A 72,089-nucleotide genomic window follows, 5' to 3' on the forward strand; every position below is an offset into this window, starting at 1 on the left:
TTGTGTCATTTATCAAAACAAAATGCAGTTATTTAGGTTGAAATACTCACTTCCACAACTCTATTGTAAGTTCAGGGCGAACTGGTGGTGTATCAGCTATGAATGATCTCTTCAAATTTGATGAATTCACTATTAAAACAATAGTAACGTTAAAAACAATATCAATAAGACGAAATTTGAAAGAAGTCTCCAGACGGCGGAAAAATATGAAAGTGGGCGTGATTGTTTTAGAGCTAGACAGCGTGAATGTGGGAGCGAGATGCAAGGCGTGAGCGCGGTTTGATTGGCTAAAGTCATATTCGGGAAATAAACACTCAGCCAGAGATATATTTCGACCGAAATTAACTTGGATATTCAGGTACGAATAGTTGGACATTCGGGAGAAAACCACGGAGTAATTGTAACTTAACATGGCGTATTCGGGTTTTTTAAAAAAATATCTCTGTTCCTAGATAAAAATATATTGTTTTTATAAATGATTTCGGTAGAGTTCGATAAAAGAAATTGAACTGCATTAAAATGTCGATTTCGACAAAAATGGATATTCGGGAAACAAATCCTATAGCGACGACGTGTAAACAAAAAATGGTACTGTTCGGTTATACGGAATACAGCGGAAAACGCATTTTGAAAATAGCCGATAAACTGGATTATTTGTTAGTTTGGGTTAAGTTGGGTTGGGTTGGGTTGGGTTGTGTTAGGTTAGGTTAGGTTTGGTTAGGTTAACCTAACAAATAATCCAGTTTATCGGCTATTTTCAAAATGCGTTTTCCGCTGTATTCCGTATAACCGAACAGTACCCAAAAAATGAACGCCTGCATTCAATTCACTGCGGATGATCATCCCGTGACTCGTCTAAATGAGTCTTTAGATTGTCAAAACATCCCATCTGAAACGGATATGGTTTAAATAAACTAAAGTGAAATAACAATAACACAAAATCATATAAATAGAATGACAACTTATTCACGATCTTCGTATTATAATGTTTTTGCTAGCTATAAAAGAAAATAAATACGCAAGTCGTACCTAGTGTGTTGTTAGTGGGTAAACTTTTTTTGCAAGATGGCCCACACCGAATGCTAATTAAAAACTCATCAATAACATCTGAGTGTACGCAGGAACGCCCACAGAGTTTGAGAACTCACACGAGGCAGGGGGGAAACAGTTGAGGAAACTCTGGGAAGAAAATACACTGAGTGACTAATACAAATCTCACACATCTCTAATAGTTATATTCAATTTAATATTCATGTATTTATTTTCGTGGTGTTTTAGTCAAGCCAATGAGTTTTCTTACTATAGAAAGACTTTCATACGGGTTCTACGTAAATTGTATGTAAAACATTTCACCAATGCACAATTTGCCGTGAGCTTTCTATCAGAATCTATGGTCTCCAATTTTATTAGATTCAATATGAAGATTAATTCAATTTTCATGGCTGATTTTGGCAAAATTCATAAATTCAAGAATGAAAACATAACATAACCTAACCTAACAAATAATCCAGTAGGTATATCAGCTATTTTCAAAATTTGTGTGCCGCTGGCTTCTTGTAAAGTGTAAACCGACAAGAACCAACGGTGTTTTATTTAGACATGAATTTTATGTCGGTACTATATACGACCCAAAGAGGTTGGACGGTATTTAATATTCGGCCATATATCTCCGATACAACATTTCACGGTGAAGTGTGATATGGCGAACTGCATACGTACAAGATTCCGGACACGATTCATACGAACTTTTTTTATTATATTTGATTTAGCATAGACCAGGGGTGTCAATAAGGTCGATCGCGAAATGATTTTTGGTTGATCGCCAAAATGATTTTACAACGTTTTTCTTAACTCGTATTCTTATTTGTCCGGTGGTTTTGTCCGGTACAAATCTTGCAATCGATTTTTAACTAACTTCCCGACTAGCTAGACATTGAAACTTTTAGAATATATCAGAACACGATGCCTATGCATTCTTTTAATACTTTTAGCCATCTTTAAGTAGAATTGAATTCATTTTCAGTTAAATCCTAGCAACTAAATTATTAATATATACGTGCGTTACTATGGAAATCAATATGACATGTCAAGTACAAAATTTTTTGATCGTTTAAGCTAGTCAAGTCAAGTTTATATGGTTCAACAGAATTTAAAAACGATGTATAGGTATAAAAAGTTATTTTTATCTTGTAAATATTATTTATTTATTCATAATTTGGAAGTATAATGGGATTTTATTTATTATACATTATGTCCAGAAACTTGTACGTGTGCATTTCACCGTATCACACTTCACCGTGAAATGTTGTATCGGAAGTAATATATGGCCGTATATTAAAGAACGTTCAACCTTTTTCATTATTCATTAAAGATCAAAGTACTTACTCGTATCTATTTATATTGGAATAATTAAAAGTCCAATAACTTCCCACATATTGTTCATATTAAGATGTAAATTTTTTTCAATATTATTTTCGTCGCTACAGCATTCCTTCAGCGTAGTGGTGCACAACCCGCAGCTTGCCATTTATTGCAGCCCACCGACTAAATTAAATATGCGAAAACAAATTTCAGTACCTACCACAGAACAGATTAATAAATAGAATTCAGATAGGCTATACCCCAATACACTTCATTTTGAAGCAAGGCTTTGAATGTGTCCTACGAAAATAAAACACACATTATAAACGTGCAACAGTGTGTGTTGCAACCTTCAATGCATAAATCGAGAGCAGCTAAAGTTCCCACCACCACCCGTCATATATGCACAGCCGTGGATATGCACGGCCGCTTTCCATGACGCTTTAAACGTGTCTGAAAGAAGTGATTTTAAGTGCTCATTCCGTCCCGAGACGGAGCCGCACGGGACTGATGCTGCAACCATGCACCGTAGTGCTTAAAGAAGAAAGTTAAGAAAGATTTTTTTCTGTTTTTGGACTGGCTCTGCTGTCCGCTGACGTTAAGCGCCCTGTGTACCCGCATACTGAGTGTCACGAATTGAAATGGATGAGTCTACAGAGGTGTCGGGACTATCCCGCTCCCCGTACGACGCTGCAAATTTCTCGAATGCCGCACTTAGAATGATGTATTCTTGACATGTGTTTAAGTTTATCCCGTATTATTCTACACTCGAGATCAATGGCATGTTACTTCTATTAATTCTGTGTTCTCTGCTTAGTACGTATAATTTACCTTTATTCTAATAATTACCTAGGCGAGGTTTATAGTGAAGCAATGTCAAATTATTTAATACGTGATGGTTTTAACGTCAGTTTTTTTGTTCTGTTATAGTGTATTTTTAAATGTGTTTAGTTTTATTAATTGTATTAACCAATAAACCGTGTAATGGGACACATTTCAATATAAATAGAATGAAATTGGGTATGTCGACATTTATTTGTATCATGTTATCAATTCTTTAAAGAATGTAGCTTTACGGCCTGTTTTTCATTCGCTTTTGAAAGTATTATACTTTTAAAAGTTATAGATATATAGATGTAATGATTTTTGCGTTGTCATCATTATTCTTTCTTCTTTTCTCAACGTTTAAGAACTATTGCAAACGCCATTACCAAGAATTATTAAAATTGCATTTGCAATTATTTGTTTGCGGACAGGTGTATGTCGGTCTGGATAAGGCTTAAAAGTCTTTAGAAACAACAGTGTACAATACATAGCTGTCACTTCAAATCATTTAATTGAAAATAATAATATGTTTAGACTGTTTAGAGTCAGAAGAAATTATACCGTTGGCGAATGACCCGCCTGTGCGTACCAAGATCAATTAGAAAATCGATAAATTGCGGTTCCGTTAAAAATGTTGCACATGACTGCTTTAGCGGAATGAGATATCTGTTCATGCGACATTAAAAAGTCCCGCGCTTTTTGTCTTGACATTTCTGTGTTTTTTCTCTTCCTCCTCTAAGCGCGGTTTTGTTTTTCGAGCTGGCAACAAACACGCTCGCGCCAAATAATTAGTCCAACAAATTCAGCCCATAAATTCATTTTGAAGGGTAAAAAACTTCAGCTACTTCGACGCGATGTTTCCGTTGTCTCTGGATGCGACATCTCATACAAAATGAGTTTACCTAAAATAGGCGCAATATTTTAAATTTTGCAATAAAATATGTATTTAAATTTAAATGTCTGTTGGCGCTTTTAGCAGTGGACTGTAATTTGAAGGTGATGGTGGATTCCGGATCTAGGGAGGGGGTTTAACAGGATGCCGGACACTGACCTTTTATGACCGGGTTGTACCTGCGGACATGACCAACAAGACGCTGAACACGTCCTCTGGGATTGCCCGTTTATTCAATCCGAACGAGCCGAGCTGTTTGCCAGGATCCGTCCTCACACGGGCCCAATGACCACGCGGACCTGATTGCAACAGAGGCCAATTTTGCTGTATTTGAAAAATTTGCAGCGTTGTATGGGGAGCGGGACAATCCCAATGACATTATTAATGGACAACGCACTCAATACAGTAGCTATCAAGTAAATTCGTGCATAGCGCATTCGCACATGTATAGGTAGACGTCACGCAATTTCCATTATGCGATATCACGCAGCGGGAATTTATAGCAATATCACCTTTATTGTAATGGCGTTAGAACAGTGTGTCTAGTGTCAATGTTCATTTGAGCGAACCTGTTCGAACCGAACCATTCGGCAGACCCGACAAAAAGCATCGGGAATTTATAGCAATATCACCTTTATTGTAATGGCGCTAGAACAGATTATGCTATGCGGCAGACCCGACAAAAAAGTAAGTGTGATTTTTTCCCAGATTAATTTCCATATTAATGTCATTGGATAATCCCGACTCCTCCGTAGAGTCAGACTAAAATCATCAATAAGAGCATCAGTACGCGGGTACACAGGGCGCATCACGCCGGCGGCTAGCAGAGCTGGACCTCACTTTCTCACTTTCCTAGAGTCAGTCTTAAGCACCGAGGTGCATGGTTGCAAATAATCGGTTCCATGCAGCTCCGTTCGGGACGAAATGTGAACAATTAAATATTCATTAAATGTCTCAATACAGCGCTGTGGAAGGCGGCCGTGCATAATCCACGGCTGTACAGACACGGCGGGTGGTGGAGGGTGTATTGTATTGACAGTTTATGATGTTGATGCAGCCAACACCACACTTCGAACGAGTCAATTCTCTCTCTCTTTTTTAGTAACGAAGTATCAACATCGTATTATAGGAAGATTGAAAATATCACAATTTTAACCGGAACATTGAAGCGAAGCTCGAAGCAGAAGCACGGAGCATTGGAGCAATGGGTGGAGCTGGAGCACCGAAAATGTGTAGTCCTCCACTGCGCCGGATGTTTTTTTTTATTTTATTAAATTTTCGTCGTGAAATCTAATGAAAATATTATATTTGACACATTGCAACACTGTAATAATTATTTGAAATGCGACAACACTGCCGAGTGATAAATAACCTCGGTTTTTTAAATAATGAAAATGACGAATAATAAACCTTGTTTTAAAACTATTTTTTTTTAATATTGGTAAGTATGCCCACATAATACCGATTAAAACTTTTTACCCGGAGCGGAGCAGACCCTGGGGCCCGGAGCAGAGCAGCTAAAAAAAAGGGGTCCAATCCAACCCTCTGATTTGAACGAGTCTTTTCTAGTGGTTTTTGTGATGCTGTGATTTTTCCATATCTTGGTAAAATGACTCAAAGTGTTCTTGGACATAATAATATTTCTCCTCTTACAAATTCTTGTTAACATTATATATAAACAAACTTTGCAATTTACAATTTTAACATTATTTATTAACACGTATTGTGCCCTACCTCTCCCTTCCAATAAACTGTTAAAGTTGTGAATTCGAATTTCACTCGATCTAACATTTTTTGTCAGGATTTTTTTAAGTAGGTTTCTGGATCTTTCAAAATTATATATTTTCTTAAACCAACAACGTATTGTCACCATTTGTCTACACTCTACATAATAATATAATTATAATAATACATGTATGTCTCATCCAGACATTCCCAGAATCAGTATCAATTTAGCTGTATCAGTATGTTACAGTATCACTTGCCTACCCAGTTGCATTCTGTGCAGAGATTTATTGCCAGGTCCTGACTTCCGCGGGAAAAATCACAATCCAACTGTGCTGTAAACACTCGAAACTAAACGAGGCAAGTAGCTATAACAATAAATAAATAATTAGACATGGCAACATTTCCAGAAATTAGAGATAGAATTTTTTAAATGTATCCGCTTGTGTATCCAGTATGAAAAGTGTGTTCAAATGTTCAAATTTCGAGCGATGGTGTGGGTAATTTGACTAGAAGGTGATGTAAATACTTATCTACAGTCACCTTCATGATAAAATGCGTCGGTGGTACTTATAAATAAGTATGTCTCTGAGGTGTCTTCAAATTATGTATGATCAATCGTTTTGAAGAAATCGACAATACGGTTGGTGGCCGAACGCTCATCTGTGCATTCCATAAACCTACAGTATTTATAGTCAGTCTAGTGGCGAAGGGTGGAGGTAGGCTGTTAAGATTCTACTATAATACTATAATTTTCAACTATAGCGACGAAATTTTTAATTTTGGACTCGCTGGCATTCGGATAGCGAACGTCGAGGTGTGAATACGTCAATTTGTTTCGTGATGGTGACGGGGGTATTAATTCTTAAATCGTGTAAAGATGACTAAAAACGTTACCGATTTACTTGAAAAAGAAAACATTACAATGAATATATTATTATTGATACTAATAGAACATTAAATGGACGCATGTTGGATTTATATGACAAATTATATTTCGTTCGGCATGCGTCATTTGCACCCGCGACCTGCAATCCGCGCATCGCCTAGCCAAGATCTTTTTAGACCATGCCTCAACTGAGGTATAGCCTTAAGACCTGACAACCCAAACCATAATCGATAAAAATAATTTTCTATCTATGAAATATCTAAAATTATGTATGGTTTAATGTTTAATGGAATCGTTTCAGATATTTTATAGATAAATGAATATTTTTTGACTATTATCAGCTACAATGGCTTGGATTGGGCAGGGTTTAATTGAATTTTGAAAACTAACAAACACTATCTACACATTGTAGTCTTGACTCTAAGTTCAACGAAAGCAAATACGTTTCACTCCACCCTTCGCTACTGATGAGAAAAATGATTAGGGTGGGGGGGGGGGGGCATTTAAAAAAAACATCTATAAGTAATATTTTTTATCGTTTTTTAAGACGGCGGGAGGAGGTGGGGTTAAGAAAACCTAGCAAGTTCCACTGACTTCCACATTTACTCCACCGCTTCAACGGTGGAATAACGCACTTTTCCAGATACATTCCACATACCCATACACTCCACACTTTGACTCTAGAGATAAGGGTTATTGAGTTATTGTGTTCTGTCGCATCCACAGGTTTTTTTATCGAATACGCCTGGCATAACGGTCATAATTATTAGGATCAATAATGTCCGTTTGTGTCGTCCGAGCCGTCTTGTCTTTTAAACATGCTACATCAGAATATTACAACAAACATTGAATGCCCCAGGTAAAAGCACCAATTTATGAATGACACGGGTCTCCCGGTGGCTACAGGTTTTGCGTGTCATAAAACCCGATCATAAGCTGTTTCGACAGCCAAATATTTCAGGTCATGATCCGTAGTCATAAGGTTCTGATGACCCTGACGTCGAATAAGAAGAATTACCATTCCAGCGCATTTATTCTATACACAAGACTGCTAAATAGCCCGCTATCGGCAGCCATCGAGTGTAGTTTTTCATTTTTTGTATCGAAGTTTTGGCACTCATGTATTGTAACAATTACAATAAGTTAGCCGTCTAAACAGTCAAAAACTGTCTATCTCGCTCTAAAATTTAACACAGCCAAGAGAGGTGCTGTTAAAACATAGCACTTATTGTAACAATTAACTTATTGTAATTGTGACAATAAGTGCTAAGAATTCGACACAAAAAATGAAAAACAGCAGTCTTATGTATAGAATAGATGCGCAGGTATCTAAATAATTTATATTTTTCCATTTCTGGGTGGGGAGTTCATATATGAAAACCCCTCCTCGTATGTGCGTCTGATACCCACTCTTGAATTTACGACCTCTGCATTGGAAATGTCACTCCCTATCTTATTCAGTCATTATTCCCGTTTTCTTAAAAGCGAAAGGCTTGGCGTTTAATGGGCACTAAACTAAAATCTGTTCGGAACATGACATTTTAACTTTTAACAGATAGTAAAGAGAGCTGTGGTTTTGCTAAACATTTCTGACACGTGGTTGCACTTATATCACGGCAGACACCCACGTGGCTTGCCAAGTCTGCCGATGTACAGTGTCGTCAGTAAGTACCTATCTACTTTAACACTATCTTTTCAAATCTGTATTTTTTAACACAAATTTGTGCAAACATTGTAATGCTTACATCTGTGACGTCCCTAACCACCCCTTTCATTTTACAAAGTTTTTATTAGGTTGTATTCTTGTTTGTCCGGTGGTTTTTTTATCCAGTACAAATCTTGCAATCGATTTTTAACGAACTTCCCTACTAGCTAGGCATTTGAAACTTTTAGAATTTATCAGAACACGATGCCAATGCGTTCTTTTAATACCTTTAGCCAGGGCTTTTTTTTTCCATTTAACGCGGTGGAACGGCGTTCCGGCACCTTTTTTCACGGTTTTATTTCAAAATCAATTAAACGAAAAAATATTTGCGCTTAAGTAATTACAATAATAATTCGTTAAAATGATAAAATAAGGTACAGGTGGAAGCCATTTTGAATGTTGGCGTGTTAGTGTTAGTGAAGTAACCGTATAGTTTAAATAGCAAACATGCGTATGTAACTAGCTTCATACGTATGCTGCGTATTATGATTTTGACAGTTTGACGTTTATCGCATGGCAGCATCTGCGTATATTGTTATTTACGTTTGTTTAGTCAGTTTGTGTTACGATTACGTGTTGTGCAACTATTTTATATATTATTTAGTGCAACCCCAAGCTTAAATATGAAAAAAATTTCCTGTTACTTCTCAACCACCGGCAGCGGCGCCGATTCCGCAAATAAAAAGCTCAAAACAGAAACGATGACTGAAGATATGGAAATATCGGTACATGTAGATGTTCCTGAATCATCTCTAGCTGATCTCGGGGATCAAGGTCGAACTCAAAACGATTGGCCAGACTGCTGGTCATTAGATAAAAAAAACGATTTTTGCTCAAAAAACGAATGGTTGAACGTACACAAAATGAAACTTGGCTGCACAATTTGCAGAAACGTTGGAACTCTTGGAACTGAAACGACAATGGGAATGAAAATATCCAAAGAATGGGCCAATAATGAAATCACGTATTCTGGGAAAGAGAGGAAGCTACAATTGGGGTCACTTCGAAAAAAATTTTTCGATCACAGAGGATCTATTGCACACAAAGCAGCGTTAAAAATCATTTCTGAAGCCAAAAAAAAGCAGATTGAAAATACTTTTTTAAAATCGTTATCTCGCGAAAAAGTAATAACAGCAAACATTTTTCGAACTGCATATAAAGTAGCTAAGGAAAATCAATCATTCAATATGTTTGAAAGTGAAATTAATCTCCAAGAACTAAATGGGATCGGAATGGGTCATATTCTCCATTCCACTAACGCATGTGTTAACATTGTAAATCATATATGTGATGAAATGAGAAAAAATGTTTTCAAAGAAATTGTTCAATCGAAAAATATAATTTCTTTGATAATTGATGAGTCTACCACCATAAGCCAAAAAACCACCCTCATTGTGTATGTTCGATGCTGTGTCGAAAGTGTTGGAATGAATTCACCAATTAATTTGTTTTTGGATTTGATTGAACTTAAAGACGTAACGGCAAAAGGAATATTTGAATCATTACTCCAATCTCTTGATTTATATGGGATGACAGAAGAATATTTAAAAAAATATTTAGTTTCGGTTGCATGCGACGGCGCTGCTGTGATGTTAGGTTCTAAAAATGGAGTGAAAAAATTGCTGACAGAAAAATTTCCTTCAATTATAGTTTGGCATTGTACTAATCACAGATTAGAATTATCAGTAAGTGATGTTGTAAAAAAAATTTCAGGGATCAATAGATTCAAATCATTTATTGATAAACTTTATGTTTTATACCACGCGTCGCCGAAAAATAATAGAGAGTTGCATTTATGTGCAGAATCACTAGGCGTTGAGGTACTGAAAATCGGAAGAGTTTTAAGTACCCGATGGGTGGCATCTAGTTTTCGTTCAGTTTCGGCTGTGTGGAATAATTATGAATCCCTTGTGCGTCATTTTGAAGAAGCGATGAATGACCCTACAAGAGATAAAAATGACAAGTGTACTTACAGTGGCTTAAAGAACAAAATAACATCAACAGCATTTTTATTGGATCTAGCATTGATGTGCGACGCTCTCCAAGAATTGTCGGAACTTAGTTTGGACCTACAAAATCGCAATGTGAACCTTTACATTGCAAATCGAAAAATAAATGAACTCGTTCAAGTTTTTGAAGAAAGAAAACAGAATTTTGGACCCTATTATAAATGTGCTGCAGCTGCTATAAGCAATCTGCATTTTCGTGGAGTTTTACTTCACGAAAAAGTTTCTAAAAATGATCCTCCTATTGATCCGAAAATATTTTATTCCACGTTGAAAACGTCAATTGAAAAAAGGCTGCTAGATAATAAAGATGTTGAGTTTGCGCTTTGGGCTCGCGTACTTGACCAAAAATATTGGCCTGAAGACATTGATAATCGGTTGACATTTGGAGAGATGGAAATTAGAAACATTTCGATCAGGCTACAACTAGATGAACGAGAAATGATTCGTGGATTTCGCGAATACATTCTCGAAAAGACATATTCTGAAAAACTCTTGCGTTTGGTATATGCTCTGAATTCTATTCCCATTTCTTCAAGTGAATGTGAACGGGGGTTTTCGCAAATGAATCTTATTATTACCCCAACAAGAGCTTCGTTAAACACTAAAACAGTTTCGGCACTCTTGTTCATCAAACTCGTGGGACCACCCTTGACACTTTTCGATCCTTCAAAATATGTTGATAGGTGGTTACTTAAAGGAAGACATTCGGCCTTAGACTCTAACACTAAGAAAAGGAATCGAGATGATGTATCAGACGAGAATTGGAAAAAACTTTGGAAATCACTCTAAACTTTTATTCAAGTTCATAAATAAATACATTACATATGTATTTACAATTATATTTTTAAGTTAGTCTTATTTAGTCTTATTTGTACAATATATTTCAAATATAATGTATGTATTTTATTGTTTCTGTAGCTTTGTTTTGACTAAAATAAAAAATTATCGTAAAAATCAACCTTTTTTTGTTCGCTTCGTGGCATAGCTCCTTTAAATTTCATTTAAGTGACATTTGAATATAATTTTATTTAGTAAAAAGCTTGACATGAAGTGAGTTCCGGCACCTTTTTTTTTAAAAAAAAGCCCTGCCTTTAGCCATCTTTAAGTAGAATTGAATTCATTTTCAGTTAATTCTGTTTTGTATGAAATGTTATTTCGGAAGAAATCCGTAAAAAGTAAAACACTATTATTGGTTGCTAGGGGTCTGGGGTCCTAGCAACTAAATTATTAATATATAGATACGTGCGTTACTGTGGAAATCAATATGAAATGTCAAAATGACATTTCAGGATTCTATATTTATTCAGTATTTCAATCAAGTATAATTTTTTTGATCGTAGTCAAATTTATATGATTCAACAGAAAATTTAAAAATGTTGTGTATAAAAAGTTCTTTTTATCTTGTAATTATTCAGTCTCAACTATAGCAACATAATTATTTTAATAATATATAGGTTTTATCGCCCAGGATTATAATGTCGTGGGTCTCAGATTCAAATCCTGGGTCTGGCAAATACACATATTGTTTTTTCAATCTGTGTTTGAAGATGGACCTAATAAGTTGAGCAAGTGGCTAACATCCATTTCTCGTTAAAAACAAAAATATGTAAATAATACGAAACCTCCACTTAGTGGAGGCCCATAATAATTATTATGATAATATTAGGATCGGAAATGGTCAAAAGAAAGAAAGAAAAGAAGGTTTTAAATAATCGCCTAGTATGGAGTTTTCGCCACTGACATTCGAAATATATACCAACCTAAAGTATCTGCCATAGAACAGTGATAATAAATAGAATACCGATAGGCTATATTCAATACGCCGCATCTTGATGCAGGGTTTTGAATGTGTGAGTGTCCTACGAAAATGAAGCACGCATTACGCACGTGCAATAGTGTGTGTAATACACCAACATTAAATGAGCGTAAATGCATAAACCGAGAGCAGTTTTCAGTATTCGACGTAAAAAGTATTCTTGACACGTGTGTAAGTTTAACCCGGATTCTTCCTTACTCGAGTCGGTTACCTGCTATCGCCTTACCCGTTATGTATTTCAGTTCCCATTATTTCTGAGTTTCCTGTTCAAAATATATAAGTACCGAGTCTTTCTACATCTTTTCTGTCACTATTTTTTTCTTCGAACTAAAAACCGCCAGAAAAACTGGGATAATATGTTATTTTGTCCACCTCGACAGTCCATAAAATAGCGATGTCATATTTTGTCCACGTGTTCATAAAATAATTTGCATTGGAATACATTTCGCGCGCGTCACTAATTTGTAGGTGATGCTCCGTTTCGGACATAAATCAGCTCTAATGTTTCGCGGCCCGCGTCTTGACTTGCGACGCCCCTGCTTCCGATGGGGCGAGTTCACAAACTGTGGTACGCGGCGATCCTATGTAATTAATACAATATGAATATAACCAGTGTTTCCATCATTTTGTTACCAGATTATATTACAGTAGAACCCGAGATCAAATCGAGCTTAAATATTGGGACCATACTTCATACTAATTACTCATATCCAAGCTAACTCGGATGAGTAGGACGCGGTCCGAATAGCTTGGATAGGAGTAGGGAATCCAATCCCGAGCCAAAATTGTGATCCCGGGATTTCGGGATTACATTACATTATTTATTTGATATATCTTCAAAATATTCATATAAATTTTATTGAAACAAGAATTTTCGGTTTCTGTGTGTAATTAATGTTAGAAAATTCCAGCGGTCAAAGTGGTATTTTTACAATGGTGGGAATTAATCGCACATCGCGATAGTCAGAATTCACACCAACATCAAAATGCTTAAACATTTAGAAAATCGTTTCCTTTCACGTAAACTAAATAATGCCAAACAAAGGTAACGTATTATATTTTTCAAAACTAAGTAAACTTAGTTTTGACAACTCATTACATAGAAAAGGGAGGAAATTGATAAAGCGAATTCGTGGCTAATGTCACTATGGTCGCTAAGCCGGCTCGCACATCACAACTCGCCTTGTGTGCCTGACGGCCATACATCAAATTTTATGAGACCGCCGACGAATGTTGCTTGCTACAACCTCGCACATCTGCCTAGCGGCAAACGTCAAACGCGAAAAAGGAGAGTCTCTCGTCTGCCATTTGTATTGTGTTGATTGTATGAACAAACGTCAAACGCGGTGACCGGCGATGAGCGAGCAATGACAGTGTGGACAGAGATAGAGACAGAAATGGCCGATGGCCGCGGGCTGTGCGCTTGCGCGGAGTCGACTTTTTTTTAGATACAACATGCAAGCTGTAGCAGAATGCGACATGTTGCATGCAGGATCGTCGCAGCGTCGAGTTGCATCGGCCAATCTGCGAAGCTCCATTTGATAACGTTTGTTTCTTGGTTTACGATGACGTCACATCGACGAATTCGTCGTAAGACGCATGCGGCGAGTTCTGATGTGCGAGCCCTCTTATGGTTACGACTAGGGAATCCAATCCCGAGCTAAAATTCTGATCCCGGAATTACAATTTGACAATCCCGGGATTGGCATTTTTTTTTCAATAGTTAATATAAAATTTATATATATACAAATAACATTGATAAAATCGGTGAAAAATAAATATAGTATAATTTATACTATTTAAGACATTTATTGTTAATATTTTGTACGTTCAATCTTGGAAATACATAAGTTTAATGGAGTAAATAATATTGTAATATAAATAATAATGTGAAAGTAAAACAGTTTTATTTGTTTATGAAAAGATAAATAAAAATACAGTCTCAATTAAAATAAAAAATAACATACCTATTGTGTTGACAATAAATACAATGTAATAAATTAAAGATTTAAGTAATTAAAATATTACAAACAACATGACAGCTTAGGTGTAAATGGCTGAAACGTCGAACTAAATGTTTCTTGGTTTATTTATTCTATTTCTTAAATTCACTTCACGGGTGTTACCTTCATCGTACATAATATTATGTGGAATTTTTAATTTAGGTAAGTATGTTAAACTATTTATAAATCTAAACGATTTTCATTTTAAAAATGACGTAGAATCAATATTGTGCTTAGTGTTTACATATAGGTATATGAGATTGCTGTTTCTGATAGTAAAGACGTAATGCATGAGTTAGCGAAATTTAAAATAGTAAAGTAAGTATACATTGTTTATGGCCTTTCCGCTTCATAAATCTAATTAGTCAGTCAAATATGAAACCGCCGTAAAACGTATGATATCATGGTGGAATCACTTTGTTAAAAGTGGTTAGCATTGTTTTTTCCAAGCTTTCTCATTTTTATTAATTCATGTGAAACAATTAAATGATTTAGCAACACATGGGTAATAAATCAAACTTCATTCAAACTCAGTTTATTTCTAATGTAGTTATTTCTTATTAAAAGTATTTTTTCTGTTATATTTTCGTTTTTATTTTATTTTCCATAAAAATTGATAAAAATATCAATCCCAATTATGTTTACCAACCCCGGGATTCATAGGTATCGAAAATAGTAATTAGTATGAAGCTGTCTCGTACGAGTGCACTCGGATGGCGCTCGGTCCAAGTCAACTTGGATCGTGTCAACGCGGCTTAATCAATAATCATTAATTTGGACTTATTTCTATTAATAAAGAGGCCGTATTTTTGATTATCTTCTTCTACCCGATGCAGCAGCTCTTTGAGGTCCCTTTCATCAGCAGCGATCAACATAATATCATCTACAAATTTATCCATACTATAAGTCAATGACATTATTAATGGACAACACACTCAGTACAGTAGCTAGCAAGTAAATTCACACATAGCGACATTCGCACATTTATAGGTAGACGTCACGTGACAAAATTTTGCAATTTCAATTTTGCGATATCACGCATCGAGAATTTATAGCAATATCACTTTATTGTAATGGCGTTAGAACAGTGTATCTAGTGTCAATGTTCATTTGAGCGAACGATATTGATATTAAAATAATATGAATTATGTCATTCGGCAGACCCGACAAAAAGCATCGGGAATTTATAGAAATATCACCTTTATTGTAATGGCGTTAGAACAGAATATTATGCCATTCGCAGACCCGACAAAAAAGTGAGCGTCATTGTTTTTCCAGATGTTTCGTCGATATTAATGTCATTGCTATAAGTATTGTTACAATTTAATAACCAAAATTATTGAGAAGCATGCTCACGGCCATCACGCCGAGATCAACAGATGTTGCGAGCCGCCCGATTTAAATAATCACCTCGAAACAGTTATACTTAATACATTTACTTTTCTCTTTATTTCCAAATAAATGGCGCTGTGCGAATAAAGTTTTAGTTGTCAAAAATTATTCACAAAAAAGAAATCACCTCACTTCATCTTTTCTGCGGATTCCTCCAATGGATTATTTACTTATTTTTGGATGATTTATTCTGTCACAACAAAATTAAGATGTCTCCTACCTAATCTTCGTTGACTGAGATATAGATATTTTAATCATTGATGACTTTTTTATATACCTACTTACAGCGCTCGAAATAGAAAAGTTTACGAACCGGAGCGCTCTACAAATTTTCTGAAGATATTTACATAGTCATCAAATCGTATGTGTATTTTATAAAAATAAATGTGTCAGATTTTCTATTCTATGGCCTATTTAGCTCAGACGGTCAACATATTTTTTCCACGAGACGGAGCGATAATTTTACAAATTTCACGAGCCGGAACGGCGCTCCGGTGCGTTCCGTTCCATTTCGAACCCTGCCTACTTACTTACCATTGCCACACTCTTCATTATTATCATTGCCCTTATAAAACTGAGGATAGCGGTAACTGAAATTACTACAAACTGTGTTATTAATTAAAATCCAAATCTGTTAATTTATATACTTACAACGAAGTTTAAAAATTACAAAACATCACACTTAAAAAATAAAAAATAAATGCAGTACTTATTAGAAAAATAGTATAAAAAGAAAATACAAAAATCGTAAATTTCTTTTATTTTCTTAACTGTCAATTCATGGTGGAACTGCATTGTATTGTTGTTTTTATTTAATAAAACGCAATTTTTTTGTAGTACTTATTCCACTTTTAATCAACAGATTAGGACCGGTTTCGTCCGCCTCAGAGGAACATTTTCAACTCAGTTGAAAGAAGTACAACAGTTGAAAATGTCCCTCTGAGGCGGACGAAACCGGTCCTAATCTATTGATTAAAAGTGGAATAAGTACTACAAAAAAATTGCGTTTTATTAAATAAAAAACAACAAAAAATCGTAAAGTAGATACCTACATTAGTCCAGTCATTGCCGACTGAAGAGGAAAGCCGATACATTCACGACTGGTCCTACCTTTCACATACCTTTACTAAAATTCAGTCAAATAAAATGTGACCCTTAGCCACATATTTGTGAATGTTAATATTATTTAAGTAAAATAATCCGCAGGCGACTTTTTATTACTATCACAGCAAATTTGTGGTGTGTGTTTATCTGACTTAACTGATCGACCTGCCACGATGTGGGTTGACATCCTGTATTTCTCCGCCACATGGACATGTTCAACCGGTAACAAGACCAAGGTCATAGAGCCTGCTAGCGAAGCCATCATGTCTAGTCAAGAATTAACTGGTGTAATGATCCTGGAGTCAAAGCGGTTATCCTGTAATGGTATCTACTAGAGATATCTCGGACGCACATCGGCAGTGACGTCCCGTAGGGGTAGGCAGATTGAGCGTCGCTTGGAGGCGGCAGTTACTCGAAGGGCGGCAAATCGTGGAGAATCATTAGGCATATATAGAAATCGGTACACGGTTGGAACAAAATTTATTAATTAACATAAAAGGTTTAACAGGGCTGTTCGCGATGTCTAGCTTTCTTTAGTTGTCGACGCCACGTTCTTAATGACAAGCAATGACACGTGCAGATTTGCAAATTATAGATAGGTACATACCTTCCTGAAACCGTGGAAACTCGCAATATTGTCTATTTAAGTAGCGATGGCATTTAAATTAGGTGTAGTGGTATATATTTTGTTAGTAAAGTATCCATACAACACATTTCTTAGTTATTGGAGTCATGAAAGCATGATAAAAAATAAAGAATGAGATTGGAGAGACAGTCAGCACTTTTACGTGTAAATAGTTATTGTCATGATAGTGAAAAATAACCACAATTACCGACAGTAATTCCATGCATTCCGCCGGCTTAAGCGTTGGAATATCATGCCGTGGGTCCCAGGTTCGAATCCTGGGTCTGACAAGTACACATGTTGTTTTTCAATTTGTGTGTGTGTCAGGGTATGGACCTAATAGGTTGAGCAAGTGGCTGACATCCATTTCTCGTAAAAAACAAAATCTGTTTATACAAACCTCTACTCTGTGGAGGCCCATTATGATCTCATTAGGATCGGACGTGGTCGGGAAAATTCCATGCATGTGTACAGGCGCTATAATGTTTTGCAGGTATAGATTATAATAGAAAAATATAATAAATGTCCGCTGTTATTTTTTTCATAATATATCTGTCATAAAATTTAAATTATGGAATCATAATAAGCTGGAATACCTTTGATCGGCTATTTCGAAGGCGATTTCTCAAAATAAGTTATTCCCGTCAGAAATGTTTAAATATGAAATACGTAAAATAATTTGGTGGAATTTAGCGTTTCGGAGGTGTTGTAAATTTTGGTAAATTAGTCGTAAAGTCATTCTGGACGCGCTTTATGAAAATCGCCAACATTAAACGGATGTATTTATTGTTATGTCGTTTATCCTCCACACAGGTACCGCGTTATATTCTGAAATGTCTCAAATCAAACTGTTTTATGTGTTTCATCCGGGGCTCGGATTGTATTTAGGTTTATTAGCCGCTATTGTGTATCGGTATCAGTGTTGCCATGTTTTCACCATAGTATAATTATAGTACAGAGTCTCCAAAATTATTGTACCTATTTCGGCAAAAAATATAGTACGCGTTGAATGGTCAATTAATCACTTAATATAGACTTAAAACCGTCCTTTTCTGTTTTAGTCTCAAATTGTTAGGTGCCTACCTAAGTACCTATATTACTATCTTAAGCTGACAAATGCAACAAAGATTTAAAAAAAAAATGACGAACATAATAATCATCTACTGAGGATTAGAGCATTTCTACGAAACCTACTCTCAAACAGCGATGGGCTTAGTTACGTGGAAGTCTGAGGCACTGAGGCGCAGGTTTGGACGCCCCCTTGTGATTTCATTGAACTGAGATGTCAGAACTTTCTAACGAAGTGACAGTATACTCCTCTGAATGGAAAACCGTCGCTGTTTCAAAAGATGTAATGATTTATTCTTAAATTTGCCGCCCCTAGGCAATGAATGGTCTGCCTACCTCCACGGGACGTCACTGATTTTAATAAATCCAACCAAAACGATAATATCACAACTTCGTTTAGAAGACGAATACAAAATATATTTAATTATGATAGTGGCGATTTTAGTTTTGTGAAATCCCTAGGTAACATGCACCATTCGCTATATTGGATAAATAGCCATTTTATTAATATAATAATAATAACGGGAATATCTTTTCATTAAAAAATTGAGCTCATTGGTTGGAAATAGGGAATCCAATCCCGAGCCAAAATTCTGATCCCGGGATTTCGGGATTACAATTTGACAATCCCGGGATCCCGGGACTGGTCCCGGGATTGGCATTTTTTTCCATTGTTAATATAAAATTTTTATATTTACAAATAACATTGATAAAATCGGTCAAAAATAAATCTAGTATAATTTATACTATTTAAGACATTTATTGTTAATATTGTATACGTTCAATCTTGGAAATACACAAGTTTAATAGAGTAAATAATATTGTAATATAAATAATAATGTGAATTTAATATGAGATTGCTGTTTCTGATAGTAAAAACATAATGAATGGATTAGCGAGATTTAAAATAGTAAAGCAAATAATCATGGCGTACTTATGGCCTTTCCGCATCATAAATCTAATTAGTCAGCCAAATATGAAACTGCCGTAAAACGTATGATATCATGGTAGAATTACTTTGTTAAAAGTGCGAAGCATTGTTTTTTCCAATCTTTCTCATTTTTAATAATTCATGTGAAAAAATAAAATGAATCGGCAACCTACACATGGGTATAAATCAAACTTCAGTCAAACTCAGTTTATTTCTAATGTAGTTATTTTTTATTAAGAGTATGTTTTCCGTTTTATTTTCGCTTTTATTTTATTTTCCATAAAAATTGATAAAAAAATCAATCCCGAAATCCCGGGATTATGTTTATCAATCCCGGGATTCATGGGTATCGAAAATAGCTCGGTATCCCGGGATTGGAATCCCTAGTTGGAAACAATATGTATTAATTAACATGAAAGGTTTAACAGGAATGTAATTTTTTTGTCGAGTCCGCGATGTCTTGTTCACTTCCTTTGTTCTTGGACGTCACGTCTTTGATGGCCAGCAATGACACGTGCAGATTTGCGAATTATATTTTAATTATAGGTACGTACATACTAACCTAATAAATTTATCCATATATTTTTGCCAGTCACTCGCGAGTTTTGAAAGTTGTATCCATACAACACATTTCTTAGATATTGGAGTCATGAAAGGATGATAAAAATACTGTATAAAAAATGGGGCGGCATTTTGGCGCTCTGCTCACGGGCGGCATTTTGTATAGGGATATCACTGTTAATAATCAAGAAACACAAATTATTTTAAAATAAAATTCTTCACATTAATTATTATCATGTATTTAATTACATCAATCACATCTTATTAAATACACATCACACAGCCAGATATCTTTAAATATTAATATTTTTAAGTAAAATAGCACCACAGGCATTTTTTTGTACTATTAGAGCAAATTTGTGGTGTCTGTTTATCTCACTTAACTGGTTGAACCCCCACACCGGGATCCCTCTTGTAGATGGCTCCCACAAGGGGTATATGTATATTATATTATATTCAGATATATTAGTATATGAGCAAACTATAGTACCAATATCAATTCAAATTCTAACGACAATTTGTACAGTAATGTCATACTTTATTAATTGACAGATCTGAAATATGTCGTTACTAAGGATTCCAATCCCGAGATTGATAAACATAATCCCGAAACTTTCGGGATTGTTTTTTTTTTTAACACTTTTTATGGAAAATAAAATAAAAACGAAAATGTAACAGAAAAAATACTTTTAATAACAAATAACTACATTAGAAATAAACTGAGTTTGAATGAAGTTTGATTTATGTGTAAGTTGCGAAGATGTGAAGTTAAAAAAAACTAACAGTTCATACTAGTTTGTATTTATTGTCAATAGAATATGTTATTTTTTATTTTAATTGAACTTGTATTTGTTTTCTTTTCATAAATAAAAAGAACTGTTTTACTCTTACATTATTATTTATATTACAATATTATTTACTCCATTACGACTATGTATTTCCAAGATTGAACGTAAGTATACAATATTAAAAAAATATGTCTTAAATTGTATAAATTATACTAGATTTATTTTTGATCGATATTATCAATGTTGTTTGTAAATATAAAAATTTTATATTAAAAATGGAAAAAATGCCAATCCCGGGACTGGTCCCGGGAAACCGGGATTGTCAAATTGTAATCCCGAAATACCGGGATCATAATTTTGACTCGGGATTGGATTCCCTAGTCGTGACCATAAGCGACCATCGTGACTAGGGAATCCAATCCCGGGATCCCGGGATCCCGAGCTATTTTCGACACCTATGAATCCCGGGATTGATAAACATAATCCCGGGATTTCGGGATTGATTTTTTTATCAATTTTTATGGAAAATATAACAGAAAAAATAATTTTAATACAAAATAACTACATTAGAAATAAACTGAGTTTGAATGAAGTTTGATGTGTAGGTTGCCGATTCATTTTATTTTTTCACATAAATTATTAAAAATGAGAAAGATTGGTAAAAAAACAATGCTTCGCACTTTTAACAAAGTAATTACACCATGATATCATACGTTTTACGGCAGTTTCATATTTGGCTGACTAATTAGATTTATGAAGCGGAAAGGCCATAAGTACGCCATGCTTATTTGCTTTACTATTTTAAATCTCGCTGATCCATTCATTATGTCTTTACTATCAGAAACAGCAATCTCATATTAAATTCACATTATTATTTATATTACAATATTATTTACTCCATTAAACTTGTGTATTTCCAAGATCGAACGTATACAATATTAACAATAAATGTCTTAAATAGTAAAAATTATACTAGATTTATTTTTGACCAATTTTATCAATGTTATTTGTAAATATAATAATTTTATATTAACAATGGAAAAAATGCCAATCCCGGGACCAGTCCCGGGATCCCGGGATTGTCAAATTGTAATCCCGAAATCCCGGGATCAGAATTTTGGCTCGGGATTGGATTCCCTAATCGTGACATTAGCCACGAATTCGCTTTATGAATTTACTCCCGTTTCTATGTAATGAGTTGTCAAAACTAAGTTTACTTAGATTTGAAAAATAAATTACGCTACTTTTGTTTGGCATTATTTAGTCTATGTGAAAACGATTTTCTAAATGTTTAAATATTTTGATGTTAGTGTGAATTCTGACTAACGCGATGTGCCATTAATTTCCACCCTTGTAAAAATACCACTTCGACCGCTGGAATTTTCCAACATTAATTACACACAGAAACCGAAAATTCTTGTTTCAATAAAATTTATATGAATATCTTGAAGATATATCAAATAAATAAGAATATATTAAGTATTTAATTATGTTATTATTATGTTTAAGACAGGTAACCTGACCTATATCACATCAATTTATGTTATTTATTTTCACATCCCAGATTTTCAGTTTAAATAACAGGTATATACCCACCTGAGTAGGTACGTAAGTTACATAATCAAATAATATGATCGGAAAAAATTTAATATAATCAGTTCATATAATATTAGTATCCTCATTAGCCGGGGTCAATCCACTGCTGGATGAAGGCCTCCCCAAGCTTCTTCCAACTCTCTCGGTCCTGTGTCGTTCGCTGCCACGTATTTCCGCCGAATTTTATCAGGTCGTCAATCCAGCGGCTTTTAGGGCGACCCTGTGGCCGTTTCGTGACCCTTGGGTACCATTGGATGACGGCATTTGTCCAGCGGCCGTCTTTTCGGCGAGCAATGTGCCCCGCCAATCTCCATAATACGAGTATAACTCAATATTAACACGATATTTCAGGTTCGAACCCCCCCCTGCCATAAACGAAAAAAATACAAATTATTTAGTTAAATGACATATTATTTATTATTTTTCTTTGTCAGGAATACTTTGACTGTCAAACAGTATTCTCAATGGATTGGTCCACTCCTTATGGCATTCTACGACACCCAATGTCGGTGGCCACTTGAAGATCTGTGGCACTCATAAATTGATCTGTGGGGCATCCAAAGTTTGCTTTAATATACCGGTATAGTAGGTATAAAAGACAAGACAGTACGGATGACACAAGTGGACACTGACAATCCTAATAATTATATTTGACAGTCGTGGATGCGGCAGTATGCAATAACATGTAGGTGAACACCCTTAATTATACCAGTAGATCAGGTTTTTATTGCTAGAGTGAAGTATAGAGTATCTGGGTATGAAGAATATATATGGAAAAGTGCGGTATACCGCGATTGAAGCGATGAGAATCTATAGGTCGTAAGAGGTGTCAGTGGCATCTTCTAGATTTTCTTGAACTCACCCCCATCCCTGGCTTAAAATCTATAAATAAAAATATGGATAATTTTTCAAAATTAACTCCCCCAACCATTTTTGGGTGTGCGCGCCTGCTAGTGGGTATAAAACACTACGATCTTACTGCATTCAATTATTTTTGATATTTCGTTTGACATTGCTTATTTGAATAACTTTACTATCTACATTAAAGTTTGAAAAACATAATATAGTAAGTATTGTCTTATTGCTAAGTACTTTGTGTATTTTCTAGATAAAGTAACATGTGCAGTTTTGTGTTTCACTAAAGCAGTGGTATCCAAAGTACGGTACGCGAGTCGACCAGTGGGGAATATTTGAGGGCAGCCAGCGCTCTTTTTTGATTTGGGTTATCAGGCCATAATCGTCATAAAATACCCAGCTTCAAAAGCTTTGTCCATGGCGATGACTTTTGCATTTATATCGTATTAATCTCTTCTATGATAATATGCAACTATTTCTAAGAAGGTACCTACACCTTTAAATGAGACTAACAAAAACTACACCCACGATGGCCGCGCGGATTAAGCGTTGGCCTATTGCGTCGTGGGTCTCAGGTTCGAATCCTGGGTCTGACAAGTACACTTATTGCTTTTCAATTTGTGTATGAGTCAGAGTATGGAACTAAGGCATAAAGTCCACTAAAGCGGACTTGCGGGGCGCTCGCGCATATTCTATGTGAATCATCGAAAATACAACGTAATCAAATACGCCAGCGCACACTGGATTTGACGACGCATTGTGCCCGCCCGTCCCATGAGTCACCGTTGTGTGGCTTCTCAGCGGCTGAATAACGAAAATACAACGTAGTCCATTCATTGAACACGGCAAACAAAATCATGCTTCTGGCAGCGTCGTCGATAAGACGGGCGAGAAGACATTATTTAATAACAGTGAACTCTTTGTTTAGCTATTGCGTGTCCATATTTCGCTGGTAGAATGATGTCATCGTGAATATTAATTACAAGCCCCGAGAAATTTAATAATATTTTTATTGCTTTGTTGTGAGAGACGCTGATAATAATAATTATTTTGTGCTCCTTGAGCCCCTTATTACATAGGTGAAGGGTAATGCACGGGTGAGAGGGGGCCTACTTCGTAGAGAGCGCACCGAGCGCCACTTTGGTGGGCTTTATGCCTAATAGGTTGAGCAAGTGGCTGACATCCATTTCTCGTAAAAACAAAATCTTTCAATACAAACCTCCACTCTGTGGATGCCCATATGATCCTATTAGGATCTGACATGGTCGAAAGAAGAACAAAAACTATCTACTCGTATCTTCTCAATTATGCAGTATTGTAGAAGGGTATAGTCTACCTATAAATAACCCTTCTTATTAAGTAGTTGGTATCACTGTTTTTTTTTCACCTTATTGTGCAGGCCATTTAATTTGAAATCGCACCTCTGGCCATGTCAATCAATGCCTCTTCTATTGAATCCAGTGGTTAATTAGACTGCGTCATGCATTTATTTTTCAAACGGTGCTTCCACGAAACAGGATTCACTGATATTAAGTTTTGTTCTTTTTTGTTTTATTCGGACCATAGTTCTGTAATATAACAAATAATTTATTTTCTAAGTAATTATAATGTGAATTCTTTTGATTTAAATACTTAGATCATTTTTAAAAACCATGTCATGTCTTCCCACCATTTCTTTCGTATACCGTAACATAACTAACAAAAAGTTCCGTTCAAATTTGCTCTGGGGGTGTCTCGGGAAAAAACTGCAGAACTATTCTAAAGCGTCAATTATATTGAGCTACTTTACGAGCTGTTTGTTGGCGAATTTACAATCTGCCTGTAAAGTCGCCCAGTGTAATCATCGAACAAGCTAACAAGCAGGTTGTAAACACTCTACCGAGAAAAGTTGAAAGCCGGTCAACTTTACACGCTACACGCCGGCGTGTGGGCCTACTGCGTCTGCGCAGTAGAGCGCAGTAGCAACCTCCCGGTAAAAAAACGAACTACGTTCTATCAAAATAGTCGCTGGCTTGTGGCTTCTCAGCGAATGGAAAGTTTTGTGTGTCATCATCATAATCGCAGTAGCTGAATTGCCCGCTATTTAATTCGCCAACAAACAGCTCGTAAAGTAGCTCAACTCATATTTGAAATATTTTACAGAAGTGTTTTTTGAATCATCATATTTAAGTTGTTTGTTATTTAACCATCAATATTCTTGCTAAAAATATGATGTACAAATTTATCTACACATGTAATAAATAATTGAAGTAGGTTGTTTCAAAGAAGTCCCTTCTGAAATATGTTAAAATGTGAGTTAGAATAGTTCCCCTCAGAGACCCTTGACTCGGCGTCCACTAGAGCGTGTAGTATTCCTATTTTGAAATATTCCTAATAGACTAGTATTATCGGGATTTTTTTTGTTTTTAGTACTAAGTGTTAAGGCTGATGATTTTAAGTCATTACTCTACTAACAGCTACAACGGATTAAATCTCAAATTACACTGATTTTCATAAGTATGTAAATTTTTATCGATACGCAATTCGAAAAACCAAAAAAGCACTACTTGTTTTATATATTTATGTACTGTTTGCGGGCGGTTTTGTCGAGGCGGATCTGTCCAGTCGGTATTGACGAGCACTGGTACGGGCGGTTTTGACTTGGCGGCTATGCCAGTCAGGATGCCCGAATTGCATTCGGGTGAATTTAAATCAACTGGTGGTTTGAAAACCACCGTTTTAAAACTGTTAAAGATAAGTTACGTATAGTTTGTTCCTATCTTACGTTTGGGAACCGCCGTAACTAGTGAATTCCCTACATGCTCACTTTGTCGCATTCATCTAGTCTGCATTACAAGCCAAAACAGAGACCATTACTCCTGCATAGTATCAATACATCATAGAGGCGAACAGAAAAGAAACGAGAGGAAACGCGAGAGAAAAGATTGGCATAGGCGTCTCTCGGAGAGATTGCCAGGTCAGTGAGTCAACCGAGGCAATAAATCTCGTGCTAAGAGACGTCCAACCATCTGCGTGCGTCGAATTCCTCAGCACTGTAAACACCACACAGAAATTAGCGACAGTCCATCAAGTGGGGATATTTTATCTCGTGAATATTTATGCACTTTTATTTTATTGCATTCCACGATTCTAACTTAAGTTGAATTGATCGATGCTTAATTCGATAGCTTTATCTTCTTTTATCGTGGTCTACGAAGGCGAAACCTAGGCACGATGAATTCTATTAGCTGCGAATAATAATTTTGTATGCAAATACCATAAACACAATTGTCATAACAGTACCTATAAAGATGTTTTTGTATTCCTTCCAGGAATAGAAAACCTTCTGTTTATTGAAGTTGTACTTCTTTTGACGCGTTTCGGAAATCAGATCAGAGTGTATTTTTGGCGTATGACATAACACATAATTTATTTTTTCACACGGAAAAAAACGCACTTCAATTGGATTCGAATCACCGATTGTTCGGTTATCAGCCGAACGCACTAACTTTACGCCACGGTATGGTACCTACTGCGATCGCGACGATTATATAGTATAATATTATAGTTTATAATTGTTTCGTTGCCTAGGCAGCAAATTTATTATTGTCAGCCATTTGCAATTCCTTACGTAAACAAACGATTAAACATCAGAGTGACAGTTGGTACTTTAAAAATAAAAACAACGAGAAACCATTATTATAATTTAGTAATATAAATTAAAGTATATAGAAATAAACTAACGGCGTTCCAATAAGCGGTCCTTTTTCTTGAGTGTGTAATTTAACAAGATAATTAAGAGCTAGTCGAAGAATCTAGCTTCACAAGTTTTGTTACACCATAGAAGTATAACTTCTAACGCGCGTACATAATTACACACACCGGTTTTAATATTTTTTTTATTAAGTATTTATTTGTTGCATTTTGAAAATTTGCGTCGCATATTGCCAACGTAAAGACGTTCACTTGGATTGCTAGGCAGTTTTGTATTAGCTTTTGTTACTTACTACAATGTTAATTTTGCCTCTACGAGCTCCTCTCTTCCGAGGGTACTCTTACAACTTGAAGCAGGGGTGATGGCAGTTACCTGCGGCCACTTTAGGGTCTCAAGTGCGGCCTTTTGACTGAATCCAAAATTAAAAAAATAAATCCTTTTATGTTTATATTCGCGCAAATGCAACAGTTCGTAACATGTTGAAGTTGAACGATGAGATATTCAGTGTGGATTTGCCGTATCATTCTAAAGTGCATTGCCTATCGCAAGGATAGGAGTTAGCCAAAATTTTATTAAAAAAATGAAGAACAGAATCTTCGATGTGAGTTATTGAAAGTAAATTTCCATATGAAGTTGAATTTTTGTGCTATGTTTCATGTTGACCCTTTGTCGCCTAGTCACTGTGAAACCACCCTCTATTATTTTTGTGCTGCCATTGCCATCTAGTTTTGAGTAGACACATTTTTTTATAATGATAAACTATACAGTCATATATGTAAAAAAAACAGATTTATACCAAACTGATTGTACCGAAGTTAGATATTTTGAGTGCTGTCACATGAGAGATTTCAAGCAAAATTACACTATTTTTAAAACATCTTAGTTAAAATAAGTATTGTTTATATTGTGTAGTCATAATATAGAATATTTATAATTCATTAAAATTCCTTTTAGTTTTTAATATGTTAAATTATATACAATTAATTGCTATTCTCTATGTATTGAATTCATGTTCTTTTCTCTAGTTGCCCAGTAGTTAATACGTATAACCACCCTAAAAATTAAATTATACTGTATTGTTGTTTTAATTTAATAGAACACATTTTTTTGTAGTACTTATTCCACTTTTAATCAATAGATTAGGACCGGTTTCGTCCGCCTCAGAGGGACTCAACTGTCCAAGCTTCAAGAGTTGAAAATGTCCCTCTGAGGCGGACGAAACCGGTCCTAATCTATTGATTAAAAGTGGAATAAGTACTACAAAAAAATGCGTTTTATTAAATTAAAACAACAATACAATGCAGTTCCACCATGAATTGACAGTTAACAAAATAAAAGAAATTAAATTATACGTAAAAAAATTTTAAAAAATTTATTTTTATTTCCTAATAAATACATGTAGGTACTTAATTCTAAAACCATTTTTAATTTTGGTTTATTTGAACAATTTGAGGTCTCGGGCCGCAAAGGGTTAAAACAAAATGACTTGAGTATTTCCTTGCAAGCTAAAACTAAGTCTATATAATAATATTATATGTGGAAAAAAAATCAGGCATTTCGTAAAAAAACTATCTTTTTTAAAAACACTTCTTCAAAAGGAAATTTCAGATGAAGATTTCCCCTGCAGAATTATTATATGTTCGAGTCATTTGAAAAATACACAGCTGTTATTATAGAATACAATGAAAGGTTTGCCGATTTTGAGAAATCGCACTCATTTTAAACAAATTAACTTTTTCTCACCTAATCGATGTTATCTGAAGGGCTACAGATGGAATTGAGTCAGCTCTCAGTAGATGCCATTTTCAAGTCAATGTTTGGTGCTAAGAAAGATCCAATTGAAACATGCTCGTGAAATGCTTTTATGCTTTTCAACCACATATTGCTGTGAATCTATATTCTCCTATCTAACCCTATTCAAGACACGATTAAGGTCACAATTGACAGATACCCATTTAGGAGATCAACTGAAACTGCGGACCTTTACGCTGCAACCAAATATTCAAATGCTTTCTAAGAAAAATCCGACACAACCCACTCATTAAAAGCTGTCAAATTCAAATTGTATTAGAATGCTTCGTATTTTGTCACTAGAATTTAGTTTTACATGGAGTATCTACATAAGGTTACATGTAAATTGCACGTAAAACATTTCACCGTAGCACAGTTCGCCGTGAGTTTTCTTTCGGAAATAAATGACCGTATAGGTACTATTCGGTCTCCAATTTTATTAGATTCAATAGGAACATTAATTCAATTTTCATTGCTGATTTTGGCAAAATTCATGAATTCAAGAATGAAAACCTAACCAAACAAATAATCCAGTATATCGGCTATTCTCAAAATTTGTTTGCTACTGACTTTTTGTAAAGTGTAAACCGACAAGAACCGTGTTTTATTTAGACATGAATTTTATGTCAGTAAGTAGGTACTATACGACCCAATGAGGTTGGACGGTCTTTAAAATATACAGCCATATATTTCCTATACAATATTTCATCGTGAAGTGTGATACGGCGAACTGCATACGTACAAGTTTACGGACACGGAAGTACAACGGTGAGTCTAGGCGAGTGATTACTTTTAGGTTTAAATATAACTGAATCACATTTCTCTACGAAACAATTACGATAAAATTGATGTGTAGGCAGTGGCGCACCCAGGATTTAATATTGGGGGGGGGGGCAAGGAGGAGAATGTAAATTAGTCCCATAGGCTCTTTTTCTTCTTCACAGCCTAATTTCTCGTTTATCGGTCTTTTGTCTATTGCACTGGGTGTACCTACACCATGGTCCCCACATCCTAAAACAAGCCCTCAGGCTAGAATATTTGGCCGGCCCCCTACCTACCGCTAAGATTAAAGGCAGTGTAAAAGACTAAATTACTTTTATTACATTATTAAATTACATTAATTTAATTGAAAATGTTGACTTTTTTTACTATTAAAGATAATTTATGATGTGTGTTTATCTCACTTATCTGGTCAACCCGACACACCGGGCCCCCCACAGCCCGGGCCCCCAGGCTATAGCCCTGTCAGCCCTCCCCAGCCATGACCTACACCACTCCGGAATTCGGTTGGACACCGAGAATTTTTTGACAGTTCCATTAGGGATTGGGTTTCTAAAAAAAACCTGACATTAGTGTTTCGAAATTTTTGTGCTAGAAATTAAAATCTAAGAAATTTTTCTAAAAAGGATGCTGGGGAATTACAAATCATTTTTTTGCCGTGTTTTTATTCGTCTAAGCCCAAATGTATAGTTTATTGGCTTTCAATTTAAATGTTTAAAATCATTCTCATAATTTTCATGTTTGGGGGGTGCCTGGGCCCCTTGCCCCCCCCCCCTGGGTGCGCCACTGTGTGTAGGTATAAACTAACTCGTAACATTTATGTGTGACATGGATTTTTAAGGATTTTGGCAATTGATTACGGTCACCGTCCCACCTAATTAATTACTTGCAATTAAGAATGAATGATTATCCGTGCCAACAGTGCCTGGTTCGAATCCGGATGGAGTAATCGTTGTTAAATTGTCGTCAGCCGTTTGAATACACAGAACAGATTTATAAATATAATTCCGATAGGCTATATACCGCAAGGATAGGGATTGCAATACCGCATGAAAATGTCAATACCGGTTTTTCGGTATTCCTTATTGAATACCGGTATCCGTTAAAAGATTAAAAAACTGAAGTACCTACTTGTCAGTAAATAGGTATAGCTATTAAAATCTCTTTAAAACATTAAAACAATAAGCAAAAACCTATTTACCTACATGTATTATGTTGACATTTAAAAGTATGTATTGGTTGGGAATCCTATTGGGTTTATTACTATGTAAAATATGTAAATTGTGTAACTATGTCGAAATTACAGTTATGAGTTAATGTGTACTTAATTTTTTTAAAAGTGAAATACATAATAATTATATTATCGTTGTTAATTAGATTTTTTCTGTATGTATAAAATATCTGTTTTCAAAATACATGTTTCAATTATAAAAATTGGGTTTTTAAAATTACAATTTTTATATGGATTACAAGCGGTATCAGTCGATCCCCATAAATAATTTTATCGACTAGTCGATCCTCGAAAAAAAAGTGTGGCCACCCCTGCATACCAGAATAGACTACATTTTGACGCAGGGTTTTGAATCTGTGAGTGTCATACGAAAATGCACCACAAATTATAGACGTGCATTAGTGTGTGTTGCAACCTTCACATACACCAATATTGAATGAGACCGACCAACCATGTCCGATCCTAATAGGGTCATAATTATAGGCCTCCACAGAGTGAAGGTTTGTATTAACAGATTTTGTTTTTACAAGAAATGGATGACATCCACTTTCTTAAGGTATTAGGTCCATATACTCTGACTCACACACAAATTGAGAAACAACAAGTGTACTTGCCAGACCCAGAATTCGAACCTGGAACCCACGACGCTATCGGCCGACGCTTAAGCCGCGTGACACTGTCAAATAAATGAGCGTCAGTGCATAAACCGACAGCAGTTTTCAGAACGAAGTTCAAGCTAAAAATGACATATTCTTGACACGTTTATCCCATAATATCACACATTATAGACGTGAAAATACACCAATATTAAATTTAATGAATATCTGTGCATACACTAAGAGCAGTTGTCAGAACGAAGGACAAGCGTATTTTTAACACGTGTTTAAGTTTATCCAAAATTCTTCCACACTCGAGATCGGTTGCCTGTTACCAGTGACGTCCCGTGGGGGTAGGCAGATTGAGCGTCGCTTGGGGGCGGCAGTTACTCGAAGGGCGGCAAATCGAAGAGAATCATTTGGTTTATATAGAAATAGCTACCTAAACTAAGTACTTAATAACGAATATATCTTTCCTTTAGAAAAAAATCAGTTCAATGGTTGGAAACAAATTGTATTAATTAACATAAATGGTTTAACCGGACTGTATTTTTTGTCGGGTTCGCAATGTCTAGTTTACTCCCGTTGCCCTTCGACGTCCTTGGTGACCAGAAACGACACGAGCACGGATGATTAAAGATATTTTATAAAAAAATGGGGCGGCATTATGGCCTTGCCCAGGGGCGGCATTTTGTCTAGGGACATCACTGCCTGTTACTCCACACCCGTTAGGTATTTCAGTTCCCATTAATTCTGAGTTCCCTGAATATAGACCTATCATGTCTGGAAAAATGCAAATGTATACTTTTCATGCGAGGCAAATATCGAAAGTATCTCATTTTAAACGGATGTGATTCTTTAGAAGAATATTTTTTTCGATTATGGTTTGGTTTAGGTAGGGCTTAATGAATTTTAAAAACCTAACCAACACCTAAGTATGACTGAAAAAGTGAGCATAATTTTTGTCGGATCGCCCATAGCATACCTAAACTATTATGCTTTTGCTTTTTTTTCGACCATGTCCGATCCTAATAGGACCATATGGGCCTCCACAGAGTAGAGGTTTGTATTAACAGATTTTGTTTTTTACAAGAAATGGATGTCAGCCACTTGCTCAACCTATTAGGTCTATATCCTGACTCACACACAGATTGAAAAACAATATGTGTACTTGCCAGATCCAGGATTCCAACCTGGGACCCACGGCGTTATAGTCACACGCTTAAGCCGAGCGGGCACCGCGGGTATAAGGGTAACGAGGGTAGTTTATCATATTTATGTATTGAGGCGATTAATTTATTGTTACAATAAGTTAACTGACTGAACTGTCAAAAAGTGCTATGTTTTGACAGCGCCTCTCTTGGCTGTGTTAACTTTTAGTGTGAGATAGACAGTTTTGATAGTTTAGACGACTAATTGTAACAATTTATAATAACTCAATACTTAAATATGATAAACTACCATCGATAGCAGCCTTGTGTGTAGAATAGATACGCTGTCACCTATTCTGGTCTTGTATTGGTATTTATTAAACCAGCGGTGATTCTTTTTTACCAAAAGATCTCCAATAAAAAAATCTCGAGAAATCATGAATTCGAGAATTAAATGAATTTCAAAAACTAACCAGCACCATATGCAAATTGTATTCTTAGTTCAATGAAAACAAATAAGTATGACTGACAAAGTTTAGTTTGCACTATTGTCGAATCTTAACAGTCTACCCCCACCCATCGCCACTGGATATTCCAACCATGGCCCCCACAAGGCGGGGGGGGCTGACAGGGCTCTAGCCTGGGGGGCGGTGCTCATGGGGGGCCCGGCGTGGCGAGTCGACCAAATAAGTGAGATAAACATACATCACAAATTCGCTCTAATACAGTTAAGTTAAGGCGCTATTTTCCTTTGTTAATGGTTATATTTTAAAACATGTGGTTGTGTGATGTAATTTTTAATTGCGTCGTTACGTGATAACTTCATAATTCAAGTGGATGTAAGCTTTAAAAATACACTAAAAGGTACCCTAAATTTTACCGTGAACGCCATTTGGAAAATGCTACTGTGGTGCGTCACACTGCCTGTATTCTTAACGAAAGGTCCTAGCCTAGGGTCCCGTTTCAGGATGTGGGGGTCATGATTTCAACAACAACAACACTTAACTCTTAAATCATACTAAATTGTGATAAAAATGCTATGGTTTATTCTATGCGTTTAGTAACAAAACGGAGGTATTGAGGTTTGACAAGCCATTTGAGGCGACATACGTCCTTCACAGATTGTAGGGCCAATGAAAAAGAAAATGCTTGAACACAAAGAATTAATTGTATCATTTTTTCAGCATGTTTACAAAGTGCCGGCCGTAGCCGAGGACGGGGAGTCGGTGCCTATTCGCCCCTCGGTGGAAGCGTCGGTGGAGGAGCGCCAGGGTCAGGCTCTGACAGTGAAGATTCCACATCCTTGACGAATTCCCAAAGGCCTACAGTACAGAGAAAAGAGGTAATTTTTAACCATCTCGTCTACTTATCTACTTACGTACATCTATATTGTGGTAGATCGTTATGAACATACTTCTTTCATAGGGGTCTTCAATTCTATGCGAACTTGGTCACCTCACAAAGAGATTTCTTAACAGATTTATTAGTACGAGAATGCATTTTAGCCATTTTTGAACAACCTCAGCAACCAGTTTTAGGTCTAAACACACATTGATAAATTGAATTTGCCAGGATCTAAACCAGAGCTCGAAATAGACCGAAACGCACTGGAGCGCCGTTCCTGTTCGTGGATTCTTTGAAAATTACGTTCCGTTTCATGTTATTGAGATAATGTTGCATGTAGGTATGTAGTTTTTAAAGTTGTTAGAACTGATTCGTGGGAAAAAAATTCGCCAGCGGCGCTGACAAAATATGTGTATTATTTATTAATGATTAGTTCTACAAGGTTTATAATATAATATAGGCTGTTCGGACTTCAGATGTGTTTGCAAAAAGGGCTAAAGGGGCTACAGGTCCAGGATTTTAAATAATTAGGTCTCCGAAACCTGAAAAATAATTTGAAATCACAAAAGAACCTTACAGCGAAGGAATACACAAATGTACGAGGTTCTAGAATTTTGAAGATAAGAGCCCAATTCTAAGAAAATTGACGAAAAATGAGTGAAAAGTGTACCAAAAAAACTACATCTTAATGTTGTATTTGGGGGGGGGTAATGTGTGTTAGCGCAGAGCCCCTTCAAATATAAATGAAACCCTGATTATTAGGCATATCGCCCTTATGATATCCGAAAAATATTTTTGAATGATTATTCAGCGCTCCGGTTCATAAGATTTTCTATTTCGAGTACTGATCCAAACTCAAAGTCCATGACTTCATAAGCAGACACGTTACCTCTAAAGACAGATCGCATTGTATAAAAAATAGCAGGCAAATACTCTTCAAGAATAAGCATTATGTTTAATTTAAATATACAATTGCATAGGTCGGTCCTTAGACTTTATGCGTCACATATATAGTATCGTCTCTGTTCTGGCAAAACACACTAACTGGAGAATACTAGTTTTGAGTAATTTGACTTTGAAATTGTTAAAATGATTGAAATAATGGTCTATCATGTGAGTTTATTAAGTAATCGTAAAAAGGATGACTTTAAAATAAAGACTGTTTATTTATTAAGAAGGTTTCCAGACGGTAAAGTTTCAAATAAGGAACATTTTGGTACTAACTCTATATGTCATTTTTTCGAATTAGCGTCTTCTGCCAGAACAGTGACGATATTATCGCACTAACCTCATCAGACGGCGGGGGATGATCGATTTACAATTCTTGAGACCACTGTAGCGAGAGAATGCCTCATCTGATCGGAGAAATTCTGATGTCAATTTGTGCATAAAGAACCTAACTAACAAATACATAAACAATCTCATTTCTACCCCAAAAACAATGACAAATAAGAAACAAAAGCTTGGTGAAGCTACTAGTAGTAATTCTGGCAGACAGTTTCAAAATTAGTGGACGGAAATTTATGGTGTAATTGAAAAACGTAATGTATTATGTTCTGTGAGTGGTATCTAGAATATCATCATTTGTTGATAGAATTTTTCAAACTATTTTTCCCCCTTAAAAAATGGCTCGGCACGTCAGACAGTCGAAGAAGTTCGAGAACCCTGTTATACATCATATTCTATATATTGAACATACATAATTTGAAAACGACGTAATTAAAACATTTAATTGATACTTACCTTGATTTAATATTCAAAAACCGATAGCCAGCATTGTAACACAAGTATTTCATGCAATAACTACTAGTTAAAATTGTCGTAATTAAATGGGATATCCGTAGCTTAATTGAAAAGGCACACTTGCACGGATCCAGCGGTAACAGTTTCAAATCCCGTTTCTAGTGGATGCATGAGATGTTTTCAAATTATGTATGTTCAGTAAGATTAAAATGTTATCTAGATAATTATTTTTACTGAGATACCTATTACTATTTTCTTGACAGACTCTTCCCCTCCACCCCAGTTTGTCGTCATGCTGCGCCTTGCTGGAGATGAAGCCCCTCTGGGACGAATTCAACGAGCTCGGAACAGAAATGATAGTCACGAAGGCCGGTCGAAGAATGTTCCCAGCCTTCCAGGCGAGGCTCGGAGGGCTGGATCCCAGCGCTGACTACATGCTGATGATGGACTTCATTCCAGTCGACGATAAGAGATACAGATACGCGTTTCATAGGTGAGTAACTATTCATAAAAGTTGCAGTCACCGTTGAACGAACCCTTGGCAAGATTAACACATCCAATCCAAGATTACATTTTGATTCGTAGGCATTCGGTACCCATTGGTGTATTGATTTCTCGACACGCATTTTTTAAAAATCTCTTTGTAGCTAGCTATTCAACGTAATTTTTTGTCGTCAGAAACTAAAAACGACAGCTTTGTTTAAGTTCTTCCTTTCAAATTTTTCAAGAAGGTAGGCTTTAACTTTAAATAATCGACTAGTTTTGAGTCTTCACTGCTGGATTCAAAGTACCTCTAACTTTTTTGTCAAAGGGACAATTTTGAAATCAAAAATATTTGGCGGGCCCCTTTCGTCTGTAATTATTTTCTGTTTTTAAAAAACATAAGGAAAAAAAAATATTTTATTGTGTTAACTTATATTTTTAACTAAATATACATTATTATTACTCTTAGGTATATATATTTACATATATACGAAATATACTAAAAAATAATATCAAATTGTTTTCACCGTGTGATTTAAATAAGTAGGTAAGTATAGATACAATTGTTTGTTTGAAACTAAATCCTGCAATCTAGGCTCAAATGTTGTGGTGTGAATACGCAAAACAGATGCGATATTATTAAATTTGATTTATTACTGATCATTGTAGAAAATGTATTTTCAGAAATATATAGGTAGTACTTCCAAATAAAGCAGCCATTTAATGCGCATACACATATCAAAATATATATCAATAGTGTCTGACCATTGATTATTGCCAGAGGATATTTAATTTTGAATGTAATTTTAATATTCGAATAAAATAATTACAAGATAAAAAGAACTTTTTATATACAACGTTTTTAAATTTTCTGTTGAATCATATAAACTTGACTTGACTAGCTTAATAATTTGGACGCGGAAGACGCACACGGCGCGTAATGACCAAGCGGCCGATCGATGTAATTAACGTGCAATTAAAATCTCATTATCTATTCAGCAGCGAATGCGTTAAACGATCAAAAAAATTTGTACTTGATAGAAATAATACTGAAATGTCATTTTGTCATGTCATATTGATTTCCATAGTAACGAACGTATATATTAATAATTTAGTTGCTAGGACCCCAGACCCCTAGCAACCAATAATGGTGTCGAAATAACTTTTCATACAAAACAGAATTAACTGACAATGAATGCAATTCTACTTAACGATGGCTAAAAGAGGAAAACAAATTTGTTCCAACATCTTGGTAGATACATTGATTTATTTAAATACATATTGCAGTTCCTCCTGGGTGGTGGCTGGCAAAGCTGACCCGACATCTCCTCCAAGAATCCACGTCCACCCTGACTCACCAGCCCCGGGATCGCAATGGATGAAACAGCTCGTCTCCTTTGATAAACTCAAACTGACGAATAACCAACTAGATGACAATGGACACGTGAGTTAAAATTTTAATCTCTTCTCTTGCTTATCAATTAGACTGTTTAGTGAACATCACCTTTATATAAGAATGTTTCTCTTCCACATCTTTGGTGATACAATATTCTTTTTATTAGACATATCTTAAACTTTCTCACAGGTATTCAAGTTATTAAGATTATTTTGAATGGTTACATGTAGGTTGTATGTAAAACATTTCACCGAGGCACAGTTCGTCGTGAACTTTCCATCGGAAAGAGATGACCGTATGCTATACGGTCTCCAAATTTATTAGATTCAATATGAACATTAATTCAATCTTCATAGCTGATTTTGGCAAAATTCATGAATTCAATAATGAAAACCTAACCTAACAAATAACCCAGTAGGTATATCGGCTATTTTCAAAATTTGTTTGCTGCTGGCTTCCTGTAAAATAAAGTTTTATATCTGTACTATATGAATACGACCCAAAGAGGTTGGACCGTCTTTAATATACGGCCATATATCTCCGATACTACGTTCCACAGTGAATTGTAATACGGCGAACTGCACTCGTACAAGTTTCCGGATACGGGTTTGAATATCCGAAACTCGGTTTCTTAGCTTTAACTTCATGGACAACTTAAACCAAACCATAAACTAAAACACTAAATACTGTAGGTGGACGATTCTGTGTGATTCGTGTTCTGATATATTCTAAAAGTTTAAAATGTTTAGCTAGTCGGGAAGTTAGTTAAAAATCGATTGCAAGATTTGTACCGGACAAACAACCACCGGACAAATAATAATACGAGCTAAGTAAAACGTTGTAAATAATAGCTTCGATAACCTTAATCCTATTGAGTGTTAAAATCTTTCTAGATAATTCTAAACTCCATGCACCGATACCAGCCAAGATTCCACGTGGTGTATCTTCCTGGAAGAGGAGCACCTCCTGCGGATACCACTGCTAACTACAGGACCTTCGTCTTCCCAGAGACCTGCTTTACGGCTGTCACAGCATACCAAAATCATAGAGTATGTAAACCGAAATCATTTTACTCCTTCTATAAACTAAATATGTAATTCAAAAATATGTTCACTACTTTCTCTCCTGCCGACAATATAAGTCAAATTTGAGAGGCTCTAAGCAGAATTTCTATAATGATTGATGTTAGCCATCGGTCAACACGATTCTAATTCCTCATATAGGTATATAATATATCTCATATATATTATATATATATACGACTATATGAGAACACAACAGAGGAGGAAAAATTCTTGCGTAGGTAACACAAGAGAAAAACTTTATTTAGCGCTATACACTAGTTGCGAAATTATTCGTAATCCACGGGCACGTACGACTCTAAGGCTTGTCCATATGGCGCGATTTGATTCGCGCGCATTCCAGGAACATATTCTGACTCATTGAGCCGTCCACATACACTCACGCCGTGACGACTGTCGCGCGCGGTCGAGATACTCATTGAGGTGTTCATATGCACTCGCGGTGAGACACGCGCTATGTGGACAAGGCCTAAAATGCATGATCCTAATAATAAAATGGTTTCATAATAATTAATATTCATTAGAAACCCATGAGACGGACAATATAATTAGGTGATGGCTAGTCGTATTTTTTGGTTTTATTAGAGTCAGCTAGAAGAGCTGCGAACCTGACAATTGAACTGATTTATTAAGGTATATTAAATAAATACCTACCCCCTTCCCGAATGTATTAAATGATTTTGTTTATTTTTTCTTACAGATAACACAACTAAAGATAGCTAGTAATCCATTCGCGAAAGGCTTCCGAGACTGTGATCCTGATGACTGGTAAATATTCTTTAATAAATTATTACTATATACATATAAAACTATAAAATACTCGGAATCTATTTAAAATGACCTTTTCTCAAAGAGTTTGGAGTTTAAACTATACCTAAAATTCGCCGGCTAGACGGCAGCGACTTGCCTGCGCAGTATAACTTGTGCAAAAAAATACGGAACACTTTGTGATGGCTTTTCGGTTTGCGCGAGCTACAGTTTTCCCGTCCACACACTCGGGCTTCCCGATACAAACCGGTCGGCGCAGGTAAGCTTGTGGTAAAGCATGAGCGTCTAGCCGGCGCTTAAAGGGTTTTATAATGAAAATAATTGGTTTGGCGGACCACCGAGAGAAATCCCAATATGTTGAGTCTTCAATGCATTATGTTGTAATTATTTATTATTATACGTAGTCCTGATTGGCAGTGATGTCCCGTGGGGGTGGGCAGATTGAGCGTCGCTTGCCGTCGGCAGTTAATCGAAGGGCGGCAAATCGACGAGAATCGTTAGTTATTATATATAAATAGGTACCTAAACTTAGTAATAATGGAAATATCTTTCCGTTAAAAAGATCAGCTCACTGGTTGGAAACAAAATGTATTAATTAACATAACAGTTTAACAAGACTGTAATTTTTTTGTCGGGTTCACGATGTGTAGTTTACTTCCGTTGTCCTTGGATCTCACATCCTCGATGACCGGCAACACGTGCAGATTTGCAAATTATTTTTGAATTGTAGTTAGGTACATACTTACCTAAGTAATTAATCAATCCAAATATTTTTGCCAGTCATTTGCGAGTTTTAAAAGTTGTCAGGTGTATTTTTAAATGTATCTGAAACCATGGACTCACAATATTGCTTATTGAAGCAGAGATGGCATTAAAATAAAATTTAGTGGTATTACATTTTGTCAGGAATGTATCCATACAACACATTTTTCTTAGATATTGGAGTCATGAAAGGATGATAAAAAATACTTTTTTAAAAAATGGGGCGTCATTTTGGCGCTGCCTAGGGGCGGCATTTTGTCTAGGGACGTTACTGCTGATTACTTTTGTTTTGTTTTGTTGAATGTTCAATAAAAAAATACATTGAAAATTTTGTGTTCAGAACCACTGAACTCGTAGGTGAACACCCTTAGTTATACCTGCAGGTCATGTATTTATCGCTAGATTAGACGGAGTGTCTGTGTATGGAGAATGTATCTGTATAAGTGCGTTATTCTGCGGTTGAAGCGATGAGAAGCTATGTACTAAATTTGGAAGTCAGTGGCGTCTGTTCAATCTCCTTAATCCCGCCTCCTCCCAGTGTCTTCAAAATCAATTTTAAAAAATCAGAATAGACCTTCCCACCCATTTTTCTGTGTGCGCGTCTGATTATTATATATCATCAGTTTCACCACTAAAAAGTGGCGCATGGAGATAACCAGGTTGACTCCAGACCATTGGACTTTTCAGTTCTTAACCGGACACGGTGGTATTGCCTCCAAGCTATGTCAGCTTGGCCTAATAGAATCTCCGACTTGCTTATGTGGCGAATTGCAGGATGCCGATCACATCCTCTGGGAGTATCCCCATATGTTGGTTGAAAGGGCAGAGCTTCCCAAGTCGGGCCTACCCTCAGGTAGACCGGTCGGCCATTGCGACTTGGTATCTACGAGGGAAAATTTCTCAGCATTTAAAAAGTTTGCGGTATTTTACGGCAAGCGAAAAGGTCTTTTCTCATCGAGAATTGACCGTAATACATTATATCGAAGTAGGGAGGGATCACGCACACTCTAGTGCACGCCAACCAAGGTCTTGGGAAGTTGCTCCTGGGACACTTTCAGCGCAAAATTGAAGAGCGTCTAACGTTCGTTACACCACGGTATACGCCTGCATAACGGGTGTGGGAACGTGGCGGGTGGTGGAGGGAAAAGCAAGTGTCACCACCAGGGAACTCAGAAATAATGGGAACTGAAATACATAACGGGTAAGGCGATAGCAGGTAACCGACTCGAGTAAGGAAGAATCCGTGTTAAACTTACACACGTGTCAAGAATACGTTTTACGTCGAATACTGAAAACTGCTCTCGGTTTATGAATTTACGCTCACTTAATGTTGGTGTATTACACACACTATTGCACGTGCATAATGCGTGCTTCATTTTCGTAGGACACTCACACATTCAAAACCCTGTATCAAGATGCGGCGTATTGAATATAGTCAGCCTATCGGTATTCTATTTATTATCTGTTCTGTGCCCTGTGGTCACCACTATAATCATTAATAATAATATCTTTTGTTATAGGGTGTGACTAGGAATGAGATTAATTGTTATTTTATTAGGTAACAACATTGGTAATACATAATATGGTTTTTATCCTATTTTTTATCATGAGGATCTCAAAACCCGTCATGCCTCCAAGTTCCTAAACCCGCCACTGAATATTAGTAGATAATAGGTATGGCTTTTTGAATTTCTATATTATATTGTTTAACATATACTTTTAGAACCACCTCTCACGTGCTCTTCCCAAAAACAATAATGGTAGGTAATTAACATATTGTATTTTTACAATATTTTTCCGCAAATTGCTACATTCATTGTCCAATATTGTATTTTCAATTAAGAAGTATACAAAACCACAATAGAATAAAAATTGTTTATTTTTATTTCTGAAGAGATCGCCAGATGTGGCGAGGTTTGGGCCACACATCGTCGTGGGATAATCATCTTAAACATAGGCCCGTCCTACACTAACGATTATTATATCAATAATATATTTAATTTATTATGTAAATAAGCCTTTTATACTCACTATTTCGTAATTATATTTTACTATCTATATGGGTACATAGATATTTTTAGACTTACCATAATTATTTATTTCAAGCCCGGACCACATAAAATAAAATAATTACAAGATAAAAAGAACTTTTATATACCACGTTTTTAAATTTTCTGTTGAATCATATAAACTTGACAATTCTATGTATTAATAATTTAAGACAAATAAGGCAATTGTCAACAAATCATTTTTTTGCTATTTTGCAACAAACAATATAGAATACTGAAATGTCATTTTGATTTCCATAGTAACGCACGTATATATTAATAATTTAGTTGCTAGGACCACCCCCTTAGCAACCAATAATAGTGGATTGGATTACGGATTTCTTCCGAAATAGCTTTTCATACAAAACAGGATTAACTGAAAATGAATTCAATTCTACTTAAAGATTGCCAAACGTATTAAAAGAATGCATTGTCATCGTGTTCTGATATATTCTAAAAGTTTCAAATGTCTAGCTAGTCGGGAAGCTAGTTAAAAGTCGATTGCAAAATTTGTACTGGATTAACAACCACCGGACAAACAAGAATACGAGCTAAGAAAAACATGGTAAAAACTAAAAAGTTAAGAATTATTTGATTGCTGTATTTCGAAAACATTACAAGTCACAAATTGTGTATCAATCAAATTAGTGATAACAATCTCTCACCTATAAAATAAATAGTTTTTATGTAAAATATATTATTTTATAGTAGGTAAGTGTTCTGTTCAAAAAACTACAAAAAAAGTTGCCTTTTATTTTGTGTACGAGGGTAGTCTCAGAAGTACCCGACCTAACAAAGAAAACATAGAAAATTTGGGAAAAAATATTTTTATATCTCTACGTAATTTCCTTTTAGGTCGATACACTTTTCCCAGCTATGTTCAATAGCTTTGATATCCTGTTTAATAGTGAGAATCGTCGAGCTCCTCAAAATAGCCATCAACCGCAGACTCCACCTCTTCATTGTTGGCAAATCTTTTACACCGAGCCATTTTTTCAAGTTTGGAAACAGAAAATAATCTAGTGTATAAGGTGCGTGAGGAAGCAATTCGAACTTAAATTCATTGATTTTGGCCATCGCGATAACGGATGTGTGAACTGATGAATTGTCCTGATGAAACGAAACTTTCTTTTTCGCCAAATGTGGTTGTTTTTTCTTGATTTCATCACTCAAACGGTGCAATAAGTTTGCATAATACACGCCGTTGATTGATTTTCCTTTCTGAAGATAATCAATGAAAATTATCCCACCACGGTATTTTCTATCATGGTCATTATTTTCAAACAACAACTGCTATCTATACGTCAGGTCGGGTACTTCTGGCACTAACTGTATTTAGGTAATATGAAGATTTTTGCAACTTATGTCACTCCTTTTTTTAAATGTGACATGTGACGTTTTCGAAATACAGCATTAATTTATTTAAATTGGAAACAATTAAGAATGGTCTAAATCAGCGGTCACCAACAATTGGTCTACGGACCACCAGTGGTCCGTGAGAGAATGTTGGTGGTCCGCGGAGTAATTTGAATACATATGCAATTTTCGTGTTTATTAAAAAGTTGATTCCATTTACAACTACATATTTGTGTGAAAAGACATTCTCATCAGTCACGGCAATTAAAACCAAGTACCGCAGTCGGCTGGAAATACAAACGGCTCTCCGTGTTGCAGTAACGTCATTGGAACCAAGAATCCAACAGCTTGACTCAAACAAGCAGCAACAAAGGTCACACTGATTATCTTTCTGTTACATGTAATTAATCTTTTATGCACCTCTATGTCGACGTAGAATTCATATTCATTTAATAATTGTATTGATTGTTTTTTAATAAAATGAAATTTAAAATGTTTTTTATTTGCATTTTTCGTAATGAATATCTATGTTAATAAGTTTTCTTTAATTTTTAACAAGTGTGAAAAAATACGTGGTAGTGGTCCGCGGGATTCAAGATTTTGAGTTAAGTCGTCCGCGAGGTCGAAAAGGCTGGGGACCGCTGGTCTAAATCAGACATGAAGTATTTATTTGATTTTGAGTCTTCACTGTTATGAACGTTTTTCAGGGCGGGTGTTTTATTTTACCACGTTTTTCTTAGCTCGTATTCTTGCTTGTCCGGTGGTTGTTTATCCAGCACAAATTTCGCAATCGATTTTTAACTAACTTCCCGACAAGCTAGACATTTGAAACTTTTTATAATATATCAGAACACGATGCCAATGCATTTTTTTAATACTTTTAGCCATCTTTAAGTAGAATTGAATTCATTTTCAGTTAATTCTGTTTTGTATGAATAGTTATTTCGACACCATTATTGGTTGCTGGGGCTCTGGGGTCCTAGCAACAAAATTATTAATATATACATGCGTTACTATGGAAATCATTATGACATATTGTCAAGTGCAAATTTTTTTGATCGTTTAAGCTAGTCAAGTCAAGTTTATATGATTCAACAGAAAATTTAAAAACCGTGTATGTATATAAAAAGTTATTTTTATCTTGTATTTATTTTTAAATTCTCACATTCATTCATTGTTTTGCGACTATTGGACAAACAATATCATAACGTGCGGACGAGTCTTTAGACTCTATTTTCAAATCTCGCTTAATATCGTCCGGTTGAGTCGTTTGAATCTTTCTGTCAAAACATTAAGCTATCAACTGTCATAAGTGTTTAACAGCGGCAATCAACTGTCACAAATGTGTACATGCAGCTATTAAACTGTCACAAATCATACTTGTTGATATTCTTGAAGCATTTATCGGTAAAATCATATATTTGGTACCTATTCAATATAAATTTTACTGAAAATCCCAAAGAATTCGGACTATATAGAATGAGTCTTATATGATTATAGTGTACATTATTTCTATTATTATGATATTATATCGCATTTAAATACTGTTTGAATGAACCATGGTTAAGTTGGTCTGTACACCATCGTGCGCAGGAGCGTAACAAGGTCAGCGTTCGAAATGGAAACTTTTACGAACCGGTGTAAAAAAAATTTACCACTAATATCGCCTGGCAACATCGACATTATATATTGTTGTGACCCCAAGAACCTATTCCAATTGTCAGAATGCGTTCCGTATATTATGTATACGAAGTCTATGGGATCCTGGACTATACCTATCAGTCTCTAAAACGTTATATTAGACAAGTATTCTTATATGCTACTATTTATTTTAATATACTTAAGTACCTACCTATATCAGCGCTCGAAATGGAGAATTTTACGAACCGGAGGAACATAGGAAAAACAGTGAATTTTCAATATTGAATATTACTCGTAATAAAACAAATCATTAACTTAAGGGGGGGCATGCTAACCTAACCAATTTTTTTTAAACGGTACATGTTCATACACGCGCGTTACCATGATCTTACTCCCTACTTCATTTATCGTTTGTCAATTTATGGCTACGGCCGTATTTTGTAGCTTAGCCACTGGGAAATGCCAATAGAAATGGCGTATTTCAAAAAAATTCTATCTTATTCTTAGGTCAATAATTATTATAAAGCGAACATTATTCGTAGAATGTTTATCACACTTGAATGGTCAAAGACATTGCTTATAATTAGTATCTTTAAAATTTAATGTGTAAATCTTACCCATTTTTTGAATAATAAAATGCCTAATTCTTGTCAAATTTGGGATCACAGAGATTATCAATATAATTTTGTATTGTAAATATTTCACTATAATAATGTCGACATAAATTTTACTAATGGTTTTATAAATGCTTTTAAAAATTAATAAATATAAATAATCTTAAAACCACTTCACATGGACGTACTGAAATATGACTATATTCTAAAATATTAGAGCGAGAGGTTTAAAAGAATACTATTTTATGTAATAAAAATACTTTATGTAGTCAGCAAATGTTTAAAATAAATATAAAGGATAATAAGGCTTCAAAATTATGTAAATAGATTATCTAAAACGTTAAAGAAATGTCCAGGATCATATTTTGAAAATAGCATAATAGCTCCATTTTCACATACGCTGTGCATGTGGGCCAACAGTCATACGTATTTATTTTCATGACTGAAAATTACCGATAGTGTTGGTTAGTTTTTAAATTTCAATATAACGCTGGGTAAAAAGAAACATGGTAGACTTAACAGTGGCGAAGGGAGAAGGTAGGCTGTTAAGATCCAACGTAAATAGTGCAATTTTGCCAGTTAAACGTATTTCTTTCCGTTAAACTAAGACCACAGTGTGTGGATTGTGTTTATTCTTTTTTACAACGTTTTTCTTACCTCGTATTCTTGTTTGTCCGGTGGTTGTTTGTCCAGTGCAAATCTTGCAATCGATTTTTAACTAACTTCCCGACTAGCTATACATTTGAAACTTTTAGAGTATATCAGAACACGATACCAATGCATTATTTTAATACTTTCAGCCATCTTCAAGCAGAATTGAATTAATTTTCAGTTAATTCTGTTTTGTATGGAATTTCTGTTATTTCAGAAAAATCCGTAAAAAGTAAAAGACTATTATTGGTTGCTAAGGGGGTGGTCCTAGCAACTAAATTATTAATATATACGTGCGTTACTATGGAAATCAAAATGAAATGTCAAAATGACATTTCAGTATTCTATATTTGTTTGTTTGTTTGTTTTTTATTTACTTCATATCAAGTACAAGATTGAGCATATTGAGCATAATAATTCAACAGAAAATTTAAAAACGTTGTATATAAAAAGTTCTTTTTATCTTGTAATTATTTTAAATTCAATTAAGCCCTGTCTAAACCAAGCCATAGTAGATAATAGTCAGCAAATAATCGTTTATCTATAAAATATCTAAAATTATGCCATTAAACAATACATAATTTTGGATATTTTATAGATAGAAGAATATTTTTCTCTGTTATAGTTTGGTGTGGCAAAGCATAGTAACTTACCGTAAAAACCCTGAAAAAGTGTGCACTATTTTTGTCGGATCGCCCATAGCAGACATAAGCAGAGCAATTATGGTTTAGTTAGGCAGGCTTTAATTGAATTTTAAAAATTAACCAGCACCATCTTCAAATTGTATTCTTAGTTCAATGAAAACAAATATTGACATAGTTTAGAGCACCCCTTGCCACTGAGACTTGATTGGTTCATTTTGGACCTTGGTTGAGTTTTGTGTGTGTATGAATGACCAAAACTTAGCATATGTAAGTAAGTATATGAAGTTCTATTTGTCAACAGAAATGTCATAAATATTATGTTCTAAAACCTTTTGTTACCAATTGAAAATGTCCGTTACGACAATGCTAATTTGTTGGTATCTACTTTAACTAACATATGAACTGGCATATTGAAGTGTGTATTAATTATAATACAACTATTAAATCATAATATTATGGTTGTAGCCTAATCTCAGTTTGAAAATAAATAATAATACCAACCGTGTTTTACTTATACATGGATTTTATGTCAGTAGTAGGTATACTACCCAAAGAGGTTGGGCGGTCTTTAATATACGGCCATATATTTCCGATAGGTACAACATGTAACCGTGAAGTGTGATACGGTGAACTGCATGTACAAGTTTCCGGACTCGATATAATCAAATGTATTTATTTGAAAATGTGCGGAGAGTTCTCCGCGACACTGAAGTTATATCTTTAGTTATTTTTACCCACGACGTGTAGGTATCTATATGGTTTACTCGGCTTCCTCTTTTAGTTCTGGCAACTTTGTAAGTGAGCGATACGCACGCTATACGAGTATTTATTTATTTTAATATTATAAGGAGGAATTTGAATTTTTAATAAACGCGTTTCTCTTATCTCGGACGCGTCTCAACATCTCCATCGACTAATTTCTCACACCTCTCACGGTCGTTAGCGGCGCGCCTCTCAAACTGTGTGACTTGTAACGAAATTGGTTGAAACCACAAAGTAATAACTAATCATATAAAGAGCAGTGGCGAAGGATGGAGGCAAGCTGTTAAGGGGGGACATGCTCAGCGTAGGTCAAAATGGAGCTTTTGTTCTATTTTCAAAGCATGATCCTGGACATACCTTAAACGTTGTAGATAATCTATTTATATAATTTTGAAGCCTTATTATCCTTTATATTTATTTTAAACATTTGATGACTGCATAAAGTATTTTATTACATAAAATAGTATTCTTTTAAACCTCTCGCTCTAATGTTTTAGAATATAGTCATATTTCAGTACATAACTGTGCAGAGGTGTTAAGATTTTTAACATTTATTAATTTTTAAACGCATTTATAAAACCATCAGTATGATTTATATCGACATTATTATAGTGAAATATTTACGATAAAAAATTATATTGATAATCTCTGTGATCCGAAATTTGACAAGAATTAAGCATTTTATTATTCAAAAAATGGGCAAGATTAACACATTTGAAGATAATTCTAAATATACTAATTATAAGCTATGTCTTTGACCATTCAAGTGTGGTAAACATCCTACGAATAATGATTGCTTTATAATAATTATTGACCTAAGAATAAGGTAGTGTTTTTTTTTAATACGCCATTTCTTTTGGCATTCCCCAGTGGTTAAGCTACAACATACGGCCGTAGCCATAAATTGACAAATTATAATTAAAGTAGGGAGTAAAATGATGTTAACGCGCGTGTTTGAACATATACCGTTTAAAAATAAAAAATAAAATTTTCGGTTAGGTACATGTTCAAATACGCGCGCACAGTACACACAAATTTTTTGTCAGCTATACGTTTTTGTTTTTATTGAACTAAGACTACAATTTACAGATGGTGTAAGGTTGGTTAGTTTTTAAAAATCAATGAAATCCTGCCTAAACCAAACTATAATAGTTTTAGTATGCGATGGACGATCCGACAAAATAGTGCACACTTTTTCATTCCTACTATTTCTTTTCGTTGATTCAATAATATAAATAATATTACACGTCATGATGTTGGTTGTATTTTTAAATTAATTAACCCTGCCCGAACCAAACCATACTAGGTAAAATATATTATTATATCTATGACATATTCAAAATTATGTATGACAGGGGTGGCGAACCTTTTTACGTACGCGTGAATTTTTTATTAATTTTTTAAAATTTATGCGAAAGTTTTCTAAAAAAATAGTTAATAATTGTATTAAAAAGGTTTAAAAATTACAATTTAGTTATTGATATTCTATCTATCATCGTTTTTTTTCAGCCGAAGGCATATCTTTTATTTTTTGAATCGTAGAGTCATAACTCAAATTTTGCAATTTTGTCATTTTTTAGTTAAACCAAGTGATTCTAAAAGCATTAATATATATAAAGAAAAATAATTGGTTATCAAAAGTCACTTTAAACCATGTGAAAATCGTTGAAAAAGTTGACTACTGGTGTCACTCACATTTTTTCAATGAATAATGTGAGTTCTATCGTCAAGGCATTTCTAACCAATCAGGCTGCTTTATTTGTCATAGGATTTAGATCAGTTCAGTTTCATAGCTAATTTTGGCAAAATTTTATGAATTCAAGAATGGAAACCAAACCTAACCTAACAAATAATCCAGTATATCGGCTATTTTCAAATTTGTTTGCTGCTGGCTCCCTGTAAAGTGCAAACCGACAAGAACCATGTTTTATTTAGACATGAATTGTATGTCAGTAGGTACTATACGACCCATAGAGGTTGGACGGTCTTTAATATTCTGCCATATATTTCCGATACAACATTTCACGGTGAAGGTACAAGTTTCCGGACACGGTATTATGTGTGGGTTCCGCATATTATATATACGAAATCGTCAACAGCGCCTGGTCTGAAATGCACAGACAGGAAGAGACTTAGAGCGGAATGCAGAAACACTGTCCTTAGTTAAGATCATTTCTATTGAAAATAATACCATATTTAAAAATTCTTTTTCCTATAGTTTAGGTAAATTATTTTATAGTTGTTAAACGATGACAAAAATATGACAACTGCATTTTATAAATGCAATAACTATAAATACATATTAATATTTAATTATAATACTCTTATGTTTCCGTTATAAGTCATTATACGTGATTCCACAGGCACCGTAAGATATTTTTTTAACACTAGCGTCAAGTGTCATTCTTCACCTGGCATTTTATATTTCTGCGGGCTGGCGTATAAAAGTAAAATAATATTCTGCAAGTACATGCCAAACGAATTAACACTATAAATATCCGTATTGAGATACATTGTTAAATGAATTTGAGTGTATGGACTGTTTTATAGACATGCGAATTTATTTTGAGAGCAGCTGTCAGTGGTAAATGGTAATACAGAAGGGGGCGTGTTCATAACAAAAGTAGTCTATGGTTAAGGATTCCTTAACTCTATACTCAGGATTGTCTATAGTTAAGTCATGCTTTTCGGCGACTTATCCTTAGGATCGAAATCTTAGATTGTGCATTCCGCTCTTAATATTATTATGTTGGGAATCTGTGCACTCAGGAAAATATAAATCTAGTCTCGATTACGCTTGAAACTTTTTTTAATGGCGTACCGGCGATTATTTTTATACACGGCACAAAAAATACACCACTTAAATTTATGAATGGCACATATTTTTCCAGAGAGTGTATTTTTTCGTGTTTTATATTTATGGGATAAATAAATCGGGCGGTATACGTACAAGTAAGTACCCAACGCGATTTATCGAATTGACGTGGGCTTTTTTGATAGCTCTTCATGTTGTGTTGATGTACAAATCGATTTCTATCAACAATGTATCTAAAATTCTCTAGTACAAAAAAGGCAGAATCTAACAGACAACGTAGGATTATAAATAATTATAATGCACTTACGGTGACGATTAGTTGTAATTATATTGAGATGCACGTCGCGTACTGTCACGATGTCACGGTGACAATTTTAGTCTATGGTTTCGTCATTCCGCAGAATATTTTTAACGATCACTATCTCTTTAGAAGTGAGATGGAATAAGGAACCGAAGGGTAGGTTGGTTTAAACTCCCCAAATGAATAACTCAGAATTTGGTGCGTGAATGAAATGAACCCTGGTTTTATTATCTCCTTCCAAATAAATATCAATTTAATTATTACAGGTAAGTTTACATATTTATAATTTAGCTGAGTGAAATCACGAGTATGCGTTCTGGTGGATTACGAGATTCGACCGGGCGGAGCGTTCGATAACCTTACGGTTAAATCTTTGATAACTGACTGACAATATTGATTTCATGTACCTACTGCGTATTTTTATAGTGATCCGATACAATAGAAAATGCTGCTATCACTACTTGAATATTTTGATAATCAAGCTTTATTGTGTAACGCATGATTCGTTTTGTAAATTATAAATAATTGATTTTAATTTGAACAATTATGCAGTTTTCATAATTGTGTAAGATTGATTTTCATATAAACAAGTTTTGTGCATATCATAGCAAACTTAAATAGCATTATTTGTTAGGTTGAAATATTGGTGAATAATTGAATTATTAAATTATTTTTGCTAAATTAGCTTTCTGTTAAAATTTGATTGAAATCGCTTGTTTTACAATTTTAACAATATTATGTTGCAAGACACATTGTAATTATAAATTAATGGTTTTCTGCCAAGTCATGCGGATGGTAGGGTATTCACCCTACATCTCTATAAATTCAATGATGGAGAGTGCCAACTCTAATGTATTAGTATTTTGAGTTATTATTCATGCTAATTTCAATTAATTTTAACACTTTATACGTGTGCGTAAGTACGTTAAAATTATTTGCTGTATTGCATCCATAGATAATAATTTAATAGAAAATCCACAGAGAAAACCGCTAAAAACAAATAACACGCGATTTTGACATGATTCGAAAACGTTTAGGCATGTAGAAAATAATAAAAAAAACTGTTCATTGGGTCATGCGGTTACCGATGTAGCGCGGTACGCGTGAGGTGACCCCATTGTTGTTCTTGTGATTTCGACAGATTTTGCTAACTGACAAAGGTTCAAAATGTGCTACGGGATGAATGAAATAAATAGACGTCCGCTACGATTTAATACTGAAAAAAGACGAGGACTTTTAATAAATGTCTCTATCTACTACTTAGTAGTTTTGATTGATTTTTTCTCTTAACATAATGTTTTTTATTGCGGATTGAAAATAATTATTCCTGAGGCTTTAAATAAAAATAAAAGAACCCTCTTCTTGTTGGAACCTTAACAGTCGAGGTATCCATAAAGGCATCTAGAAAAAAATATTCCATTCACCTGTATAATTTGTACTATTTTCGTATTTAGGTATGATCCAGCGCTCGAAATGGAAAATTTTACGAACCGGAGCGCTCGATAATTTTACGAAAATATCAACTATATTATACTATACTACATTAATTGTAAATGTGATTTGTAGTGTGTTATTTTTTTTATTAAATGAAATATCTAGCTCAGACGGTCAAATTAATATTTCCACGAGACGGAGCAATAATTTTGTGGATTTTATGAACCGGAACGGCACTCCGGTACGTTCCGGTCCATTTAGAGCCCTGGTATGATCCCAATATTGAAGCTCGATTTGATAAAAAAGGATTTCAAGTTATACACATTTATATTTTTATAAAAATCGATGTTTTCTAAAATAAATATAAAACATATTAAAACTATGAATTATTCAAAGATATCTTAGGTATGGCATAGAAAACTCAATAAACTAAATTTAAATAATAAATATGATCATAAAATATATGGTAAAAATAAGACATATTTGACAAATTCACATTTTATAACATTGTTTTACAATTATTGTAAGTTTATCTTTGACTTAAAATAAAAAAATATTTTTCTTTTTATTGTTTTCAGATATATGTTTATTAATAACCTATTACAATTGAAATTGTAAATTATCAAAAAAATGTTGCAAGCTTCGAATTTTGCCGCTAGGTGCCTCTGATAAATAAAGACATCGCCTTACATAATATAATATTTTATTTAGAATAATATAAAAATGTATTTTCACCACGAGAAAATAATTTTAAATATTGAACTGCATTTTAGTAAGATGTTCCAAATTCTAAATTCAAATAAGTTCAACCCGGAAACGGAATTGGTAAGAATTATTTCAATATGCCTTCTATCAAGGAAAACTGATTCCGCGTTTACCAGAATTTGTTGGATCGAGCTTGAAATAATGACAGGTTGTTTATTTTTTCGGCGCCACTCGTTTGTATCATTGCTGCTGGCCCTTGCGTATCGATTTGACGGCCATACTTATTATATCCACGTCTAAACACTTCCGAATGAATCAAAAGGAATTTTTGTGATACCCGCTGCATATAATAATATGTAATTATATCAATATAAATGTAAGGGATCTGGGGGAAAAATCATATAACAGCATAGGTAACCAACATGAGTAAAGCCTCAATGACATTGAGTTACTTTACAAGTTGCTTGTTGGCGAATTTACAATCTCCTTTAAACTCGCCCAGTGTCATCATCGAACAAGCTAACAATCTAACAATCAATATAAACAATCTACCGAGAAAAGTTGAAAGCCGGTCAATTTTGCGAGCTTAAGCGTCAATTACATTGAGCTACTTTACGAGCTGTTTGTTGGCGAATTTAATAGCGGGCGATACAGCTACTGCGATTTGATGATTACACACAAAACTTTCCATTCGCTGAGAAGCCACAAGCCAGCGACTATTTTGACAGAACGTAGTTCGTTTTTTTTACCGGGGGTTGCTACTGCGCTCTACTGCGCAGGCGCAGTAGGCCCACACGCCGGCATGTAGCGTGTAAAGTCGACCGGCTTTCAACTTTTCTCGGTAGAGTGTTTACAACCTACTCATTAGCTTGTTCGATAATTACACTGGGCGACTTTACAGGCAGATTGCAAATTCGCCAATAACCAGCTCGTAAAGAAGCTCAATGTAATTGAGGCTTTAATGACATTGAGCTACTTTACAAGCTGCTTGTTGGCGAATTTACAATCTGCTTGTAAACTCGCCCAGTGTCATCATCGAACTAGCTAACAATCTAACAATCAATTATAAACAATCTACCGAGAAAAGTTGAAAGCCGGTCAACTTTGCGAGCTTATGCGTCAATTACATTGAGCATTTTTTTTCCATTGTTAATATAAATTTTTTATATTTACAAATAACATTGATAAAATCGGTCAAAAATAAATCTAGTATAATTTATACTATTTAAGACATTTATTGTTAATATTGTATACGTTCAATCTTGGAAATACACAAGTTTAATGGAGTAAATAATATTGTAATAAATATCAACAATAACGTGAATTTAATATGAGATTGCTGTTTCTGATAGTAAAGACATAATGAATGGATTAGCGAGATTTAAAATAGTAAAGCAAATAATCATGGCGTACTTATGGCCTTTCCGCATTATAAATCTAATTAGTCAGCCAAATATGAAACTGCCGTAAAACGTATGATATCATGGTAGAATTACTTTTTTAAAAGTGCGAAGCATTGTTTTTTTCCAATCTTTCTCATTTTTAATAATTCATGTGAAAAAATAAAATGAATCGGCAACCTACACATGGGTATAAATCAAACTTCATTCAAATTCAGTTTATTTCTAATGTAGTTATTTTTTATTAAAAGTATTTTTTCTGTTTTATTTTCGCTTTTATTTTATTTTCCATAAAAATTTTTAAAGAAATAAATCCCGAAATCCCGGGATTATGTTTATCAATCCCGGGATTCATAGGTATCGAAAATAGCTCGGGATCCCGGAATTCGGGATCCCGGGATTGGAATCCCTAGTTGCTACTGCGCTCTACTGCGCAGACGCAGTAGGCCCACACGCCGGTGTGTAGCGTGTGCAGTTGACGGGCTTTCAACTTTTCTAGGTAGATTGTTTACAATCTGCTTGTTAGCTTGTTCAATGATGTCACTGAGCGACTTTACAGGCAGATTCTAAATTCGCCAACAAGCAGCTCGTAAAGTAGCTCAATGCAGTGACGTCCCATGGGGGTAGGCAGATTGAGCGTCGCTTGGGGGCGGCAGTTACCCAAAGGGCGGCAAATCGAAGAGAATCACTAAGAAAATATAGAAACAGCTAACTAAGCTTAGTAATAACGGAAATATATTTCCATTAAAAAATCCAGCTCACTGGTTAGAAACAAAATGTATTGATTAGGTAGGTATCTACTATAAAAGTTTTATCAAGATTTTTTGTCGTGTTTGCGATGTCTAGTTTACTTCCATTGTTCTTGGACGCCATGTTCTTGGTGAACAGCAATGACACGTGCATACCTAATTTAAAATGTATCCAAATATGTTTGCCAGTCACTCGCGAGTTTTGGAAGTTGCCAGGTGTATTTTTAAATGTACCTACCTATCTGAAATCGTAGACTCGTAATATTGTCTATTGAAGCAGAGATGGCATTTAAATTAGATTTGGTGTTATATATCGTCGCTATAGGATTGGTTTGTTGGATATCCGTTTTTGTCAAAATCGACGTTTTAATGCAGAATATTTTTTTGTATCTCAATGGACCAGAATCATCATTTTCTTTAAATTACTTTGTAATGAATACAGCATTCATATGCTGTAAAAAAACAATTTAAATACCTCCATGTACTTAAAATAGGTTAATGCAATTTGTTTTTTGTCTCCTGATCATTTGACATTATTTGGTTTATTCGACAAACCGATTCTAGATCGACGATATATTGTTACCTAATGTATCCATACAACACATTAATTTCTTAGATATTGGAGACATGGATCAAGGATGATATAATGTACCAACTGGATAAAAAAAAATGTGGCGGCATTTAGCCTTGGGACGTCACTGGCTCAATGTCATTGATGCATTACACGCTGGCGCAGTAGTGCGATGGAAGCGACCTCCCGGTAAAAAAACGAACTACTCAATTCTTCTTCTTATTGTGCCATCCCCTATCGGAGGTCGGCCACCATCAAGGCGATCTTATCTTTGTCGTCTGCTACCCGGAACAGTTCAGTGGAGCTGCACTCGTACCAATCACGGAGGTTCTTAAGCCACGAAATGCGGCGCCGTCCTCTGCTACGCTTCCCATTGATCTTTCCTTGAATGACAAGTTGAGGAATGCTGTATTTTTGTCCTCTCATAATGTGGCCGAGGTACTGTAGTTTCCTGGTTTTGATACTACGTAGAACTTCTCGGTCCTTCCCCATTCGATTGAGAACTTCAACATTTGTCACCCGGTCAGTCCAAGGAATTTTGAGGATGCGCCTACACAGCCACATCTCGAAAGCTTCAGGTCTCCGTGACAACTACTCAATACATCCTGTCAAATTAGTACCAAAAATGACGGTTTCAGCTCGCTAGCTTGTTGGCTTCTGAGCGAGTGGAAAGTTTTATGTGTCATCATCACAATCGCAATAGCTGACTCGCCCATTCGCCAACAAGCACCTTGTAAAGTAGCTCTATGTAATTAACGCTTAAATCATCATCATTGCTAAATATTCGATTGAAGAATCTGCATAATTATTTCCAACATTCTGTAAGGGTTTTAATTCCGTTAACTTTACTGTCGTTTCAAGGTGGAAATGCATTGTATTAATAATTTTAATAAAAATGTACTGTACATGTACTGAATCCAGATGTTTTATTAAATAACTGTACCGGTTTCGTTCCTTTTAGAGAAGGGTATTTTCAACTGAACATTTTCATATTAATATTGACCGAAAGTAGGTACTTGATGGAAATTAAATTTAAATTCTAATGGATTTAATTTTATTGTGACCCTTGACTTGATAGGTAGGTAATGGAGTTTTTACCTACTTTGTTGTATTGATTATATTATATAATATAAGTATTAAGTTAGTATATAAGTATTAATAATATATTAAGTTGGAGTTAATAGTATTCGTCGTCAGTATTTGCCTTTTGGCGAATGTACACTGTGCCGGAAGATGCCGAAAGGCAAAACCCGACTCAAATGGAATAGTACAAAACTTAATCCATTAGAATTTGTACATTTGCAGTTGAAAATGTCCACTTCAAAAAATTCAAAATTTTCAGTTTGAAATTTTGAGGCGGACGAAACCGGTATAATTATTTAATAAAAACGGTTGAAGACCACTATAATATTTACGGAGGAATTATGCCCTAGGAACTCCATAGTTGCGTATGTAACCATTAGGGTTAAGAGCGTACATAAGTGAAACGGCAAATAATTTTCAACAGTATGTAGGACGTAATTTCGGCCGCGTTGCCAGTCGGAGAGCGACCTGTTCGCACGTCAATTTGTTTTGTGATGGCGTCGGAGGAATATATTCTTAAATCGTGTAAAGATGACTAAAAAACGTTCCGCATTTACCTGAAAAAGAAAACATGCCAACGAATATACTATTATTATTACGAATATAATAATAAACATAACATTAAAAGGACGCATGTTGAATTTTTATGACAAATTATGTTTCGTTCGGCTCGCGTCATTTGCACAATCCTCGCATCGCCTAGTCACGATCTTTTTAGAACATGCCACAGCTGAAGTATAGACTTAACTACCAACTATCCCGGTTTGGCCAGAATCGCCCCAGAATTGAAGCCCTCGTCCAGGATCCCAGCTAGAGCTTTACTATTTACCATGATATTGTGGTAGCATAAGGTAGCTCCTCGCCCCATATGTCTACGACACGGCGACAGACAAAACCAGTTCCTCTTCTAACGTTGGACCTTTCCATTTCTTCAGGAAAGTCATTTACTAGCAAGCGAACAGTAGTTGATGGTTACAATTATTTTTTAGTGTGAAATTCAATTATTATCTGTTTGAATCTACTGTCCATTTCTAAAGTCATGGGTGGTAGGTGCAAATTCCGTTTGTCATTTAATCCAGAGCAAACCAAATGGTCTGGTCGTATACCTACCTAACAACCATTCATAGTAAACAATCGGTTAATAAACCCAAGTGAACATAATATTGTCAATTTGCATTTTTTTAATTATATAATTTATTTACAGTGGCACAGAGGTGATCAACCAAATGCAAATGAGTGGAGGTCAAAGGGCAGGAAGAAATCAGCATAGGACGACGCCAAATATCCAAAACAAAGGTTTGTTTGTACAAATATATCTTTTTGGCTCTTGTCTATTTAATGAAAGCCAGCGGATTATTTCGAGGGCTTAGTGTCAAACAACACTATCTACAAAAGTGCAACTTTACAGGAGAGCCAAAAATCGTTATTTTTGATTCTTGTTACTCAACAAGGGAAGTGTTTATTTAAAACCTAATGTTAATATTTTATAATTTATTGTGTATTGTACATTTATCTTGCTAATGATGATGTTAAAATTTATATGGATAGTTTTAAAAAAAATATGAAAACAAGGGTTACTTATGTAGTTAGCGTAAAACTTTACTGACGATTTAATAAGAAATTAGAAAAATTGACATAACGTTGTTTGACTATCATGTAGCCGTAAATGTAAAATAACGTTATCTCAAAAAAAATAACTTTTTTGTAGATAACGTTGTCTGACTTTAAGCCGATTTGTAAGGTTACGTAAGTTTAGGTTATCATTCTTGAATCCATGAATTCTGGCAAAATCGGCTATGGATGTTACCGCCTGGCTTCCAGTAAACAGACTTGTACCTTTTTTATATTACAGATTCATGTATGCAAAAATATAAATTATACAGTGCCATCCCGTGGGGGTAGGCAGGTCATGCGTCGCTTAGTGGCGGTAAATAAAGGAACATATTATAATACTTATATTTAAATTTTGACTGAAAGCCATAACAAAAACGTTTTTGTGCCTCCTGTAAAATTTTATTTTTGTGGGTTAAGTCTTTCTTTTTTTTAACATTCATAATATATGACTATTTTTTAACGTTAATTTTTTTATTATCGTTACAGAAGAAGATCCTTCTGGCAGCCACTCTTCGCCAGCCCCCCACGGAATCTCACTCCAACCTTCGAACAACAATATCACCACAAATAACAACAACAACCTTCCTCTTCGCTCAGACCCTGGCCTCTCGCAGTCACCTCTGCGTTTCCCCACCGCACCATCAGTACTACAAACTCCCTCCAGTCCGGCTTTACTGGCCCAAATCTCCCAGCCGTATTCCGCGGACGTGTGCAACTATGGGCCAGTTTACCACCACCATCATCATCACCATCACGCTGCGGCGGCCATGGCTGCCAATCACCACCACTACCAACTTCAGGGGAAGCCCCCGGGCTACGGTAGTTACCCCGGACAGGCTGGTCAGCTGTATCAGCCAGGGGTCGGAGTGCAGCAGCAGACTTCGCCTTACGTCATGCCGATGCCTCATGACTATGGCCCGAGATAGTTTTAGTGATTTTAATATGTGTTGTGGTAAATTTATAATAATGTTGATTAAGTAAAGAAAAAGTGTATTGTGAGGTTTGATTTGATGTCGAAAATTCTATCATTCCCATAAACGTTGTTTCCCATCAGCATTGCAAAGAGTTATATGATAGATTATCAGTGCTAGACATGGAACATTTTACGAACCGAAACGCTCAATAATTTTCCGAAAATATCTAATTTTATGTATATTTTACAAAAACATCTGTTAGATTTTTTGTTATATGGGTTATCTAGCTCTGATGGTAAAATATTTTTTCCGCGTAATGGAGAGATAATTTTGGGGATTTCATCTAGCTCTGATGGTAAAATATTTTTTCCGCGTAATGGAGAGATAATTTTGGGGATTTCATGAACTGGAATGGCGCTCCGGTCCATTGCGTGCCCTGTATACCTAAAGATATAGAGTGGCGCAGGCGAATATTTTATTATTTTATTTGATATATTTCTAATACTAATTTACTAATTGATTTGAGTTGTGTACTACTCCATTCGAGTCATTTTTGCGACCCGGGTTTCGCCTTTGGACATCTTCAGGCACTATAACGCACTCGCCGGGTCTTCCGTTAACATTGACTTTGCCAGGGCTTGAAATGGATCGGACCCCAGCTCCGGTTCATGGAATCCCCGAGATTACCGCTCCATCTCATAAAAAATAGTTTAACCGTGAGAACTAGGTAGGGCACATAACAAAATCTATTTTACAACGTTTTTATTAGCTCGTATTCTTATTTGTCCGTTGTTTGTCCAGTATAAATCTTGCAATCGATTTTTAACTAACTTTCCGACTAGCTAGACATTTGAAACTTCTAGAATATAGCAGAACACGATGCTAATGCATTATTTTAATACTTTTAGCCATCTTTAAGCAGAATTGAATTTATTTTCAGTTAAATCTGTTTTGTATGGAAAGTTTTTTTCAGAAAAATTCGTAAATAGTAAAAGACAATTATTGGTTGCTCTTAGCAACTAAATTATTAATATATACGTGCGTTACTGTAGAAATCAAAATTAAATGTCAAAATGACATTTCAATATTCTATATTTGTTTGTTTGTTTGTTTTTTTATTTACTTCATATCAAGTACAAGTTTGAGCATATTGAGCATAGTAATTCAACAGAAAATTTAAAAAAGTTGTATATAAAAAGTTCTTTTTATCTTATAATTATTATAAAATATACATACAATTAGATAAATATGTTAATATATTCGGAAAATTATCCGGTGCCACGGTTCGTACAATTTTCCATTTCGAGCGATGGCCGCGTTGCGTGTCGCACAACGCCGAGAGAACAGAGGAGAAGCTATTGAAAATGATGTTCGATTGCCAAATCATCTGAGTCATGATCCTCATTAGTAATGTACCATTCACTTAAATAATTTGTATTTTTTTTCGTTCCTGGGGGGGGGGGGGGGGGGAAACCGAACCCCCCGCCAGGGTATGCGCGCCTGCTACACAATATATAATTTTCATACATCCTTTCAATGACATTATTAATGGACAACGCACTCAATACAGTAGCAAGTAAATTCGCGCATAGTGACATTCGCACATGTATAGGTAGACGTCACGCAACTTCCATTATGCGATATCACGCATCGGGAATTTATAGCAATATCACCTTTATGGTAATGGCGTTAGAACAGTGTTTCTAGTGTCAATGTTCATTTGAGCGAACCCGTTCGAACCGAACCGTTCGGCAGACCCGACAAAAATCATTGGAATTTATAGCAATATCACCTTTATTGTAATGGCGTTAGAACAGATTATGCCATTCGGCAGACCCGACAAAAAAGTGAGTGTTATTTTTTTTTCCAGATGCTTCGTCCTTAAATTAATGTCATTGCATCCTTTACACTTTACAGGATACAAGCATCTTTTACTACCTAGATAACATAGTTTACTTATTAACTCTCCAAATGTATAATATTTAAGTTACCATATTGTGCCATATGTTTAATACATAACTTATGAATGTGCCTTAACTCAGCTTTAAGACAATAAGACAATGTACCTACCCTACTTTATATGTTTTTAAATTTTCAATTATATTGTAAAATTAAAATTAAGTTTGTAAAAATAAAGTTAGTCGAGTATACATATCTACCAGTGACGAAGACTCCTTACTAAGCGATTAATTAGCACTCTTCTTCTATAAAGTACCAGTGGCAAAGACTCGATAGCAAATGATCATTAATTAATCTTCTTCTTCCACGGCGCTACATCCCGGGGTGGGATTTGGCCTCCTCCACAACCGCTCTCCACTCACTCCGGTCTCTCGCCACACTTCTCCAGTTACCGGGTCTTTCTATATGAAGCCAGTCCACTTCTACGGCGTCAGCCCATCTCCTTCTTGGACGGCCTCTGGGTCTCTTCCGTTGGGGTAGCCACTTTGTCATGATCCTTGGCGCTCTAATTTCAGGCATTCTCTCCACATGTCCCCCCATCGTAGTCTTTGGGACTTACAGTATCTTATGATTGTTTGCTGTTCAATCAGCTCTTCCAACTCGTGGTTCATTTTTATTCTGTAGTTCCCATTTTCCAACGTGGGTCCAAAGATTTTGCAGAGTATTTTGCGCTCGAAGACAGCTAATTTGTTTTCCTCGTTTTGAGTTAAGCACCAAGTCTCATAGCCATAAGTGACCACTGGCCTTTAATTAATAATTTAATTAAATAATCAATCACACTTTAGTGTGAAAACTCTATAACGTCATCACCTTATTTTTAAAAAGATTTTATATGCGTAGGCTACTAGAGAGTAGGCTGCAATAATCGCGAGATTTCAATGATTCCGAAAGATGTCACTGCAAAGTAACAAGTAAAATATATTTCCATGTATGGCGTGAATAATGTTGGTAAATAAGATAATATAATGTATTTGGATGATTTTAAATTTTAGTAAAATATTTGTAAATTCTAAACAAACTAAAATTTAAAAAAACATTTCTGATTTACCACAGTATACCAACTTTACAAATAGCTGCCCTGAGAGTTGATGTTTTTAGACTTGTCGACATATTCACGCCATACACGGAAATATAATATTTACTTGTTTATTTTAATTCGGCAGTGGCATCTTTCGGAATCATAGAAATCTCACGATTGTTGCAGCCTAATCTCTCTACGCATATAGAATCTATAAAAATACAGTGATGACATTATAGATAATATTCAAAATTTTATGGGGATCTATACTTTATGGAATACTGAAGAATAAAATTTTTAAAAGAAAGTTATTATAATAATATTATAATATATTACATTTCGTCTTATTGAATTTCTGTTCCGTAAATATGCTAGGTATTTTTTTTTTTACAAATCATGACAATTTTAACAATCTATTTGGCTAATTTCATTATTGAATAAACTTTTAAAATGATCGTATTATTTTAGTACAATGGTATAACTGTATGACTAGTTTGAACTGTTTCGAGGCCCCTTTTAAATCTTATGACGAATCGATTGCGTCATCTGCGTCGAGGAAAATCGCCACTGTATGAAATAAAAATCTGCCTAATGGTTGCCTTCTCTTTCTGATATTTGATCCATCTACCTTCCATTAATTATTGTGTCTAGTTTGTTTTGAATAATGAATATTTTTTTTCACATGCGCAATTTAAAGCAATTACTTTTATCAAAATATTTTGAAATGATCGTGTAATTTTAGTAAGTATGTACAGTGGTATAATTTTACGACTAGTTCGAACTGTTTCGAGGCCCCCTTTTAAATCATCTGACGAATCGATTGCGTCATCTGCGTTCGAATATAATCGCCACTGTATGATAATAACAATCTTCCTATGGTTGTTTTCTCTTTCTGATATTTGGTCCATCTACCTGCTACCATGTTATTTTTGTCTAGTTTGTTTTGAATAATGAATATTTTTACATCACGCGCAATTTAAAGCAATTATTGCTGTTATCAAATTACTAGCACGGTCTTTTGTGAAGCCGTGGGTTACAGATTCGATTCCACCAAATATTAGCTTTTTAAGAAAATGTGTATTTAAAAGAGAAACATATTTGCTCAAGTGCATCAGTAAAAAATGTTTCTCAAAGATGACTGTCTATTTTCGCTTATCTATCGCCTACCGTTCTCCAACAGGCACTCTTCGACACTGGTAGTTACACGATACAGTGTAGGTTTGTATGTATAGTGCGAAAACATCTTCTTGGCTACGTGTTTAAACTGTAAACTAACATGCTCTCCCCATTTTTAACCGCACTTCCATTATAAACTAACAAGCTCCTCCCATTCAGTAAACAGCAGCGCTAGAAGATGTTTTCGCACAGAAAGACTAAGCATTATATTAAATAAGCTGTAGGTATAAATTAGTATGTAAGTTAGAACATATTCTGTGCATATTATGTTCCTTACGATTTTATTGTAGGTATTTAGTAGTACCTACATTTTGTGGTGTAGTAGAGTATAAACACAATCCTGGATTTTTTTGAAAATGGAACGCACTCCAGAACCTTTTCTGATACCTATTTATCATGCAATAGGTCCCTACTAGTCCCACAACATTTCCTACCCAATGAAATTAAAAAAATAATGTTCCATCCCTTATGCCGGCGCTCCATTGGCACGCAAGTCAGACGATTTACAGTCTTCGGACTTTTTAATCCGCATACCAGGCTCGTTGGATTTCAAACATGTTTGATATTTTACTCTCCGAGTTGCCAGACTTCGTCCGTCGATCACTATGCAAATTCGATTTGACATTAATACGCAATCATTCGGACCGCAAAAAATCTGTAATTATTTTAAAAATTTTCATTGATTAATTTGTTAATTTACAGATTAGAAAATGAGAGATTTATCAATTATTTTTTTATTTGTATTTATTAAATTCATAAAATAAAACGTAAAACTTGTGTTGTTTTCACTGCTATATTATTTTATGCAAGTCTACATATAAATAACACAAAATTATAGGATTATTGGAAGACATTACGATAATCGCAACTTTTGACTTTTGACAGCTCGAATTTTTTATTCGTTCGTCGATCAGTAGCAGAGCATAGACAAATCGGACGATTTATTGTCCTCGGACTTTTGGCTCGCCAATGGAGCGCTGGCATTAAACTTCACGTCTTTCTACATCATAAACTTCTTGTACTTACGTGTTTAATTGCTAATGCGGTGGCAGTCCGTAAGGCGCTGTCCATTCTTCCGGGAGCCCCTGGCTCGACCCGGTGAAGACACAATATATTTATGTGATTTTCTCAAAGTCTGGTTGTTTGTTATTGTTTCGCTTCTATTACTAAATATTCTACTATACTACACTACTTTCATTGGGTCTCTAGGTCTGTTGTAGTTTTAAAAAGAGAAGATATACCTATTAACAGATACAATCAGGGCAGGATTTACAAATAAAGGAGCCCTGGGCTAATAGATATCGGGGGGCTTATTTTAAACAACTTTTGATTTTTCTGTTAAAAGAAATTAGAATTATTTAATCAAAATATAATATTGTTAATATTTCTGACTTTATTGGCATTAGGCAAGTGACCTTAATCGCTATTGGCCCATCATGTATTGTAAATAATTTTTATTTCGTGAGAAGGTAGACGTCATTGATCTTGGCAAATTAGTTGCAAGTAGGTAAAATGATTTCAACGTTTGGAAATATACCTACATATTTCTGATTGGACTCCCATCTTGTAGAACCTAGAAGTTACCACATTTCTTATGTTTAAATTCATTTTCTGTTTCTGGGGCCCCTACTAAATTGGATCCTTGGGTTATAGTGTCTTTAACCCTATGGTAAATCCAAGCCTGGCGACGATTCAATATTTTCTTATAATATGAACTGGGCGGCCGAAGGTGGCCTGGGAGACGGAACCCATTAAGTAGGTTTATGTAATAGGTTAATATTATACATGTAGTGAACGGCATTTTTGTGTGTCAAACATAAGTGCTTTGTTTTACGTTAGTTTTTTTTTCCATGTCCATGTAAATAATAAAATTACCTCTTACTCAGTTAAATAAAAATATTGTAAATAATATCAACAAGTAAGTAAGTACTTAACAAAAACTTGTGATTTTCAAGATTCGAAAATTCATGATTTCTCGAGATTTTTTATTGAAGATCTTCCTGTAAAAAAAAATCACCGCTATTGTATCTAATAAATACCAATACAAGACCAGAATATTGTCACAGCGCATCTATTCTATACACAAGGCTGCTTTCGGCGGCTATCGAGGGTAGTTTATCATATTTATGTATCAATGTATTATAAATTGTTACAATAAGTTAGCCGTCAAAACTGTATATCTCGCTCTAAAAGTTAACACAGCCAAGTAGCACATTTTGACAGTTCAGACGTACAATACATAAATATGATAAACTACCCATGGCCGCCCGGGACACGATGGCGTCGGCCTATAACTTTGTGGGTCTCAGGTTCGAATCCTGTGTCTGGCAAGTACACAATATATTCTTTTTCAATTTGTGTATGAGTCAGAGTATGGATCTAATATGTTGAGCAAGTGGCTGACATCCATTTCTCGTAAAAACAAAATCTGTTCATACAAACCTGCACTCTATGGAGGCCCATAATGATCTTATTAGGATCGGATATGGTCTGGTATGGGGGGGTACCCTCGATAGCCACCGATTACAGCCATGTGTATAGAATAGATGCGCAGTGACACTTTACCAAAATCGACTGGACAAACGTTATTGAATTGGTTCAGTAAATTGACGTCAAAGTAATAATATGCGATTGTAAATTATTATATAAGTAATATTATATAACTGTTATCAATATTCTGTGAAAGAGGTATCACTCTGTATCGAATTGTTACTTATCCTTTATTATATTATTTTCATACAAAACTGTTACATATTTAAATCCTGTTTCACAAAAAAATGAATATGGTGTCAATTTGTAATTATATTATGTCACTTAACTAGTCCTCGTTTAATCATCGGAATCAAAATTAATCGATGCAATTTCAATTGAAAATCAGTACAACTAATTAATGTAAGTAATAAATGTATATACCTAACATTTGATTTGTATTTTTAATAAGTATAAGAAAAGATGAAGCCGAAGTACCTAAATACCTAATATGTGTTTCATGTCTTTTTATGGAAACACGCCGTCATTGAGTGCTAAAATTAATATAGTAATACAGTTGTTTTGAAATGATGTTTGATATATTAAAATACCAAATTGTAAAAAATACTCAATTGTTGAAGTTTTTACAAAGCGACGGCTTTCTGTGCCTTACGAAATATGTACCTACTGAAGGTTGCAATATTCAATACTTACCTATACCCAGTTGCTATCATTAAAATGTGTAGTGTTATGTTATAAATTATTATTGTTCAATGTGTTTTTTTAATTAGGTATTGCTATTACCAAAAATTCTCTCCAAAGAATAATAAAATTACCTACCTACGTAAATAAACATTTTACCTATTATTTTATTAATTATAAATGAAACTAAGTGATGACTATTTTTGTAAAACAAATAAAACAATATTTTTACAAAATTCTACTTCTGAGTTTTATTTGCAAAACCTTTTGAACAGAGAATAATAGCGCCTGTACACGTGCATGGATTTATTTAAGTATATTTATTTTACACAAAAAGCAATCTCACCATATTACTTATCACAGTGGCGAAGAGTGGAGGTAGGCTTTTAAGATCCGACATAAAAGGTGCACATATACTTCGTCAATCATACTTTTGCAAATGGTGCTGGGCTAATTTTACAACGTTTTTCTTAGCTCGTATTCTTATTTGTCCGGTGGTTCTTTGTCCGGTGCAAATCTTGAAATCGATTTTTAACTAACTTCCCGACTAGCTAGACATTTGAAACTTTTAAAATATATCAGAACACGATGCCAATGCATTTTTTAAATACTTTTAGCCATTTTTAAGTAGAATTGAATTCATTTTCAGTTAATTCTGTTTTGTAGGAAAAGTTATTTCGACACCATTATTGGTTGCTAAGCGGGTGGTCGTAGCAACTAAATTATTAATATATACGTGCGTTACTATGGAAATCAAAATGACATTTCAGTATTATTTCTATCAAGTACAAAATTTTTTGATAGTTTAAGGTAGCAAGTCAAGTTTATATGATTCAACAGAAAATTTAAAAACGTTGTATATAAAAAATTCTTTTTATCTTGTAATTATTTAAAATTCAATTAAACCAGCCTTTTCGTAGCTTCCCTAAATACATACAATACCTATACTCAGACACACCGCACTTTGATCCCAGCTTTAAACATTAATTTGGCCTGCAAGGGTGATCACATACGAGCTATTGCGAACTGTCGCATCCACAAGTGGTAATTGAATGCGCGTGGTTAGCAGTCACAGCTATTAGGATTGTTAGTGTCGTCTGCGCTGTCTGTGTATGAAGAATGTACCCGGAAAAGTGCGATATTCCGCGATTGAAGTGACTAAGTTAGTCTAAGGGTAAGAATGACAGTTAGTGGATGCAGTGCTAGATTTTGTTAACTCCCGTCGCTTTCAAAATCGATTAAAAAATATCACTTTAAGATTTTTTTCAAAATGGACCCCCCCCCCCCAATTAATTTCTATGTGCGCGCCTGTATGCAAGCATAACTAAGATGGAGTCAGTCGGATAAAGCCTGACCATAACTAGTATCCATAATGCCTGTTATCGCGAGGGATGGTTTCCAATCGTGGTGTCCTAAAGAATTTGAATTTAAATGCGCCTGTCAATTACCTACGTGGTCGCAGCCATGATTTATAATGGGTCGGAACCGTTTCCTCGTGTCAAACCTATCAGGCACCATTAGCGGGGGTGCAAGACTAATCAATGCGCATTGCGCTCTCCAAAGACAAAAACATTTTCAACCTGAATCTCTCCACTGCCGGATGAACGCCTCTACAAGCTGATTCCACTTCTCTCAGTCATGTGCGTTGCGTTGCCACGTACTTCCGCAGAACTTTATCATTATTTCATCGATCCAGCTGCCTCTAGATCTACCTTGCAGAGGTTTTGTACCTCTTGGATTCCACTGGATGACTAAATTTATCCAACGATTGTACTTTCTTCGAGCTATGTGTCCAGCCAATTTCCATTAAAGGTTTTTAACAAGCTCTATTACATCGCAAACCCTTGTCTGTTCCCTTATCTACTCATTCCTCTTTTTGTCCTTTCGCGTTATGCCCAGCATGCACCTCTCCATACTACGTTATATTATATATTAATATATATTTTCGGTTCTATACGTTTATCTTGGATACAGCGGCAAACACATTTTGAAAATAGCCGATATACTGGATTATTTGTTAGTTTAGGTTAGGTTAGGTTATCCTAACAAATAATCCAGTATATCGGCTATTTTCAAAATGTGTTTCCGCTGTATCCAGGATAACCGACTTGTACCATATTTTCTTCTCTCTTGTGAGGGTAATATTTGTTATATTGTAAATATCTTGTTGTGAACGTCTTGAATTTAGATTTTTAGATGTCCACAATGTTGTGTTCTCTTAAACTTAAATAAATACTTAAATAAATATAACCTCAATAGTCAAGAATTTTCAGAATATAAGAAATTTTAGTCACAATATTGTCTGCATATTGTGTCAGTTTCCATTCACAAATAAAATAAAGATTAACTGTTTCCCTAATGTGCTCGTAAAATCAACCGAAAAGAAAAAGAAGAGGAGTGCACGTCTTTTGTCAATGTTGCCAGACAAACGGAAAGGATAAGTAAGTACCTACGTACTTGGTAGGTACAAGGTAGGTATAACGATTTATTCTAAGAGTGTGGCTCTAAAACGGTTGATTTTACACATTTTTAATAAACAGTTTCTTCTACTCAACGAATAATTCACAAGATTTTATAATATTTTGACGCTCACAATGGGTGAGCGGCTTACGCATCGGCTTATAATGCCGTGAGTCCCAGGTTCGAATCATGGGTCTGGCAAATACACAATATATATTGATTTTCAATTTGTGTTTGGAGTCGGAGTATGGACCTGATAGGTTGAGCAAGTGGCTAACATTCATTTCTGGTAAAAACAAAAATTAAAAATAGTTTAACATTCTTTACTGAACACCTACACCTATTTCGGAAACACGGCAGAAAAAAAATATCCTCTGCGGAGTCCAGGGAACACAGAATTAATGGGAATTGAAATACCTAACGGGTCTGGAGTATCAGGCAACCGATCTCGAGTGTGGAAGAATATGGCATAAACTTAAACACGTGTCAAGAATTAATACGTCATTCTAAGTTAGTGCTTCGTTCTGACAAATAAATGCTCTCCGTTTATGCACTATGCACTGATGCTTATTCAATATTGGTGTATTTTAAGGTTACAACATACTATTTCACGTACCTACCTATATACCGAATTTGTACTTAGTTCATTTTTGTAGGACACTCACACATTCAAAACCCTGCTTCAGAATGTAGTGCATTGGGGGCTCTCGTGATGCAGTGCGTGAGGCGCTGGCCTTCCATCTCGGAGTTCTGGGTTCGATTCCTGGTAAGGTCAAAATATATTTACATAGTTCAATATGTAAATTCTTCAAGCCTGGGAGTTTTACCACTATTATTGGGCTTCACGGCCTGTTGTTGTGTTTAACAAAGAAACAATTAAAAAATAAATACAAGATAAAAAGAACTTTTTATATAACTACTTACCACGTTTTTAAATTTTCTATTGAATCATAATATAAACTTGACAATTCTATGTATTAATAAAACTTTTTATTGTACTTTATAGAAATATTGAATAAATATTATAGAATACAGAAATGTCATTTTGACATTTCATATTGATTTCCATAGTAACGCACGTATATATTAATAATTTAGTTGTTAGGACACCCTTAGCAACCAACAATAGTGAGTAGTAAATATTACTTTTAACGAATTTTTTCCGAAACACACAAAACAGAATTAACTGAAAATGAATTCAATTCTGCTTAAAGATGGCCAAAAGTAATAAAAGAATGCATCGTCGTCGTGTTCTGATATACCTACTATAAAAGTTTCAAATGTAGTTAAAAATCTTGGGCAAACAAAAAAAAAATTGTACTGCACAAGAAAAATCTGTACCGGACAAACAAGAATACGAGCTAATAAAAATGTAGTAATAAAATAACCTATCTGAATTCTATTTATTAATCGGTTATGTAGTAGAGGCCCGTATTATTATTATGATCTTATTAGGATCGTACATGGTCCGAAGAAAAGAAGAAGATTATGAAAAAATACGTATTTTTCTAATATGTCGGTACCATGGCCCCCTACAAGGGGGGGGCTGACACGGCCCTAGCCTGGGGGGCCCTGCCTTAAGGGGGGCCCGACTTGGCGAATTGACCAGCCAAGTGAGAAAACACACATCACAAAATTGCACTAACTGTAAAAAAATGACTTATACCATAATCAAAATTTTTAATTAAGTACGTGGTTGTGTGATGCAATTTTTGATTATTGTTTGTCAATATTCGATAACTCCATAATTCAAGTGGGTGCATTAAAAATTATTAAAATACCGTAATTTTTACCTCGAACATTATTTGGAATATACAACTGTAGATAGTCACACTGCCTTTAACTTTAGCGATACGTAGGGGGCTCGCCAAAGATTCTAGCCTGGGGGCCCGCTTCAGGATGTGGGGGCCATGGTCGGTACTGTCTGACGAAGCAACCGCCTCATCTGCTTCGTGGTAATTCCGTTGTGATGACAATGATGATGATGATAATATGGGACAAAATTAAATGAAATAACATTTTTGGAAGCTCTTTTTTGCGGTGTGAATGCGCCTTGTTCAATATGTCCGCCCGATGACAAACTTATTAGGCCATCGCTAAAAGACATTATTTTACGCGATGCACTTTCACTGAAATAATGCATAAAACCTTGGCAATGAACGTAACATATAACCGTCTAAAAATATAATATATTATAATATATTATAGTCTTTTCCAGCTGGGTAACATTGTCAGAAAAACGATTACTTGTTCAAATAAATAATTGTATTGTCCACATCGCAGTTTAAATTAAATATATTATTAAGTAAATAAATGAGACATTGAACTTTTTGAGAATAAATACGTAAAGTATCAAATATTTTTCTTTGGTTCACCCGAGTTCGTTAGCAGACACAGCAGCCATCGGTGATTGAGGTTATCACGAAGAGACGCTTTACGTGGCTGGGATACGTGTTCCGAATGCTGCCAAAGAGTGCGACACTTCGTACCCTTGTAGCACAGCCTCAAGGGTTCCGTCGCCGTGGCTGGCTCTCCCTCACCCTGCAGCGGTGCTACAAAAGCGACCTACGTGCTGCAGGTCTGACATGACCGAGGGCAGTGGCGCGAACTTGTGCTTGGCCTTTGCCCCAATGTTGGGTCGTGACAGGGTGGAAGAAGAAGAATTTGGTTAAATGACACAAGTAATTGAAGCGTTCAAGATTAAAGAGTGCTTTGTGGTTCACGTCGGTTCCTTAATTGAAGTATATGGACAGGAAGAACGTCACCAAGAATCCCTTGTTACCCACCAGTCTTCCCAATTCATGTCTGCATACCGTTATAGCACCTGTACACGTGCATGGATTTACTGGCACCAATTGAATAGTGTGTAAATTAAACTATCGCGATAATAACTGTTTACACGTAAAATTTCTGACTGTCTCGCCATTCTCATTCTCCAAGCGTAAGCGAAACGCGTTGTTGTCATTGTATGGTGCTATTTAACTGGTGAAAATTAGTAAACGTCAAAAATGCTCTGCGCGGTGTAGTTCGTATTTTT

The 72,089-nt window shown here is 35.2% G+C and overlaps 1 protein-coding gene across 1 annotated transcript; it reads left to right on the top strand.

Moving 5' to 3' along the window:
- Positions 1–32,174: 32,174 nt before the first annotated feature.
- LOC147069804 (T-box transcription factor TBX10-like) lies at positions 32,175–59,280 on the top strand. The gene is made up of 8 exons (XM_085950348.1): positions 32,175–32,186; positions 33,573–33,674; positions 35,739–35,968; positions 37,246–37,402; positions 38,248–38,403; positions 39,137–39,204; positions 57,945–58,036; positions 58,841–59,280. Exons 1-8 carry the CDS (start codon positions 32,175–32,177, stop codon positions 59,278–59,280), a joined length of 1,257 nt encoding a protein of 418 aa, XP_085806474.1.
- The last annotated feature ends 12,809 nt before the right edge of the window (positions 59,281–72,089 follow it).

Source organism: Rhyacophila brunnea, unplaced genomic scaffold (assembly GCF_057557595.1).
Source record: "Rhyacophila brunnea isolate RB1 unplaced genomic scaffold, BYU_Rbru_1.0 scaffold_23, whole genome shotgun sequence".
Lineage (NCBI taxonomy): Eukaryota > Metazoa > Arthropoda > Insecta > Trichoptera > Rhyacophilidae > Rhyacophila > Rhyacophila brunnea.

Excerpts from the sequence above, each read along its gene's own strand:
- LOC147069804 (XM_085950348.1), top strand. Across the intron at positions 35,969-37,245 it reads TACAGATACGCGTTTCATAG|TTCCTCCTGGGTGGTGGCTG; the intron begins GTGAGTAACTAT and ends TACATATTGCAG. Across the intron at positions 37,403-38,247 it reads AACTAGATGACAATGGACAC|ATAATTCTAAACTCCATGCA; the intron begins GTGAGTTAAAAT and ends AAATCTTTCTAG.